At 45.6% G+C, this 61,781-nt stretch overlaps 1 protein-coding gene across 2 annotated transcripts; it reads left to right on the forward strand.

The window, feature by feature from the left end:
* Positions 1-1,755: 1,755 nt before the first annotated feature.
* On the forward strand, positions 1,756-50,939 carry LOC119173717 (sodium-coupled monocarboxylate transporter 2). Of its 2 annotated transcripts, XM_037424507.2 has the most exons (17): positions 1,764-2,218; positions 3,146-3,214; positions 4,001-4,052; positions 24,433-24,500; positions 25,397-25,477; positions 27,745-27,818; positions 29,611-29,751; positions 32,152-32,281; positions 34,719-34,807; positions 35,466-35,575; positions 35,642-35,709; positions 37,405-37,491; positions 38,458-38,624; positions 41,114-41,211; positions 42,478-42,599; positions 45,804-45,917; positions 50,576-50,939. In XM_037424507.2, the coding sequence occupies exons 1-16, from the start codon at positions 1,880-1,882 to the stop codon at positions 45,861-45,863; spliced, it is 1,755 nt and encodes a 584-aa protein (XP_037280404.2). In that variant the 5' UTR covers positions 1,764-1,879; the 3' UTR covers positions 45,864-45,917; positions 50,576-50,939. The 2 variants fall into 2 exon arrangements, with proteins under 2 accessions (XP_075752058.1, XP_037280404.2); XM_075895943.1 differs by lacking the exons at positions 42,478-42,599; positions 45,804-45,917; positions 50,576-50,939 and having other exon boundaries at positions 1,756-2,218; positions 37,405-37,504.
* The last annotated feature ends 10,842 nt before the right edge of the window (positions 50,940-61,781 follow it).

A 61,781-nucleotide genomic window follows, 5' to 3' on the forward strand; every position in this document is an offset into this window, starting at 1 on the left:
GTCTTTAGCACTTACTTCTCCTTCTGTATAACAAAGAAATGTCAGCTTCTAGTTTCAAAGGAGAGAGAAAGAACGAGACGAAAAAGAAAAACAGGAAGGTTAACCTGGTACGGGTAAGTTGCTCGGTAGCTGGCACAGGGGAGAGGCGAAGTGCACTAAGGTGGGGTATGCTGACTCGCCCCCCTGCACTGTTCCCAAAATTCTTCCCTGTAATATATGTGCAAACATCCACATATAAAAGCACATGCATGAACATACATACTGGTTGGCTGAGCACCCCATCCCACACATAAAAAAGTTTCTTGTTTAGCCCCTGCCCAAGATTGCCGCATGTATGTCTACGCATTGATTGATATGTGAGGTTTAACGTCCCAAAACCACCATATGATTATGAGAGACGCCGTAGTGGAGGGCTCCGGAAATTTCGACCACCTGGGGTTCTTTAACGTGTACCGAAATCTGAGCACACGAACCTACAACATTTCTGCCTCCATAGGAATTGCCTACACATTATTCGTCAGTTTTACTAACTGTGACACATTCAGCAATGTATTGAATACGTCACTATGACTTCACTACATTCTTACGTAATTCTGCAACCTATATTTTTCTGTTTCTGGTTTTCTATGTATACACTGCACTTTTCTGTCTAATATGCCTAGTTGTATTTTTTTTCCTGATTTTCTCTTACGATTGTATCTCAGTTGTGTTAGAATGTTATCTTCTATATTGTAGTTGTTTTTCCCCTTCCCCTCTGTAATTCTGTAAAGCCTTGATAGTATAGTAAAGAAATAAATAAATATTGATAGTTCCAACTGAGTAAAAAGATTGGAAAATTGACAGGTGCGTTGTGAGTGGTTTGAATAATTTTTTGCTTATTTCTCGCTTTTTCAGCTGACCAATCAGTTCAAGCCCGTTCAAGTTCGAAAACCGGATAATGCTTTTCTGGGGGACGACGACTTTCAGACATTGTAAAACCGTACGGTATACGAGCATCTATGACGAATGACATTATTATACTACGAAAACATATTACACGCTTGAGGACCTTCGAAGGTAGAACACGTGCTTCTTTCTCCCCCTTTATTTATCTACACTTTCTTGCCCAAAACTTCGCAATGGAATTGGACCGCTTCAATAATTCGAAAGATTGAAAGCCTCATTGTGACAATAAATACTACTCAGAATGCAATGCCACATAAGCGGGCATAAACCTAAACACCAAACAAATAAACTCTCTTTTTGAAAAGAACATACCCGTAGAAAACCAGGAAGTACAGACTAAAAGCAGGTACATTAAAAATTGCGCGATCAAGACGTCAAACTCAAGGACGTTGGTTCATCTACCGCCACATATTCACAACACTGGAAGTTTTAAGGCAAGGAAGGCGTAGTTACCGCCAGAAAATATTTTATGATGACACCACAGAAGATGTTTTGACAATATAAAGAGTAACACAGGGGAAGGGGTGTGCAGTTGAAACTGATGTACTGTGTAATCAGTCATAGTAGACACTGAGGTGAAGATTAACGTACATGAAAGCTACTACCGATGCAACATTGTTTATACAACAGCCGGCGTTGAGTCGCAAATGAGTAGCGAGAAAATAATCGCCCGTAACCTATTTTCATATGATATGCATGACATGACGAAGTGATAGAATGACCAGGCAGAAATCAGCCTGTGAAGAGCGGCCCACTAAACGGTCAATCAAATCAATTCTTTGTCGTTGCTTGAGTATAACTCGCATAAAACTTAATACGATTAAAAAGAACCTGATATATTATAAAAACAATAAATGACAGCTGCATAATTGCGAAGGCCTTGGCAACCAGTGAAGCAGTGCGAAGAAAAGCCGGAACGGAAGAAAGCAGCATTATGCCCGCGCACACTTTTGCCGCTTTGGACTACGTGGTGCTCATTTCTCTGCTGGCGCTGTCGGCTGCAATTGGCGTGCTGTTCGCCTGGCGGGACCGTCGAAAGAACAACAATAGACAGTTCCTTACGGCCAACCGTGAGCTCGGCTGGGTTCCAGTGTCCATGTCAATGATGGCGAGTTTCCTTTCGAGCACGTCGGTGCTCGGCTTGCCTTCGGAAGTGTTCGTGCGTGGTTCGACTATGTGGACAGGAGCGATAGGGACAACTCTGGCGATCCTCATGGCTGCGTTCATCTTTATGCCCATGTTCTACAAGATGGACATTACCAGCATCAACGAGGTACGCGAGCCCCTCCTCCTTTGCCATGTTCTGAAAAAAAAAAAGCCTATCAAATTAGTTATTCACCATATAGTGCAGAGTATTGTAAGTTTTCTAGGAAACTACATTTTTTTGTGTGGCTGAAAGTGTATCTCTTTGTATGTCTTCATGGTATCATTTTCTTTGTACATTCTGGGAACTGTTTTGCTGTACACCGTTTTAGGTTGTCATTGTGTAATGCAGTTTGACGTGTTTTGTGTGAAAGGTGCTGATCAAAGAAATATTGATGAAAGCTCTTTTACTCGTTTTTGAGGAAAACATCTGCGAATCGCAGTTTCGTTGTTCAAATACTATATGAATTGTCATCTTTGGGATACTGTACAGCTGCTACAGAAGAAATAAGATGAGTGTGTCGCAAAATGCATTGATTCAAAATGAATTGACTCAAATGCACGGTGCTTACATATCACTACACCTTGATCAAAAAATACTTATCATGCCTTCAATAATTTTGCAGTATTTACGCCACCTCCACACCACCTCCCCACACATCTACTTAGACAGGTGTATACTGTCATGGTGCTCAGGAGGTGCTTCAGCGAAAATAAAAATTTTTCGATTAACTGCAACACATCACGTGACTTTCTGATTTCGCATCAAGCTCTAAGGTGTTAAAGGTTAAATTTCATGGGTGACGATGCTGGGCTACATAGGCAACAGCCATCGGGGCAATCACAATATTTTGAAGGGAAAGTCTTAGAATCTATAATTCTATTTTATGCACTTCCCCTACGATTACTTTCAATATGCTTGCTCCAATAGCAAATGAAGTGTTTCATTCGATACAATTAAACGCAAATAAGCGAAGTACTAGAAACTCTCTGTATAAAATCGCCCTTTAGGCGTAACAAAGCTGAATGATGCATTGACGAATGCCGTTTCTTACAGTATCTAGAGAAGAGGTTCACCTCACGGGCCGTCAGAAAGATCGGATCAATAATTTTTATCGTACACACGGTGAGTAACAATTCTTTATTTGATACCTCCATAAACGATGCTTACTTTTGCAATATAACAAGCAAATATTAAAAATTTGTACAGTTTCTTAGTCATGCGCAGCTTGAACACTGCTTGCAATGCTTCCACTTTATTTCATGCGTCAACGCCAGGCGCTGCTATGTGTTCGAGTAGTGCACTCTAGCATGAGAGGTTTACAGTTTTTCCGCGGATAATATATCGTTCATGCCGGTTGGGTCATGCGTTGGTCTGTTATTTCTCACTCATCTGCATAATGTGCTGCCAGCAGTTCTGCCTTTTGAATTGTTTCCGTTAGCATTGACATTGTCAGTCACTCTTGTCATAAGACAAAAAAAGTTTATAATCACTGTTTTCGTAACGAGCTCCACGCTTAGAGCTCAACATCTTGGAAAAGCCACCTGGTACTTACGATTCAATCATTGTTATCAAGTGAATGTCCCAGCCGTAGTGTCATTCAGCTAGCATTCTCGTGATCTTATAAGCGCTTTCCCCCGCACATGACGAGCACTTGTGAAAAAACAGCGTAAGACCATGCTGTGTAGTCACGAAGTGGCTATTTGTCCGTCTCTTTCATACTCTTCTTCTTTTCTCTCTTTCCTTTCTACTATTCCCTCTTTCCCCCTGCTTAAGTGTAGGGTAGCCAGCCGAGTCAAGCTTGATTAGCCTCCCTTCCTTTCCTCTCTATTTTTCTCTCTCTTTCTCTCTGTCTCTCAATTTATTCTGTGTTCGTAAACATCTTACAAGTTTTTTTGCTTTGCGTTGCAGATGATTTACCTAGGTGTTGCGTTATATGGTCCTTCACTGGCTCTTGGATCTGGTAAGCGAATTCCTGACCTCTTCTAATGCAAACGACACACACGAAAAGACGAAAATAACTAAATAATACAAACCACGAGTACCTGTGGGAACAACAATAATAATAATAATAATAATAATATAATAATAATAATAATCTTCACCATCATCATCAGAAGCCTAACTACACCTACTTCAGAGAAAAGGCCTCTTTCATGATCTGCCAATCAACCTGGTCTTGAGCTCTCTGCTGTCATGTTATCGTTATAGATTTCTATACACACGTATAGAAATCGTATCCGAATACGATTTCTATACGTGTGTTTTTGCGTGTAGTTGGCTGTGTGACGTCAGAGAGGAGATTAAGTCCAAGCTCGGCACCGAGAAATGCCCCAAACCATACATTTTCACATCGAAGTACATTGACGTTCAAGTTTCCTGTGACGGTCATCGGCACATCCTCTTGCACCAAAGTTGTGGAGCAAGAACTTAATGATGTCGTTCCGCGAGGTTCACGGCGAGATGTACATTGCTGCGACGATCAAGCCGTGTGATGTTTTGACGGCACCACCACAAGTCACTTCGAGCAGCCAATTGAGTTGGTGTGAAACTCTGCGCGGCAAAAGCGTTATCCCGTCGAATGGTGACTTCAGCAGCTCGGCGGTTCTGCGAGGCTGATGCACTTACATCCGGGCAGTTAGATGGTACTGTTCATCCAAGTTTCCGTCAAGCACAGTAGAGGTACCTCACCGATGACATTATCGTGTGAGACCTCTACGACGTGCGATGGCAACGAGCGTACGTTCATACCACAAATTGCAAATTTGTGTGGTGACTGGAGCATGGCGACGAAGCACTTGACAGTGATTGTATAAAGTCGATGGTTTTACAAACATTGAAATTCATCCGACAACGTGTAATCCGGATTTTCTCTACCACGGTGAAAGGTGAAGCCCTGTTCTGCGTTTGCTAGAAACAGTTCTTCCGGTGTGGTGGCTCGACTAAAAGAAATGTAGACGAGCTTGTGTAGACTCATGCCCGTCTACCCCAATGTATACCCCACACATGCTCGTCTACGAAATGTAGACGAGCATGTATGGGGTATACATTGAAGAGGCGCAGCTGAATACATGCGACAGGAGCGGCTATGCAAGCACTCGTACTATAAGTGGGCATGAGTATACATACACCGTGGTTTGCTGTAGCCTGAAAGTTTGAAATGGGCGCAAAGGCGTTTGCTGACGTATGCGGGTGAAGTAAAATGCGCATTGTCGGTAAGGCATGCAGACACGAGCATAAAGGTAATTGCGGTATTGGTTTGTCTCTGTCCGTGAATACATGAGATGATGAAAACACAGTAAGAAGAAGTACGTGGCACGCATGTGGTTTGACGTGGTACTACACGTTTCAGATCGTTCCCCTGTGCATCAAGCTTAAGGAACTTAATATGACAAACGGCATAGAACCTGCAAAACGTGCATAGCTGCTGGATACCTATAGCTCCGTCTTAAGAAGCTTTCTCGGTGGCTATGTATAACTATGCCAATGTTGTCAAGTGCAGATCATGACTCTGGCAGAGATAATTGCACAAAATCAGTTTACCAAAAATATGAAGCAACGATTGTAATAGGGACAAATTACAATATTGTCACGTTACAACGTAACTGTAACCTGTAGATAATGGCACACAAGGACGTCAAACTGATTCGAACCACGGCAATATGACTTTATCGTTTTTCTCTGCACGCGCATCTTCGTCATCTTCTGAACAGCGGCACATACAAGCCTGCCAGCATCTATGGAAATAATACCTTTAGAACTTGTATTACTGGCATTACCCCCCTTTCCAAAGAACAGCGTCCAGATGTCACAACATAATTACCAGATGAAAAGAAAAGACATACAATAAGCAGTACACAAGGGGGTGTTCACAATCACTGTAAGTCTACTCAAGGAAGTTTGACGAATAATCAGCGTTGGTAAAATGGTTTCATTCTCTAAACATGGATGACGTGTGGCTTTTGTGAACGGCGGGATTTACAAGCCATGTCCTCGTCAAGAACCTCATAGTTTACTTGGCTGAGACGGCGGAGAACTTGACAGGGACCAAAATAGCGGCGTAACAACTTTTGCGACCGGTCCCGTTGTCGAATGGGAGTCCACAACAATACTCGTTCTCTGGGTTGGTGAGAGACATCGCGACGACCAGCCTTGTACCGCAACGAGTCGATGCATTGTTGCTTGTGGATTCCATTGACTGCAAGCTACGAGCTGCGTCTGCCAGTCTGATAAATTCGTTCGTCTTGACACTAATCTGGCGTCTCTCTGGTAGAAGCATGGCATCCAGCATTGTAGTGACCTCCCTGCCGTGAAGCAACTGGAATGGTGTGAATCCAGTTGTTTCTTGCACAGCGGTGTTGTAAGCGAACGTGACGTAAGGGAGGATGTCATCCCAGTTTTTGTGGTCTTGGTCAACGTACATGGATAGCATGTCGGCGATCGTCTTGTTTAGTCGCTCTGTAAGGCCGTTGCTTTGTGGGTGGTATGGAGTAGTTTTTCGATGTACTGTGCCGCTATGCTGCATGACGTCTTGTATCATCCGGGCGGTAAAAACTGTGCCACGATCAGTTATGACAACTGCTGGTGCTCCATGTCGGAGGACGATGTTCTTCATAAAAAAGTTGGCAGTCTCAATGGCGGTGCCACGTTGTAATACCTTCGTTTCGCAGTAGCACGTCATGTAATCAGTAGCGACTACAATCCAGCGGCTGCCGTCACGAGACTTGGGAAAAAGTCCGAGTAGATCCATGCCAATTTGTTGGAATGGTTGTGTTGGAGGAGTGACGGGCTTCAAAAAGGCGGCTGGGCACTGATGTGGTGCTTTACGGCACTGGCACTCGTGATACGTCCTCACGTAATGCTTCACGTCTCGATTGAGCTTAGGCCAGTAATAGTGTTGGCGAATCCGGGCCAAGGTACGCGTGAATCCCAAACGACCTAAGGAAGGCTCATCGTGACAGGCGGACAAGGCATCGGCTCGTAACGCTGGCGGGACAACGAGCAGGTACTGAATTGCGTAAGGGTCGAAGTTTCTTTTACAGAGGATATTTATGCGTACGCAGAATGATGATGGCGAGCGGGCGAATGCGGGTGGTGGATGTGGCGTACGGCCTTCGAGAAATTCGATGAATTGTCGAAGCTCTGAATCGTTCTTCTGCTGTTCAGCCAAGTCGGATACACTAACGGCGCAGAGAAAACGACTGTCGAGATCGTGATCACCTGACGCTATCTTAAGAGGAGCTCGGGAAAGGCAGTCCGCGTCAGTATGCTTCCGGCCAGACTTGTACACGACTGTCAAATCGAATTCCTGAAGGCGTAAGCTCCACCTGGCCAGACGTCCGGAAGGGTCTTGAAGGTTCGCCAACCAGCAGAGCGCATGATTATCGGTAACAACTCTGAACGGGCGACCATACAGGTACGGTCTGAATTTAGCTATTCCCCAGACAACAGCCAGGCACTCCTTTTCAGTGGTTGTGTGATTCGCTTCCGCAGATGATAAAATCCGGCTCGCATAAGCAATAGGGCGTTCGACGCCGCCTTGCCACTGGACGAGGACTGCACCAAGGCCGATGTTACTGGCGTGTGTGTGTAGTTCAGTGTCGGCATATTCTTCATAGTGTCCGAGTAAGGGCTCAGACTGAAGACGCTGCTGGAGCTTGGAGAAAGCGCGTGTTTGCTCAGGGCCCCGCACGAAGGGAACATCTTCTTTTGTCAGACGAGAGAGGGGTTTGGCAATGTTTGTGAAATTTCGCACAAAGCGTCTGTAGTATGCGCAGAGGCCTAAAAATCGACGCACATCACGTTTGTTGGCAGGTGGTGGAAAAACTGCAACAGCCCATGTTTTGTCTGGGTCCGGCCGAATACCATCGGGGCTAACAAGGTGGCCAAGGAACTTTAATTCATTGTAACCAAAATGTCATTTTTATGGTTTCAGTGATAGGCCTGCCGTGCGAATTGCAGTAAACACCGATCTAAGTCGCTGCAAGTGATGCTCAAACGTTTGTGAGAAGACAACGACGTCGTCTAAATAAACAAGGCATGCTTCCCACTTGAGACCGGAGAGCACTGTATCCATCATTCTTTGAAATGTCGCAGGGGCAGAACACAGACCGAAGGGCAGCACCTTGAATTCGTACAGACCATCAGGCGTTATGAATGCTGTTTTCTCTCGGTCGCGTTCATCAACTCCGATATGCCAGTAGCAACTGCGTAAATCCATAGAGGAGAAGTATCGGGCGCGTCGAAGGTGGTATAGTGAGTCGGCGATGCGCGGAAGCGGATAAAGTTCCTTCTTTGTGACTTTGTTGAGTTTGCGGTAATCGACGCAAAATCGGAGAGTGCCGTCCTTCTTCTTTACTAGTACGACGGGGGACGACCATGGACTGCTCGAGGGTTAGATTACGCCATCTTCGAGCATCTGCCTCACTTGAGAACGTATTGCCTCTTGTTCCTTTTGTGATACTCGGTAGGCGTGCTGACGTATGGGTCACTCAGCATGGTCAGTGACAATGTGGTGCTTTACAGTTGGCGTTTGTTTTATCTTAGACGTAGATGCGAAACAGTCGCTAAACATGCGGAGGATACAGCGGATTTGTTCTTTCTGCGCACATGACAGCTTCGGATTGACATTGGCTATATCGGCTACTGCAGTGTCACTTTCAACTGCTGCCAAAATTGGGGCTATCGTCGGACACGCTTCATCGTCAATGTCTTCGAAATGAGCGATAGTTGTTCGCTTGGCCAAATGTTGGTATGCTCCACTAAAATTGGTGACCGACAACTCAGTCGTCCCACGTTTAAATTGAATTATGCCGCGGGCAACGCAGATTTGCTGAGACAAGAGCACCGAAAGGTTGGCTTCAGCAATACAACTACCGTAATGGTCTATGTCAGCCTTGGTATGTGGGGTTTAACGTCCCAAAACCACCATATGATTATGAGAGACGCCGTAGTGGAGGGCTCCGGAAATTTTGACCACCTGGGGTTCTTTAACGTGCACCCAAATCTGAGCACACGGGCCTACAACATTTCCGCCTCCATCGAAAATGCAGCCGCCGCAGCCGGGATTCAAACCCGCCACCTGCGGGTCAGATGCCGAGTACCTTAGCCACTAGACCACCACGGCGGGGCTGGTCTATGTCACCCTGTACAGTAATGAACATACTGGAGCGTGGCGGAAGTGTGATGGTGTCCGCGACAATGCGAAGCGCAGTCTTCTGCGGATCGGTATCTCTAGGCTTCGGGCCATAGTCGTCAGCAAACGTTACGAGGCAGTCTCGAAAATTTATAACAGCCGAAGGAAATCCATGCCAAGGATAACTTTCCGGGAGCATTCGGGAAGCACAACGAAAGAAGCAACGAACGTCGACTCACAGATTTGCAGCCTTGCGGTGCATCTCCCAATTGGTGTCAAGAGATGACCACCTGCTCTCCGAAGGTTCGGTCCATGCCCCCAAGGAGTCGGGACTTTCCTGAGTTCAGCCACAAGTTCAGCGCTGATAACTGAGTAGTCGGCGCCGGTGTCGACCAGAGCAGTCACTGGATGGTTGTCGACAAGGACGGCAATGTCAGCAGAAACGGGTTCGTCCGCGATGTGGGGTGTCGGCTGAAAAGAATCGTCGAAGGTCGGCAGATGGGTCGGAGAAGGCTGTTTTGACGATAGCTTAACAGCGGTCCTACCCTCGGAGGCCACTGATTCTAGTTTCCCCGGCGTGGACTTGGGGCCTAGCGTATCGTCCCGCAACAACATCGGCGAAAGTAGAGTATTGATTCGCGGACGTAGAGCGTCGATGAGACGGAGAGCGTGATTGGCGTCGCTGAAGATTCGGAGACGGTAGACTTTCTAAGTATTCTGCGATGATGCGGGGTCGTTCCCCGTCTCTGGGCCGACGAGCGTATGGCTGAAATCGAGGTAGGCCCATCTGTCTGTACGAGCACTCCCGGTAAAGTGACCTGGGTCAACACATTGGTAGCATAGTGGCCGATTGTCGGAAGCGCGCCACACGCTAGATTTCCGCAATTTAGGTCGCGGATTCTCATAGTGTGGCGGGCCCGAAAAGTACTGCGGCATCTGTAGACAAGTCGGTCGTTGGTTTCCATAGTGTGGCAGGCCCGGAAAGTGCTGCGGCGTCTGCAGGCTAGTCGGTCGGGGGAAATAGCTGGCTGCCGGTGCAGGAGTGCGTACAGCTTCTGCGTACGTTAGCAGAGGAGCTTCGGTTGGAGGTGGCACTAACGGTCGTACCAGCTGCCGCACCTCTTCACGGACGACGTCTGTCAGAGCAGCCACTTGAGGCTGTGAAGGCATTGCCTGAAGCTTTTGCAGCTCGTCGCGTACAATGCTACGGACTAGCTCAGCAAGGTCTCTCACGCTCGTGACATCAGGTGTTACCAAGGGTGCTGACAGACATGCAAGGTTGTCGGACCGCTCATACTGCGAAGACCGCTGTCTTAGCATTCGCTCCATTGTCGTCGCTTCACGGAGGAATTCTGCCACGGTAGCTGGTGGGTTTCGTACAAGTCCTGCAAACAGCTGCTCCTTGACACACCGCATCAGAATGCGTACCCTTTGTCTTCCGTCATTGCAGAATCCGCCCGACGGAACGGACGAGACATCTCTTCAACGAACATGGCCACGCTTTCCTTGGGTCTTTGATTGCGAGAATTGAGGAGACGTTCGGCTTGTTCTTTCCGGTCAGCGCTACCATACATGTTCCGCAGCTGAGTGCAAAACACAAGCCAGGCTGTCAGGGTGGCCTCGTGGTGCTCGAACCAAATACGCGCCGAATCCTCCAGGTAGAAATAAGCATACCGCAGTTTCCGGTGCTCGTCCCACTTGTTGGCGACGGCGACTCGATCGTATTGGTCCAGCCAGTTTTCAACGTCTTCGTACCAAGGCGTTTCTACCAAGGCGTCGACGTTGGGGCCGAGATCTTCCTCGTGGTAACAGCGCATAGACTATTACCCAGCGCCTCCACCAGATGTCACGTTACAACGTAACTGTCACCTGTAGATAATGGCACACAAGGACGTCAAACTCATTCGAACAATGGCTACACGACTTTATCGTTTTTCTCTGCACGCGCATCTTCGTCTGAACAGCGGCACATACAAGCCTGCCAGCATCTACGGAAATAATACTTTTAGAACTTGTACTAGTGGCCATATCATACGAAGTGAGGCTCACAGTGAATTTATTTAGATTTGATCTCACGTCATTCTACAAAACGCTGGTGTAAGAGAACACGGGTGCTCCAGGTACAATTTCGACACCATTTATTCGTGTTGAGAGCGCAGCTCCTAGACACCCTTCCTCTCCGTCCACCCTTCTCTAAATGAGCGCGCGCAGGCGTTCCCTGCCGGAAAGGCAGTGTTTACATCTGAGAAAGAGAAAGCTATCGCATACTTCTTCCCCATATATATATAAAGGAAAGAGGAAGAGGCAACGCCTTTGCTGCAGGCCAGCTGTTCTTTATGTGACCTTGTCTTCGCAATCGCCTGGCGCGATCGGCACTTCTTTCGTTACACTCGGCCACGCTGCGACAATGTATAGCTACTGAACGGCATAAATGTCTTTGGTGGACAGGAATTGTCCGTTTCTTGATGGTCTTCGCACACATCGGATCAGCTGTGTTTATATGCGCTAGAGGGCGGATGTTTCTGGCGGTCGGTACTGGCTTTTAAAAAGATCGTAGCCACGGCTGTCGCCTCTTTTGTCGCACCTTTGCGTGCATAGTAGGATACTCGCGAATAATGGTGGGTAACTGCCGTGATGTGTCGTGACCACACGGAGAGCTTCTGCTATGTCACCACGCGCATCTTCTCAGATTTGCAGCTGGTGGACTAAATCTCATTGGCGCTCTCTCACAGCTCAAGTCAGGTGGAACGTACTGCGTTTGCGAGTAATGGAGCTTGTCATGAACCAAACATGTCCCAAATTTTTGTTTCTTTGGGGGCTTGAAAAGTATGTCAGGCACGAGAACACCTGCCCTCTTCATGGGCTGAGGCCCTGGCGAGCTTGAATGGGGCCTCGGCAACTGTTGTGGCTCGTGGGCGTCTGGCATGGCGTGGGGAGTAGCCTCGTAGCTGCTCCCGTCTGTGGCCGAGAACATACTTCGCGGCTGCGCGTGTCTGCTGCAGGACTCTCGAAGCCTTCAATGAGATGGCTATTGTGAGCACCTTTAGCGCCGAAACCATGACCCTCATAATCTACAGCACCAAGGACAGAGATGAATGGCTTACGCTCTTTCGGCACCTTCACCCTAAATGGGTGAAGCGCGAGATGAGCTGGTATAGGAATGTGCTCCTGTGAAGGCGAATCTATGTCATGGACTTTAGCTTTTCCGGTTCTCCACGAAAGGAGTACGTGTCATGCACGAAAATATTTGGTTACTGCGTGTTCTCAGAAGTTGCTTGCCTGGGAGGATACGTCACCCCCCCCCCCCCCCTCTCACTTGAAGGTGGTCGCGCTCTGTAGTGATGGTCCGGTTGATGGTCACATCGCGGAACAGGATCTGTGCGATGGGGGGCCCTTGTCGAGGCCGGTGTTAGTGTCTGCCGCGAGGTCTACTGCGTCTGTCCAGGATATTAACGTGTGTGATACCGACGCCGATGCTAAGACTGTAACTGGTGAGGCTGGTCGTTGAAAATTGGTGGTACAAAGGCAGGTTGCGGAACTGGCTTCCGGTAAGCTGCAAAGTAGAGCTGCAGCCTCGAGGTGGTTCTCCTCTTGGGGTCCATCCGAGGCAGTAGTTGTTGCGGCGAGAGGAGGAGAGAGGCGTGAGAGGACGTCATGAAGGTGGCCAACAGGGCCGTGCCAAATCTTGCCACTTTATTACCCTCCAGTAAAACCTCGGCGGCGGCGGCTGCCAAGATCCGACACGCCAGATGCGGATACCCGTCCTGTCCATGCGCAGCTAGAGCTAGAATCAGCTCCGCGAAAGCCGCAGCGTGGTGCTCAAGAGAATGATGATAATGACGACGCAAGAAATCCCCCCCCCCCCCATAGCACTCTGCGCGATTTCAATTCTTTAAACTGTACCAGAGCATAGTGATGCCAGCTCTGTGCCAGCGTGAAAGAAGACGTTGACGTCCGTGTGACTCGTGCTTGCCTGGTTGCCCTGTACCACCTTGTTGCGGCTAACGATTCTTGAATAATAACAAACGCTTGTACGGAAACTCGCTCGTTGCATTTGGTGGAAACGTGTTGGGTAACATCCTCGAGCTCCGCAGCCGCAAGCTACCATCTGATCACGTCAATCCCCCACAAGCCTCTTCCACGTCGCCGCCTGTCATGTGCCCTGGTGTACTTCGTCTGCGTGACCCACCATTCTACAACGGCACTGAAGATCACGATGTCGAGGACTGGCTGGCAGAGTACGAGCGTGCCAGCGCGATTAACAAGTGGGATGACCCTGCGAAGCGGACTCACGTCATCTTCAACTTGAAAGATTTGGACAACCTATGGTTCACCAACCACCAAGCCGACATCCCCACCTGGTCTGTTGTCAAAGAGACCGTGACCTCGTTTTTCGGTCGTTCAGCTATGCGCAAGCTTCGCGCTGAACTTGGCCTGCGGGGACACTTTCAGTGAAACGGTGAGAGCTTCACGAGCTACATTGAGGATATGATCGGCCTCTGTAGGCGAGTGGATGCGAGGATGACGGAGGCTGACAAAATAAAGCATATAAAGAAAGGCATTGATGCCGGCACTTTTCATATGCTTGCGGCCAAAGATCCACAGACCGTCAAGGTCGTGCTTCAGCTCTGTCAAAGTTTTGATGAGCTGCGCAAGCACCGAATTTATACACGTCGCGCTAATGCGAAAACAGCAGATATTTCGGCTTTGGAGTGCAAAAGAAGTGGCACCGAATACACCGTATTTATGCCTCGAATTCAACAGTACATCCGCGAAGAAGTCGCTCGACAGCTCTCTCTTGTGGCCACCGTCAACAAGACCCCCACAGCACCAGACCACTCACTTCTCCGTGCTATTCAGACGCAATTTGTCGAGGCTCTCCCTTCACCAACGTCCCCAATATCAGGTACTGCACCGCTGACTTATGCAGAAGCCGTACGCCGACCTCGTGCCCAACCGCCGCTCCCTTCATACAGTCCAGCCACCAACTACTACAGGTCGCCTGTTTCAGTTTATCCGGTAAATCAACCCTTCTCGCAACCTCGAGCACCTGTTAACACTTGGCGTACTCCGGATCACTGGCCCGTCTGCTACAACTGCGGTATTCCAGGGCAGGTCGCGCGCTACTGTCGTCGCCGTCGATTCTATTTTAATGAGGCTCAGCATTCCGGCAACGTTCCTCGGCAACCAGAATCACGTGTTACACCTGATGCACCTGACCCCCGCTCACGTCGACCAGAATTCCGCCCACGTCGATCTCCTTCACCCCGTCTTTGGTCTCCTTCTCCTATGAATCGCCGTTCCAACCACGCCCACGAGGAAACTTACAGTCTCAGTTCCCGAGGCTAGAACTGCGCCACGGACGAAATTTCCAAGGCCTCATCTTTCGCCCCCTAACGAGTCTGCCTTGTTTGTGGACGTTTTCGCCACAACTGCTCTTGTCGACACAGGTGCCGCTATTCGTGTAATCAGTGAAGCGTTATGCCGCAAACTGAACAAAGTGACGACTCCACTAGTTGATATTTTCTTACGCACGGTGAGTTCGCAGCACGTCCAGCCTTCTGCAACATGCACTGCTCGTGTAGTGATTCAGGGGGTGCTGTACATCGTTGAATTTGTCATCCTTCTACATGCGTCTCATGAAATCATCCAGGGATACAACTTTCTTTCCGCTAATCATTCAGTTGTTGACTGCGCCCTTGCACAACTCATTTTGTTTTCGTTCAGCACGACATTCATAGATCTCCCTTGCTCACCTAAAAAGGCGACCGTTGCCACTGACGTCGTCATGTCTGCTTTTTAGGTCGCCATGGGGTCTATTCTGTGCAACTCCATTCCTGATTCAACTGCTCTCTTTATACCGTCGCAAGAATGTGCTCGTCGCCGGAGCCTTGTCGGCCCGTTTGTCGTCACAACGCTTGCCGATGGTTCCAACGCCGTGTACGTGTGCAGTCTGTTCCCTTGTCCCGCTACCTTATTACATGGCGAATGTATTGGGCATCTTGACGCTTATGACGACATCTTTCTTTTCGATGCCCCTTCCAATACGATGCCGATGTCCATGGATGCTGTAACGGCTGCCACCGCACCCTCGCTATTTCACGAAGACATTCTGTCGTGCAGCGTGGACACCGGGCTTACGCAAGACCAGCGCAATCAGCTCATTCAACTACTTGACCCTTTCCGTGCCTCCTTCGATCAAGGACAACCTCCCCTGGCACGCACGTCAGTTGTCGCTCACCATTTCGACACCGATCATCATAACCCACTTCGTCAGCGCCCCTACCGCGTCTCGCAGACTAAGCGTGACGTCATCACTCAAAACGTCGATGAGATGCTCCAACGTTGTGTCATTCAATACTCACATAGTCTTTGGGCTTCGCCAGTGGTCCTCGTGCGAAGGAAAGTTGGCTCAATTAGGTTTTGCGTGGATTATCGGCGACTAAACAAGATCACATGCGAGGATGTTTATCCCCTGCCGCGCATTGATGACGCCTTGGATTGCCTTCAAGGTGCGGAGTTTCTCTTTTCACTGGATCTGCGCTATGGATATTGGCAAGTGCCAATGGCCGAACCAGACCATTCAAAAACAGCGTTTGTGACCCCTGACGGCCTATATGAATTCAATGTAATGCGCTTCGGTCTTTACAATGAGCCGGCGACTTTTGAAAGTATGATGGACAGTGTCCTCAGGGGACTTAAATGACACGTCTGTCTTAGCTATTTAGATGACATAGTTATCTTCTTAGCAAATTTCGAAACTCATCTTTCCCATCTGGAACAGGTTCTCCATTGCCTTAGAACAGCCGGGGTGCAACTGAATTTCAAAAAATGTCATTTAGGTGCCCGCAAACTCCCAATTCTCGGCCACGACGTCTCAAAAGAAGGAATATTGCCGGACCCTGCCAAACTGCGTGCCAACCACCCTAAAGGAGCTCCGTAGCTTCGTAGGCTTGTGCTCGTATTTTCGGTGTTTCATCCGCAATTTCGCTTCTATGTTCGCCCCCTAACTCAGTTTCTTTCCAGTAGAGCGGACCTCTCGGGCTGGAATTCCCATAGCGATGTCGCATTCCCGACGCTGCGCCGGCTACTCACGTCTCCAGCAGTTCTCTGCCACTTCGGTCCCAATGCACTTACTGAAGTTCACGCGGATGCTAGCGGTGTCGGCCTCGGTACCATTCTCGCTCAACGCAAGGATGGCTGCCAAGAGTGCGTTGTCGCCTATGCCTGCCGTACCCTAACGAAGGCAGAGTCCAACTATTACGTCACGGAAAAGGAGTGCTTGGTTAGCATTTGGGCTATAGGAAAATTTCGCACTAACCTTTACGGACGCCAGTTTGATGTTGTCACAGATCACCATGCCTTATGCTGGCTAGCGTCCATGAAAGACCCTACTGGCCGTCTCGCTCGTTAGGCTTTACGCCTTGAGGAATATGACATCCGTGTTGTTTATCGCTCAGGACGCAGACATTCAGACGCTGATGCCCTATCCCGTTCTCCGCTGCCTCCTGATCTTGCCTGTTTACGAACGGCCATCTGCGACTCGTCATCGCTGAGCATCACCGACATGCCAGCCGAGCAGCGCAAGGATTCCTGGATCAATTCTCTGCTCGACTTCCTCTTTCACTGTTCGGTAGAATCGACTTCACGGTCCCTCTCTCGTCAAGCAAGACACCTTGCTGTCCGCGGAGGCTTGTTGTATCGCCGCAATTAGGAGACGGATGGCCGTAGGTGGTTCCTTGTCATCCCCCGTCGTTTGCGCTCGGATATCTGCGCTGCCTTTCACGATGACCCCCACTGTGGCCTGGCTGGAGTATTCAAGACCTACACTCGCTTTCGTCTAAGATATTACTGGCGCGGCATGTATCTGTACGTTCGCCAGTTCGTTCGGTCATGTGCCACGTGTCAACGCCGCAAGACGCCTTCTCACAGCACTACTGGCCCTTTGCAACCCTTAACCTGTCCAGCGAGACCATTCTACCGCATCAGAATTGACATTTTTGGTCCTCTGCCAAACGCTCCTCGAGGCAACCGATAGATGATCGTCGCCGTTGATGATTTTACATGCTACTTTGAAACATCTGCACTGACTGCTACCACTGAGAAAGACGTTGCGTCCTTTCTTTTTCACCGTCTCATTTTGCGACACGGTGCACCTCGTGAAATACTGAGTGACCGTGGACGCGTGTTTCTCTCGAACGCCGTCGACGAGCTGCTCAAGGAATGTCGCACTGTCCATCGAAAAACCTCGGCATACCATCCTCAAACCAATGGCTTGATAGAACGCTTTATACGTACCCTTGGAGATATGCTTGTCTTGTACGCGTCTGACGACCACACTAATTGGGACCAAGTGCTCCCTTTTGTAATGTATGCGTACAACTCTGCGCCACAAACAACCACCGGTTTCTCTCCTTTCTTTCTCCTGTACGGACGTGAACCATCATGCTCCATGGACACCATTCTCCCGTACAGACCTGACGTTTCCGAAGCGACGCCTGTTTCCGAAGCTGCTGCTTATGCCGAAGAGTTTCGTCAACTCGCCCGCTCGTTTACCGTGCAATGCCAATGGCACCAGAAAACTGACCACAATGAATCTGCATCTAGTGCCCACTATTACCCAGGAATGTTGGTTTGGCTTTGAGTCCCGTCTACCCCTCCCGGTCTTTCCCCAAAGCTTTCTTCGAAATACCCTGGCCCCTACAGTGTGATGCGACAAACATCTCCCGTCAACTATGAAGTTGAGCCCAATCATCCTCCTTCGGACCAACGCTAACGTAGGCGTGAAACAGTTCACGTATCACGCCTCAAACCGCGCTATGACCCCCCTGTCGTGTCATTTCCTTAGATCGCCAGGTTGGCTCTTTTCTGCGCGAGGAGTAATTATACCGGAGCATAGTAGCGCCAGCTCTGTGCCAGCGTGAAAGAAGGCGTTGACGTCCGTGTGGCTCGTGCTTGCCGGGTTCCGGCCTGTACCAGCTTGTTGCGGCTAACGCTTCTTGAACAATAACAAGTGTTTTTACGTGAACTCCCTCGCTGCAAAACAAAAGAATGAGACGGAATGATACTATATAGATGAACAATGCATAAAGTGTGCATTTGGGAAGTTTAGGTTGTCAACGTTGAATGGTCATCGGGAAGTAGTGGGTCTCCGGCGGGTGGCTCTAAGAGTTGCGCAGCGGACAAAGAAACAAACGCCGGGTCGTTGTAGTCGAGGACAAGCGGGTTCCACGATGACTTGGTGGGTGCGTTTGTGAGCGCGCCAGGGAGCACGAGTGGACGTGGCTGTGAAATATGCTCGTAAGAGTGCAGATTTGGCTGCTAACATTGACAGTGGGTCATTGGTACATGTGCTGATGTCGCTGTCTACACAACACTGACCTCAATTTTGTGCCGCGCCCAGCGTGCTGGCGCGGATACGCGTGCTAACGGAGGCGGGAGCGTGTTCAAATAACGGCGCCACGTGTACTGCGGGTAGTCAGGTTCCCGGCAAGTGGTTGGCCATAGCATCGGACAGACCTAGTTGGTGCTTGTGCTGTCTTGAGGGCCTTGACTGCAACGTGTGGCTTCGCAGTAGGGTGACTCAAAAAGGGCCACATTGTTATACGCTTAGCACGTTGACTTCGTCGATGAAGTATGACAGGTGGTGGACATAGAGGATGAATGGGCGTCGTCACTGTTGTGACCAGCAAGCCTGCATTGTGGACACGCGCTTGGTAACTGCCGTCCGGCGTCACAGTCTCCAGGCGATGGTGGTTGTGGAACCCAGTCAGCGTGGGCCCTGCCATGGGATTTGGCTAAACGCCGGTGCTCGTGAAACGACCTGCGGTTGTCCGCACCCGAGGGTTCGCGTGCAGGTCTGAATAATCACTGGCCGCCTTCATGGCAGACGTGTCATGTCTGGTGTACCCTTCCGTCAGCGTACCAGGCACGTCGTTCTCAAGCGCGTCCGTCATGGTTGCAGCGTCTTTGAAGTTCGGACGTAGTTCAATGGGGACTTGAACTTTCACTGCAGAAGACTGAGGGGCGAGGCTGGTGGCTTCTTACAAATCAGACAGATTGTCGAGTTGGATAAAAGGTCGGTTCGGTCGATGACAGGTCGGGTGATAATAACGTCCGTGGCAGGCTCCAGGACATGCAGGGAGGTTGCTGTCATTGAGCCTGACGCGTCAGAGGGGTTGTGAGCTGTGGAGGCTGGCCAAGACGAGCTGGTGGTGAGCATGCCAGCAGCATCTTCAGCCGAGGACGATGAAAAAACAACCTCTGGCTGACTGGTCTTATGCTGCACGAATGTCCTGAACCTCGGCGGATGGGCAGTGAGACGCGGGACTCACGTCGCTAGTAGCCGGATGAGAGGTTGTAGGAGACGCAGTCAGGTAACCGAAGTCTTGGTCGAGGCAGGGATGACGGCCGGTTGATACCGCTTTCTTTGACTCACGGTAAACCGGGAAGTCACGTGTCAACAGAAGCGGGGGGTAGATAAGGCTGCAGGAGGCCACCACCGCAGAGCAGAGGTAATCGTACGGCTGCGGGGTGGAGCTTGAAGTGGCAGCGAGATGACGCAGTTCTACCAGAATGGCGTCTAGAAGAATGGCGTGCATCAGCGGCTGGTCTGTGACATTGCGCTATTCAACGCAAGAACGGCGTCGATCTGTATAAACCATACCTTAGGGTAGGTCAATTGGAACCGCGGCACTGGCGGCCAGAGTCGCGGGAACATGACAGCCGATGGCTCGTCGAAGGGCGCGTTTTCCGAGTCACCACTCTTGCTGGTGAGAGGAGGACAGAGACGTGAGACGACGTTGTGTAGGCGGCTGACGGAGCTGTACCGAATCTCGCCACTTTATTACACCCGGGTCAAAGCTCAGCGGCGGCTGCTGTCAGCGTCCGACACGCCAGGTGCCTGTACCCATTCTGTCCTCGCGCCGCTCAAGCTAGCAATCAGCTGCGCGAAAGTACGGCGTGGTGGTCAAGAGAATGATGATGATGATGATGACGCACTACACAGTCATGTAGGAGTGGGTGGTCAAGCACAGGTGACGGTGACTCCGCCCAAAAGCAACTATGAGCTTGACGCTCCAGACCGCTTAGGACTGCTGCCACAGGCCTTCGTATTGTCGTCACACCATGGCAACATTCCGAAGGTGGTCTATATCCATAGACTGGTGGTGGTGACACGACAGGCGAAACTCCGGAAAATAACGACGCGAGCTAGCGAATTTAGTGGGAAAAATCGGTGAGGGTATACCATACCGTTCGGTGGCTCTCGGGTGAGCTTCCTACATGATCTTGCGAGGCGGCTTCGGCCAACATTTCATCGATCACGTGCAGTCCTGGCAAAGCCGCAGGGAGCAGCACAGTGGTCGATGCTATCAAAGCGTTGACCGCGACGCGGAGTCGCGCGATGGTTCGGGACAGCTCGGCGGGGCTTTCAGGTGAACCGCATGCGGAGCCAGGGGTGTCGTCGTGAGATATAGAGTACTCCTCCATTAGCGCACTCACTGTGGCGGTATCCTTGGCCGGGAGTGTTTATACAGCACCCGTAAGCGGCTGAGGTGCCGATGTAGTACGGAGGGTGACGTCGCGGGGGGAAGCGTGGTGAACCCGTTGATTGGAAGCGTTGACATAATACTGTCGAGCCTTGAAAGAGGTCTGTATGCCTTCACCTGAAGCTTGTAGGACCGGCACGTAAGCGGGTACCGAGGAGGCCTGGAAGCCGTCCCCGATCTGGGCTTCCTGCAGCGGCAAGCTTGCGGATCGCATGGTCTATAAGAAGCGTGGATGGCGTTCGTGGAGTGGCGGGTCCGCAACGCCGAAGATGCTGATGCACAGGTGGCTTCGTTAATGACGACTGCGCCATTGTAGTGGAGAAATGAGAGAAAGAGACAACGTCTTTGCAGCAGGCCAGTTGTTCTTTATCTGACCTCACTCTCCTTGTCTTCGCAGTCGCCTAGCGCGCATCCTGGCGCGAATGACGCTACTCCCCTTACAATACGTATACATATACGTGAATGGTGGTGGCTTCGGTGGCGGCGGTGGCGGCGGTGGCAGCAGCAACTTCAATGGCCACAAATGATTTATGAGAAAAAGACGTGATAATATTTTGCTGGCAATAGAAAACAGGAGTTGTTTTTACGAGCGCCTACCAACTAACACGTGTTGTGATGTCAACTCATAAAAAGAAAAGCATGGTAAATTCAACGTTTTTCTTTGTAAGACACAATATTAACGAGAACGAACGAACAGTAATGCCAATGCAAGTATATGTGATATTTTTGTAATAAGCATAGTGCAAAGGTAAAGAAATTAAAGTGGATGAAAAGATTACTTGCCTTGGGAAGAGGGCAAACCACCGAATGGTCCCACGTTTCGTCCTAGCCTGTGCGAAGTTATCTTCTCATCGCATTTTTTTTGCGTATATGTCCTACTTACTAAAAAACACATACACTGTATTTTCATTGGTATTATGGCTTTGAAGTACTCAATAATATTGTGTGCTGCATAAAACAAGTATTCCGCAATTACTCAACCACTTGACAATAAGGCCACTGCCACACTACTAAGACTTGATGATGTTGATGCTTTTGAAACATAACAGCCTATATTTTCTACATTAGCAGTTGCGATTCAAAGCTATCTTTACTAGGACAGTAAATAGTAGCAAGAACATTCAGGCCTGAATTCAAAGCACTTCCTGCGAAAATTATAAGTGAACCCAGAGATTGAAACTTGACGCCATGGTGACAAATTTCAATCTCCGGATTCACTTTGAATTCCGCATAACATCAAATTGAGTATCTGAGAGCGAATGTTGAACCAGTGAGGGAAGGTACTTACGCCAGCAGGCTTATTGCCATTCGGGGAATAAAGCAGTTGCCACTATCTTGAAGAAGTCATGCAACGTGGTAGATTTTTTGCGAGGTAAGTTTCTTACTGCATTCCGTATCTCTTATTTAACTGTATACTTATTTGACATGTAGATGTTTTAATATATTAATAAATAAATGTATTCTCGTATTGAGGGAGGGTGGGAACCTATTAGAAAGCAGAGAGGTTGGCCTGAGATAGTTCGCTCTAGACTGCTTTTCTACAAAGATGATAAGAGAAGGGGGAAGGAAAGACGATGAAGGACGATGGTGGAAACAACTGTTTCGAACCGTACTCTTGCAGTTATTCACATTGTAGTTACCCCTTCATTGTACTTTATTGCTTGCTGTCATCCGTATAGCCACGTGTTTTTTATCGAATACTGTTTCAATCCTGCCATGGTTTTTCAAAGAACTGTTACACGACATCGGCAATGAAAGAGCAATATAGACGACGAAGACGATGAAAGCGACCATGCTCGTGTCGTTGTTGCTGTTGTACCTCCATCTTGGCTGCAGCTGCTTCTCACTCTCCCTGTATGTTTTGTAAATATATTTATTACATTCATTATCTCACCTCCGTGACATTTGGTGGAGGTGCCGGGTACAACACGATATAACGGAGCTCCGCAGTGGCGACGCTTGGATTTTTCCACCATGGCAAACCAGGAACCCACTCCTGCCGAGGCGACTACGACAACAACTGTTGTCCTTCCGCAGCTAAAAGATCCTGGCACGTTCTGTGGCACGGATGTTGTCGACATCGAAGAATGGTTGCCGTTGTACGAGCGTACAAGTAAGAATTACCGTTGGGATGAAACATTTATGTTAGCCAATATCCTGTTCTACTTGAAAGGAACAGCAAAAGTGTGGTTCGAGAACCATGAAGATGAAATTGGAAGCTAAGATACGTGCAAAGAAAAGATGCGTGCCCTTTTTGGCAAGTCTGTGGGTAAAAAGGCCGCGGCCAAGAAGGAGTTGGCATCTCGTGCGCAAACGCGATCAGAGTCTTACGTGACTTACATACAGGACGTGCTTGCCCTTTGCCGAAAAGCAGACAATGGTATGGAAGAAACCGAAAAAGTAGCTCACATATTGAAAGGCATCGTAGATGATGCATTCCATTTTCTCATATGCAAGGACTGCAACATGGTCGTTGCCATCATCAAGGAGTGCCAGCGTTTTGAGGCCACGAAATGTCGACGTATCGCCCATAATTTCACTCGACTACCAAACATAGCAACAACCTGGTCATGCGAAGACGCCGTTAGCTGCAGAGCACGTGACCAAGATCATCAGACGTGAACTTGAAGCTCTGTCTCCTGCGTCCACGTGCTCCCATGCCTGTGACTCTAGCCTTGAGATGGTGCCACTGGTACATGCCATTGTGCGACAAGAGCTTTCCAATGCTGGACTGGCCTCCGAGTGCACCGCAGCTCCCTCTCAGCCGATCGACCGTCGTTGACCCCAGTTTCGTATGCACAAAGCCAAAAACCTCCCGGCGCGCCTTCGCAATCCAGCCGAGTGGAGGACTGCTGACGATCGCCCTATTTGTTTCAACTGCCACCGCATCGGACACGTGGCCCACCATTGTAACAGTCGGTGGTATTGGCATCAGGCATCTTATGGCTGCACCCATCGGCCAGAGAGAAATCATGGACGCTTTCGAACTTACCGGGAGTCACCTCAGGCCACCAGTGAAGACGTTCCTTTTATGCCGCCATATCGTCGCCGCTCTCCATCTCCGTATGCTCATCAGTCCCGTTCACCGCTCTCCCGTCGCCCGTCGCCTCGCTCGCCCCAATTTCGCCGACCAACGCCGCCGACTGACCACCTGCCGCGGGAAAACTAGATGATGCAGCTCTCGGAGATGATGCTGCATCGACCACTTGCCCGCCAATTCTTCTGACCACGCTGCTGACTGGACGCAACCTTACTGACGTTGAAGTAGATGACACACCTGTTGTTGCGCTTGTTGACACAGGGGCTCACATACCAGTGAAGAATTCAGAACTTCGTTGCCGCCTTAGGAAAGTTTTAACGCCACCCACAGTGCCACCGTATCGCCGTATTTAGACACACCGTATTTAACACCGCCGTATTTAAAAATAAATGAAATACGCACACAATATGCACAGAATAAAATAGCAGTGCACAAGGTATCTTCAAGTAACTGATAAAGCGCCACTGTGTTTCCAATTGTGCGGACACATATCCAAATCTTCTGATATCATTAGGAAGAAATATTCTGAATACTGCCGTACTAAACTTTTCTGTCAGCAAGCTTCCTGCAAAAAAATGTTGCCGTATAGTTCGCTATATACAACTCTCTCTGTATGCAGTGACTGGTTTACCGGTATGGTCATCGATACTCGTGAATGGGGCTGTCTGCACATTCTATACGTCCATAGTAAGTATCTAGGACACATTCATGAAGTACATTATGGTGTTTTTTTGCCTGTGTTATCAGACCTAATTTAATTTGTTCGGCCCAAAATAAAGTATGAAATGTTGAAACTAAAATGTCATAATTTATTCGCATTGGACTTTAAGGACGAGTACGTTTCAATTATGACATTTCATTCGGCGGATATTAGCACCAATGTGACATGCGCGGTGGGTGGAATGTCTGAAGTCAGGGAAATTATTATTTGAAAGCAAATTTTAGTTAGATTGCCACTATACCATTTAAGACCATGGAAACACAAAGCATTACTGTTTCGTGGAGATGCCGGCATTATCACTGGCCTTGCAAGAAACGTACGGTAATATCAGGGGGCCCTCGCTGTTACGCCCTATAACTTAAAAAAAAGATTATTGTCATTGCACGATAAATGGTGCAGTGCTCCGAGCACGCTAAAGTAGCCAGTGCCACTACTTAATTTTTCGTTAGTGATACTTATTTAAGTAGGCGTAACTGTATTCACAACTCGGAAAGTACATTAGTATTTATCAATATGCCTTTGATACATAAGTAGGAATTTTGAAATGGCATCTAGCTGCCCTATTTTTTACAATGCTCTAACCACGTGCCAAATTTTCACGGTTGATTAAGAAAGCTCGTGAAATTTAGGAATGTGATCCCGGGAAGCTTGTAGCATAAGAATAACGCAACCGTTGATGTGACGATGTCAAAAAGACATCGACTGCATAAAGAGAGTAAATACGATGGGAGGTGAGGTTTTGCATATGCTTACTTCATTTATAAAATCAGTGCTTCCATGACTGACCAAATGGCAAATGCCGTTCCCGCGAAGAGTACTCCTAACCGCTAACTATACAACTAACGCCTATTTGTTTATCCAGGGTGGTATCAAAGCGGTCGTATGGACCGACGTCATCCAAGTGATCCTCATATTCATTGCATACATCATGGTCATCGCATGCGTAAGTATTGCATGGTGTTACGAAAGCAGTGAAACACCCTATGTGCACGAGCTTTAACACGGTACGGTAAGTTGCAGTAAGCATTACAACCTGACTGAAAACTTTTTTCAAAATTACAGCAAGAATGTTAATGAATAGTAAGACATGATGACACTTACGCCTGTTTATGCACTACTTTACATGACACAATAATAATGAGAACTAACAGACAACAATACCAAGAGAAGCATAGGAGTTGTTATTAAAGGGTATTCTATTGAAAATGTGAAGAGAGAAAAATGTACAAAAATATAACTTGGCACCGGTAGGATCCGAACCTGTGACCTTCACACATCATGTCCGATGTCCTACCACTGAGCTACGGTGGCGACCAACTCTCCGTTCACTCTACAGGGTATATATGTGCATTAAACGTGGGAGCGTCAGCCAGCGCCACCTGTTGCAAATGCGGCTTGCGTGGTACGCTCTTTTTTGCCTGTTGGCGTCTCGTAGTACGTGATCTTATCGTGAGTGGGCGGATGACCAATATTCCCTCGCATAGTACCTGAAGGCTACAATGAAAACGAGCCCACAAACTTACACTTCCTTCCTTCATCCATAGCGAGGATCTCGTTTTCGCAGACTTCATGCCTTCAGGCAGTATGGGAGGGATTATTGGTCAGCGGTCAGCTCATAACAAGTTCACGTGGTACGTGACGCCAACAGGCAAACAAGAGTGTTCCACATTCTCCGCAGTGGAAACTACCGCCGCTGGCTGACGCCCCCACGTTTCAATGCACATATATACGCATGTAAAGCAGACGAAGTGATGATCACCACCGTAGTACAGTGGTGAGCTATCGGACGTGTTAAGGACGCAGATTCGTACACAGCCGGTGGCAATATTTTTATCCACTTTTTTTCTTCCCATTTTCATTATAGTTACCGGTAATAACATCTTCTATACTTCTCTTCGCAATGTTGTCTGTCGGTTGTCATTATTATTATTGTGTCTAACAAGAAAAATGGGCTCACTAACTTAGTTTTAAACGACACGTATATATTCAGTTATTGTGTTCCAGCTTCACTGTTTTGCGTCGTGTGCACAGACTCATGAGGTTGAGTGCATATTCAATACGCGGAAAGCATGAACATTGTGCATGCAATATGTAATAACTGGTAATATATTGTGTTATCGCATGTGACATGTATTGCACTTCTTTCTCTTATAATAAATGAAGTGAAATATTCGGAAAAAATAATGTGTCAAGTAATTCTAACCAAAGAATGGGTATGATGGGAGAAACGGGATATATAAGGGGCGTAAGCAGAATTTTTGGGGGGTGAGCAGGAGACACATCATTGCATTTGAAGGGGGAATACCCCTTCCATTGTAAATTTTCACTCTGTGTGCTATCACACACACAAAAAAAAATTTGGACGAGGGGCCTCGGGCCTGGTGTGCCATGGGGCCGAGTGTTAATAATTGTAATGCAAACGTGAAGATGAAATGTGCATGGAAAGATAGCTTGCCGCTGGCAGGGACTGATCCTGCCACCTTCGAATAATGCGCCTGGGACTCTACCAGCTAATTTACAGCAGCGGGCATCTCCCTGTAAACTTTAGGGGGAACATATATGCATTTGAACCGGCGAGTGCCAGTTAAGCTTCACATTCGCATTAGAAATACTACAAAATAATACCCCTTATGCTATCCTTGGAATCATAGTCTTGTTATTCCGCTTCTTTCCTACACTCATGACTTGCACTCTTCTCGATAAGAAGCTAGCTTGCGTGGCAGTAAACATATTCATGTCTGACAATGTTAACAGCACACCTCGCGGCCACCATCGCTCGTAATGCATTGCGGGTCATACAAAACAGCAAAAATAATGTTTTACAATAGAAATATTCTAGGTAATACTGGATATACTCTACAACTAATGAGAAAGAACATTTGTCTACTTGTAACTGTGGCGTCTGTTTCAATTCGATTGCTGCTTCACAATCATAGTGAGGCTGTGCGTGTATTTTGTGAAAAAGTTATTGGGAAAGACGTTTTTATGATGCATTGCCAATATATATGCTTCGATGGCCAAGGAATGATTCAAAGCCCTTTCTCAGAATGCAGATGTGGGTGTGGCCTAAGCCTTACATGGTGTGCCGAACTATAAGGTGTTCTGGGCATGGAAGTCTTCGAGTAACCTTGGTGCTGCATAACACACAAATGTTTGGATCATTTATTTAGGGAACTTTTAATTTCATGTGCTTTTTTTACTATGTTTCAGGGTTTGCATCACTTGGGAGGCTTTGGAGTCATGTGGCAGAACGCGAGAAATGGAGGACGCGTGATATTCACTAAGTAGGTTGGCAAAGGCTTGGTGCATTTGCTAGACAGGCTTTCAATTTTTTTTTTTGGTCTGAGACTTGTACACACTTTCGGAAATGACTGTTTGTTCATGGTGAAGGCCTGTTTGTTCTTCTGCAGCATGTAAGGTTGATTCGGCTGCTGCTCAGAGAAGATGCGTTTGAAAGGGATTCATCGCGGCACCGCCTCATTCACAATCACTGCCCGAGGGACAGCGTTTACGGATAAACTGTTGAATGACATCTTCAAGCTAACTTACACGAACCACCGTAAGACAACCGCATACCACCCCCAGAGTAACGGCTTGACAAAAAGGCTGAACAAGAGTGGCGGACATGATCTCTTTCACGTGGATGTGCAGCATAAAACGTGTAATGAAATCCTGCCGTACGTAACGTTTGCGTATACAACACCGCAACGCAGGAAACGACAAGGCTCGCACCCTTGCGCCTCGTTTACGGTCGAGACTTGCAAGCTATGCTAGACGCTATCATTTTTTATGATATCGACCAGCACGAGGAGTTAGCTCCTGACCTCGAGAATCACATTCAGCGTTCAGAGGAAGCGCGTCAACTCGCCGCGTGCACATAGCAATGTGCAGATCCACTAAGACACAATAACCACAATCGGCAAGTTTTCTATAAACCTGGCGACTAAATTTGGGTTTGTACTCCTATTAGACGGCGAGGTCTAAGCTAGAAACTACTGAGAAAGTACTTCGGGCACTGCAAAGTATTACGGCCATCGAACGAGGTCAAGTATAAAGTTATCCCAGACGGAGGCTCTGGAACGTCCCAGCACCACGCACCAGGCACAGAGATTGTGCACGTCGTTCGCCAAAGACCACATATTATGCGGTGATGCTCGCCTTATTGTGTCCGTGCAGCCAACTTTTTGTTTACATTGATGTTGTTGGTAAGCTATCTAAAAGCACTGTGAAGTGCGTTATTTCTTTTCATAATTCCTACCACATACTACTTTTTTACCAGAATATGCACTGTGGGCAATAGGTATCATTTATTTTTTCTGACAATTTTTTTCCGGTAGACCCTTTCAGTGTCCCATTGTGTGTGAGCATCAAGTCGATGCTCTATTTGGAGCAGAAATTATGCCACCTGGCGTTGATAGCTGGCCAGCCGTGGCCAGCCGAAAGGAGTGAAGTAGACAGAGATGAAGTGTGTCAGTTTTTTTTATTTGTGCCAGTATGCTCTATAGCATAGGGTAAAGAAAAATAAAAGCTATGTTTCCTGTATGAAGACTAGGAGTGGTCGATGCAGTGGACCGTGCGTCCAGCAGGTCATGTCAGGGGGGTGGGCCGTTCACGATACGCGTTCGTGTCTTACTGCCTCACTGTTCATGTCTTGTTGTGCCTACAGCCTCTAGTGCGTGGCAATATTATTAGGACATGAATAGTTTGCATGGTATTACAGTACACTGTACTGCCATCGTCACAGCCGAGCGCCTCTATGTGACGGTTAATTCACTGCCATTTTTCAAAAGTTTGAGCCGTACACGAACTGACTGTAAACACGCTTTTCAACCATTTATTAGGATCATCCAGCCAATGTCTGCTTATCCGCACCTTCCCCAATAATTGCGTAAAGGTGCCACGCCACCTCGGTTGTAAAGTCCTCTTCTGACATACATGGGGCATGAGCACCACCCCTAAGCAGCAGTCAATGTCACAATTGATTACTTTTTTATTCCGTGCTTTGAAACTGAAATTTTCGTGCTTTACACCGTATCGGACCAATTTTAAGCATGCATTATCGCTCCTCTTTCGCAGTTTTGACACAAGCCCTTACGAGACGTACACTACGTGGTCAATGATTCTTGGCTTTACGGTCACGTTGATGGGCATGTACTGCGCCAACCAGACACAAGCGCAGCGTTATACTAGCATCGGATCCCTGAAAGGTGCCCGGAAGTGAGTAATTCACTGAATCTCTAAAATATTTCAATTTATGGCTTTATGAAGTTCGGGATTTTTTACTTTCAATCAGCAATATTTTATCCGGTGTTATTGTGAGTCTCATTTCCTAGTCACGTGCTTCATACAGTTGGTATTGTTAGTTAGCTTGTGGAGCAACAGAATGACAAGATATATATTATTATCTTTCGAGTGCAAACTTATGTCCACCAAATCTTGTGTTATAATATTTAGATGTGTACATTTACTTTGTGTGGACGACACATACCCGCACACACATAGACGCAAAAGTATACCTCTTCCTATCCTAAAGCAGTGGCTACTGCGAATTTTTGAAATCTGGTCACGTATAAATCACACGTACGCTACGCGGGCATGTTGAGAAACGCTTCAATTGTGCAAATTGTAAAACAAAACAAAACAAAAATCCCGTGCATCCACAAAGTGATTGGTGATGAAGGAGCTTGCTCCAGAGGTTAAATCCGCTGAACCATGAATCCTCTGTAGATATTCCAAATCGTCATAAAATACTGACATGACACGAAAGTTGTGGTGTGATTGTATACACAATCTTTATTATTTACATATCACTTTACTATACACAGATATTTACGTACTGGTGTAGTATATACATTTTGTTCAAGAACTTATTACGGATCACATATGCTCGGAAGGATGTTTTTCTTTTAGTATAATCGCTTTGCGATCCCTAAAGCACAAAGCCCTCCGCTCTGCCACCTTGGGTTCTGCGGTGTTCATAGTGGATAGCTGTATCAACGCGCACTGAGTGATTGTCCGGTGAAAGAGAAAGGAAGCACGCCGAGAGCGAGCGCTATACATAGGCGTGTCTCGCGTGACGGGATGAACTCCAGTAAATGCGTCGCAGAGTGGGGGGGGGGGGGGTGTTGCGTAAATGTGCGTAGTTGCGTATGGTTTTGGAATGCTCACTTGTTATTTCGTCTTTATTACTGTTATTTATTGAATGAAGGAGAAGCGTTGTTTTGAACGAGTAGTGGGACGAGGATGTCCGAACCAGTGTATATATCAAGGAGGTTTAAAAAAATTGCCGGAGTGGATATTCTTGGCCACGAGTGCAGCCATGCCAACCGCAAGATGGTGGCTATGGCACCCATCTTACTAAGGGCATGATGAGCTGTTGGCGTTCAGCGATGAGAAGGTGCGTTTTTCTCGCACGCCCAACGAGTTAAACGTGGCGAACTTTTAAGGTCAAATAAAGCTCAAAGTGCGTCCTTGTGTTACTAGTTTTCTTTAGTAAGCCTCGAAATAAAGGCAAATTTCATTGGATATTAAGTCACCAATACTAGTCTCTACAAAATATTTCTTCGGAGACAACTATCCTAAGTTATAATTAACGTAGCCTTTAGACTAACCAACCAAAGCCACTTGATGTCTAAGTGGGAACCACCAGAATTTAGCATGTTTCTGAGCTCTTTGGAAGGCAAAAGCTGGCTTCACTATTTCTGGTACAGCATTGCGGGAACTACCACTCCAGCAATGTCTTTTTTTTTTCAACCTCCTTGGCATATATATACAGATTGGCCCCTGAAAAGTTGTGAAGCACGAGCAATCCATTTTTAGTAGCCGATGTTGCCTGCGTTGGTCCGGCGAGGCGAGAGAAGGGGCGAGCGACACTTGGCACGAGAGGAAAGCATGCTGCCCGAGACGCGAGGCGCAAGCATGCACAGTCGGGTTGCTGACGCCGCCGCCGAGGCCGAGTTTGCAAGACGCCTGAGCGGCGGCGCGCTATCAAGTGCGCGCTCTTGAAATGAAGAGCACAGCTGTGCCTCTAGCGGGAGCAACGAGCACCAGCGTACACATCGGCGCAATGGCGAGAGACTACCTCCTAGCAAAAGGAGCAAGCTCCTAAAAGAAACACAGGACACCATTGAAAAACTGCTTAGTGGTACTATGTGGTAGTGCCGTTATAAAATGACTGTTTTGTCAGAGCCTTGTATTGAACTTTGTCTCGAACTTTGTCTAGAGCCATCCATTTTCTAAAACCATAACGCGGGAGCGTCGAACACCGAATCTGTAAGCTCCTTTGCCGGGCGTCCTGGTGTCCGGTTCCCGGAAGAGCCTAGCAGAAGACAGCTGCACAAGACGCAGGCATGCGGATATTCTCGCTCATTTTGCTGCTGTTTTGCATTAAACGCTGCTTATCGACGGGGTGGTCGACGCTCGCGTGTTCAGGTTAAAAAACGGCTGTACATATAAATATGAACAGGTTGGCTTCTAAGGTTGCCTTGTAGGCTGTTTGCTACAGACACACCCTCCCAAGATATTTCGCAGTTGAACTGCATCACACAAGTTTAGCGTGTTTCGCTGTAACGAGTGTTCATATTTTCACTGACGCTGTGAATGTGTACGATTGCGCAGAGCACTGATGCTGAACGTCCCAGGCATGGCGCTTAACATGATATTGGCTGTGCTGTCCGGACTGACTCTGTACGCCGTGTATGGGCGGTGCGATCCCAGGCTTACTGGAGACATCCGCAAAGCAGATCAGGTAAGTCAAACGAAGCTCCATTAAAGGCTTCGTTGAACACTTATTATATGCAGTGATAAGCAATAGTTCCTGATATTAGATCACTTGATCATGACGCGTGTGTGTATCGATTCTTGCACGTCATTTCTATCACCAAAAATTGTGAAGGAAAACGTGCTCAGTAAAATTTTGGAACATAATCTCCGCCACCCGAATACATCATGCTGCAACAAACTTCGACCCACCGAAGTGGTCTAGTGGCTGTAGTGTGCTCAACTACTGACCCGAAGGTGACGGGATCTCATTCCGGCCACGGCAGCCACATTTCTGATTGAGGCGAAAATATTTGAGGCCCATGTACTCGGATATGGGTGCACGTTAAAAAACTCCAGGTGGTCGAAATTTCTGTACCCTCTTTACCTAGGGCGTTTTTCTTAATAATATCACGGTTTTATTACGTTTGAGCAAAACAGCTATTATATTTTACAATTAACATGAAAGTGCGTTGCAGCAGTAAGGACGTGTATTTTGCAATAACGAGCTGCGGTATTTGTAAGTTTCGCTTTGTGCACCAAAGGTTATTATTAATAAGCGCGATGACGCACAGTCAGACATAAAAGTTCAGAAAACATAAGGTATGAGAAAAGGTGATATTTCTCATGAGTTTTGCGGCTGCATTACACAGAACTGCGCAATATATGTTATCAGCATGTTTTAGAATAGGCCAGAAACTTAAATTTAGGTTTCTCTGCTGAAGCAAAAGGAATAATCAACATTTCGTTCGTGTCTTTTGGCCCATAAACTTTGGACCCTGACTGTAAATCCGAGCTGCTTTGGTGCGAATTTATCTCCTTGCTGTTCCCTGTTGCTGGGGTGCTCGTTTATGTGAATATGTATGAGCTTCATTCACCGCGGCTGAATCAATAGACCGCAAACTCATCACAATAGTTTGAAGAGAGCGGAAATGAAGAATAAAATGAAGTAAAAATGAAGGAAATGAAGTAAAAGTGTGATGTTCCAGCGTTTCAAATAAATGAGTTGGGACACGTTTTCCTAAACAATGATTGGAAGTCGCAACGCTATTGCCTACGACGGGACAACCAGTGTATAAAGAGTCCGCGAAACGGTTTTTTTTCTTCAGATTGCGTTTTCGATTAAACCACTGCGGGAGCAAATCATTGCACCGGAGTTAAATCGAAACACCTATTAATAATGGAGCTACGAGTACTAAAAAAGTACCCTCCTACTCCGTTTCGCCTTTCCTTCTCAACTGCCCTAAGCTCTTCTTTCAAGCTCACGGGGCTAAGCTTCGCCTTCACGGCGCCTGCGTCACGATGTGTCGTGATTCCGCATATGCGTAAATATCGCCGCCGATCCAATACCAGCAGTCTGCGCTGCGCGTTCCACAGCCAATCAGATCAGCTGGAAACGATGGCGTCAGTGCGGCAGAGCGTCTCGCTTGGTGTATGGGTAGTTGAAAACACGTTTGGCCGAGTCGCAGTGATCTGCAGCCATCTGCAGCCATCTGGAGTGATTCACAGCTTTAAAGCGTCGTAATAAATTACACAGTTTACGCAGAGAGCTCAAATCAGTCTCTAAATTACCCTTGGGACTCAGTCTACCGGCCAGATTGGTTTGTGAAAAATCGCCAAAACTGTCTCAGGGTCCCTTTAATTTCTGAGTTTCATAAAGGAACTGCTCGAGCAACTGCACAAGCCAGGCGCGCCAAACACCGTAGTTGTATTAGGTTAACACTAACACATATAAAGAATAAACGTGAGATGTATGTGTACGTTGCTAGATTTCCGTACCTGGATGCCCTATTGGACGTTGAGTTGTGCGGAAGCTTGCCTGTATGCTGCCGTTACTGAGAGAAAGGCTTCATCTCAGTTATTTGTTTCAAATTTCGAACAACAGCACATCTCTAGGAGAAGCCACATCCCTCGCATGGTGTAGCTGTAAATGATAACGAACAATAGGAGAACGACGACAACAACAACAACAAAAACAACAACAACTAAAGCAGCGAAAATTAGCTACTTCTTTTCACTAAAGCAGCGAAAATGAGCTACTTCCTCTCACTGTGAAATATTGAAAGACTGTTCCAGAGAAAAAGTTTCATGGAACACTAAACAGTTGGAGAACCGGGAATAAAATGTTTTTCATTTTATAGCATTTTATACACGGTCGTACACACTGTCTTCTTGGGCACCCACGGTAGGTCACAAAAACAGCGTATCGCACCCAATGAACGCTGGCGTTCTGAACACTATTCTGAAACAGTCTACTCTCAGGGATTCCCATATGAGCGTTCGCATTCCTGTAACCACAATCTCAGTCATCTGGTCACATTCAACATGACAGCATCTGCAGTCATGTAGTAATCATACCATTGCTTATCCAGTTGCATACAATAACACAAAAATATATACAACACATTTCTTTCGGCATTTTACAGCTCATGCCTTATATCATTCAAGACCTGCTTTACGAGTATCCTGGTCTCTGCGGTTTAATGGCAGCTGCTGTCTACAGTAGCTCGCTCAGGTAAGGTTTCAAGTTGTAACGTGTCGTCTGAACGTATATATATATATATATATATATATATATATATATATATATATATATATATATATATATATATATATATTTACATAAAGAAGTAAATTTGATCGCGTAGATTTAATTTTTTTCCAACAATAAATTCTCGCTCAGTATTGTAAATATTGCGGCAAAAATGCCGTCATGAGACAAAATAAAGAACCACAAGACTAACGAAATAACGAGCACTCTGTCTCGTTTTCTCAGAAAGTTTTTCAAAAGCTCGACCTCAGTCGAACGATTTTCCAAAGCAAACCGTAACACAACGTCGCGGTTTGTGATTATTGTCACTGACCACAGCGTCATGTTGAAGATTGCCATGTGTTCTATAGATGATTACCAGTTTCTGATTGAAAAAAAAAACGTTTCCTGATTTGGGGGCAACAGTGACGTTAGGGATAGCCTAGAACAATGCGGCCTATAGGGCCTTTTTTGGGTACCTCACAATGCCAAGGCCACTGACAATAAAGAACCAATACAACGTGTTGACTCCTATCACTGAGTCAGCTTAAAAGAAGTGAAAATCATTCGATGGCTTAAAATACTGTTCGATGACTTAAAAATATTTTATCAGCTGAGGGTAGCTTAAATGCTCTCTTTTCAGCACGCTCTCATCCGGGTACAACTCTCTAGCCGCTGTGACGTGGGAAGATTTTCTGCGCCCTTGCGTGAAAACTTCTGAATCATCTGCTCTGCGGATAACTAAGGTGACTGGTACGTCATTGTCGAACAGATTTGTTCTCATAACATGAATTAACCCGTATCAACGCCTATTTACAGCTGCTACGTACGGGCTTCTTTCAATGTCGATAGCCTTCCTCGTTGGGACCATGGAATCTATCATGCAGGTATGCACAGTTTTGGAGCGTTCTACATCATGAATAGGAATAACTTTTCAGCAGCTCACGAGCACTGAGTGCCCCTTTGTTTTCCTTCTCGGCATATCTGGTGGAGAGCTCTGTTCCGGTTTTAGAACTATTATTTCCTATGGAAAAGGTCCTATGAAAATAGAAAATGGCAACTATGGCTCAAGTTGAAATTATATTAGATACAAACGATAACGACGCGTAATTTAGCTTAAGCCAAGGACTTATTAGTCATTAAATCATCAAGATAATTAATAAAAATGAATCGGTACGTTCATGGATGAAGTACGAGCCGATGCGATTGCGCAGCGACACCTGACGGAGCAGGTCTCAACCACATGAATTTTGTCTACGTGACCCGTGAGATCCGCTTCTGAAGTGCGAGAAACACAAAGCTTACCTTAGGAAAACAGAAGTTATATGGATGCTGGAAGCGTGTAAATGTGACAACAATTCATGAAGACAAGGTGTCGATGATTCCAGTGCTTAGACAGATGATCAAGGTTGCAGCTGGCTACACTAGCTCGGGTATGTACGCCCTTGAAGTTTTCTAAGAATATCGTGTGAGCGCCATGTGCGGGATATGGTCGCCTTTAATATTTTCCTAAAGAAACAAGATCTGTCGATGATTCGCAAGCGCGCAAACCACCCTGAACTGCGAGCTCCGTCTCATCAGCTGTTTCCTTCAACAGATATTTCAGTAATCTTTAAGTAAGCAGTGCCATACAGCACAGCACATCGTAGAAATGATCCATATTACGGGAATGCGTGCTATGCGCCACCAAGTGCAAGTGTGCTCGACTGTGCTACTTTCTGTTGCATTATCCCCTAAATTTTGTTTATTAGGTGGTTTGCAGTGCAGGGTGTATTGCGCGCTTGAGCATCGTCAGCAAGTGCAGTTAAACTTTGTGAGAATAATAAATTTATTATATCGTGGGCTCCGCGCTCCTCTGACAGTGTGAAAAAAAATTGCAAGTGTGTATACGTATACGTTCCAAAGTACACATTTGCAGCTTGGCTCCAGCGACATTGGCTCCAGCGTCACCTGGTGTTCACAAATTTTTCACCTCTTAAATTTAAGCAAAGAAGGCACTATGGAGTGCACACGAACGCCGACGTGCGGCTACCAGACTCGTTACTCAAGGATTTGGGTCACCTTCAGGATTTCTTAGAACTTTGCTTCCTCTAGCCGTCGCAGTTGTGATGGTACAGTATCTTGATATGCAATGATTTTCATTACACCCAACTGGCGTGGAACATTATAGTCCACAGAGCCTCGTGATGTGACATCAATGATTGGGTGAAACCGCCAGCTAATAAGAGGGGCACGTTTTCGCAAAGCTTGTGGTCGGCTCCTGAACATAACTGATGCTCTTATTCGTTTACGCTTGAACAGATGAGCCACATGTTGCGAGAAGTAAGTTATTCTCAGGTTAGAAAACTTGCAAACTAAAATGCGGTTGTCAGAAAAGCACGTCAATATCTGATCATTGCACGCCTTAGAAGTATAAGGACCACTTTTTTCTGGCTGTGAAACCGAACTGTAAATTGTGGCTACTCGAATTGAGAGACGTGGTACTACCACACGGAAATGTTAGCTTCTAACTGTGAACGTGGACACGTTGTGTCATAAATTGACAATAACAACACAAAAATTGACTCTTTTGCCGAACGCAGGCTGCCTCATCACTCGGAGGTGCCTTGTGTGGTCCACGAGTCGCCATCTTTACGTTGGGCTTGCTTTTTCCGTGCTGCAAGAAAAAGGTAAAGGACACAGGTAAAACATCCTCGGCAGAATGCGCTTAACTGTTCAGCCAATTTGCAGGAGAGTTCACATGAGTAGTCCTAACTACTTAGCCACGACTAAGTTTCCAAATACAGTTTTTGCCTAGTGCCAAAATTTTATGACGATATGACTCCCAATATTCCTCTGTTTGTTGTGAAAAATAACTGACAATAGAGCACAGCAGCATTCGCGCACTTGCTTTTCCTCGGGTCCTTGTGTAGTCTTGAAGAATCTGTCGAGATGCATTAGTTCGAGTGCTACAAGTATCACACGAAGCTCTAGAGGACCATTCTGTCTACGATGGCCCATTAATTCTTTTAAGCAAGCGATTTAGTTTTGCTCCTGAAGTGTGACCTTGACTACGCAACGTAAACTACAAACATTTAAAATTTCGAATTATGGGCGTTACTCGACGAACTCTAGATCAAGGCAGTAATGCCTGTTTGATAAGCATTATCTCAATATGAACATTTTATATATTTAGCACCAATAATAAACACTGCACAAGTAACAACATTATCTTATCCCATCTCATCCAAATGAAGATACATATCAAGCGTTTACTTACTCCAGTAAAATATAAAAACAAAGATTATTCCTATTTTTTCACAATTTTAAAGGGAAGCTAAGGGGAGTTACTGGGTCAACATGCCCATGTGTAATCCTGGCGTTTTATTCTTTGACATGATATGAATCATATAGGTGACATCCTGTAAACTGGTATTCTACTTTTTCGCTATCGTATTTGTAACACGAATGACAGAAAGAGATTCTTTTACAGCGCCCAGAAATAAACATACTCACCAGACTATACCATAATCAAAGAAAGTTCAGCGTCTTCATTGGTTATGAAATTTGTCTTTGCCGCCCTTGTGCAACAACAATCATACGCTTTAACTTGACACCATCATCGCCACAAGTACATATCAGTACGAAACATGCAGGGTGTCATCGCTGGAACTGTGGTGGCACTAATTGTCACCACTTGGATGGCACTTGGATCCATACTGTACCCGCGAAGACGCCACGCCCTGCCCACGACCACTGAGAGGTGCTCGCATTTCAACGAGACCATTACATCTGGATCGTTTGACCCACCGCCCCATCCGAGGTTGGCTGGCCTTTACATTCAGCTTACACAAATATTGGGGATGTAATTCCGAACTATACCTTGAAGAAAGAAGGAAATGAGTGGATGTATCAAGGGCTCGTTTTACTTGACACTTCCACACCCTATAAAGTGGACGGAGGTATGGCCGCCGCAGTAGCTGAATTAGGAAAGCATCAGCCGTGTTATTCCAAGGTCAAAGAATAGGTCCCAGTAGCAAGTTATCGTTTCGACCACTTTTTTTTTCTTCACAATTTTATTACAGTGACTTCTGACAACATCCCATATACTTTTTTTTGTCATCATTGTCCATTAGTTCTCATCAACCTTGACGAAAGAGAGGGCTGAAGCAAGTAAACAAACAAACTGAAAAGGAGGTAACAGTTCAGCAATGAACAAATGACAAAATGAATCAGTCGAGCAAATAATTAGTCTGTGAATCATTAACACCGGGGAACAAGTAGTTATCGAAACAAACAAAGAAATAAAATCACTCAGCAAACAAGGAAATACACTCCACCAATTGATAACGACAGCAAATGTCACGCAATTCTACAAAATCATTCATTTAAAACCATGAGAGTTCCGCATGTGTATTGATCAAAAGCCTATGGTCTTGCGTGGTTTCCGTGCACTCGACCTTCGGTTTTTCTGTGCATAGTCGTCTGCTTCCCTTCCCCTGACCTTTTACTGGATAATTTAAGAGGTAGCCAAATGTGCCCCATACTTTTAGCTTGTCGTACCTTTCACGTCATAATTAATGACAGGCTGACAAGGTAGGATTCGAATGAAACAAGACTGAACTTGATGAGTTAATATAATGTTTTGGTTTTGTACGTGGCTCACATCTAGAAGGAGGCTTCTGTGAACCAATTGTGCATTGCAATGCCACTATGATTGAAGTTTCTAGTTTGAAGTTTATTTTCAGGTTTGACAAGACATGAGACATGCATTGCCATGGCGCCGGAGCGAAATGCATGTTAACACACGCCTCACTATAGGCTCCTGGCCCAACGATTGCAACAGGCAACAGCGGACAAATGCAAGAAAGAAAACACATACACACGCCAACCTAATATACATGTTTGGGCGTATGCATAAATGACAATAATAATTGTACAAGTTCAGAACAGCGTAATATTATCAACTTACCGAGTAAGTAAAACGTAAAACTAATTATCTATAATACATAGAGATCGGTACGCTCTTCCTCAATAATTGGAGACAGTCATTCTTGACAATGCAACAGATGAATAAATACAAAAATAATATTAACATGATGGAACACTCGCACAAAGCAAGTCATTTTCCTAAAAAGTGTTGATAGCATTTCTGTTGATATATATATATATATATATATATATATATATATATATATATATATATATATATATATATATATATATATATATATATTACTGTCTGTTAGATCTCATTAATATTGTGTTAAAACACGGAAAAACGAGCCCTTAGGTATACACTTCTTTCCCTTATTTCATTGAACGAGGGTCTCGTACTGGCAGACTTGGTGTGTTTAGGTTGTATAAGAGGGACAATTAATCAGCTGCCCGCTCATAATAAGTTCACGTGCTACGTGACGCCAAACATGCGCATAAGAGTGTTTTCACACTTGTCGCTCGGCTTATAGATGGCGCTGACTGTCACTCCTACTTCTAAATTCACATATAAACACAAAAAAAAGTGAATGGAGGGAAGGCCGCTGTGATAGCTCAGTGGTTAGAGCATCGAACGCGTTATTCGAAGGTCGTAGGTTCGATTCCTGCTCACGGCTGGTTATTTTTTCATCCACTTTTCTTTCTTCTTTCTTCTTATTTACATTCCATTGGTTCTAATAACTTCCCCTGTACTTCCCTTGGCATTACTGTCTGTTAGATCTCATTAATATTGTGTTAAAACACGGAAAAACGAGCCCTTAGGTATACACTTCTTTCCCTTATTTCATTGAACGAGGGTCTCGTACTGGCAGACTTGGTGTGTTTAGGTTGAATAAGAGGGACAATTAATCAGCTGCCCGCTCATAATAAGTTCACGTGCTACGTGACGCCAAACATGCGAATAAGAGTGTTTTCACACTCGTCGCTCGGCTTATAGATGGCGCTGACTGTCACTCCTACTTCTAAATTCACATATAAACCCAAAAAAAGTGGATGGAGGGAAGGCCGCTGTGGTAGCTCAGTGGTTAGAGCATCGAACGCGTTATTCGAAGGTCGTAGATCGATTCCTGCCCACGGTTGGGTATTTTTTCATCCACTTCTCTTTCTTCTTATTTACATTCCATTGGTTCTAATAACTTCCCCTGTACTTTCCTTGGCATTACTGTCTGTTAGATCTCATTAATATTGTGTTACAACACGGAAAAACGAGCCCTTAGGTATACACTTATTTCCCTTAGTTTATATATATATTAGTGCGTGTGCCCTCTTGCGCTGGATGGCAGCGCCAGCATTTTTTTCCCCTTGTGCATCTTTCAGTGGGATCAACCAGCTTTACCACATCTCTTTCATGTGGTTCGCCTTCGTAGGATTTATCGTACACATGATCGTCGCACTGGCCGTGAGTGTAGTCTTCGGTAAGTCTTACTAGAAAGCTATCGAAGAGCAAAAGCTATCATAGTGCAGATTTTTTGTTTTTATTCTTTATATAGTGTGGACCTAAACAGGTTAATACAAGAGTTGACGATGAATACCCTGGTCAATTTTGCATTGGATAACAAAAGAACTGTTATTACCCTTCAACACAGCGTTTTATGCGGCAATGTTGCCAGCCCAATCAATAAAGAAAACAACAGAATTTCATTTTTACATTACTTAGTGTTGTGTATTCACTATACTCATAGTGTTAGGGTGAACTTAAAAATGCAGAAGTACAGAAATTTTATGGAGCTACACAAACGAAAAGTTGCTTGATTTTAGCAGTTAACGCCTGTAGAGATGCCTACTTCAAGCAAGGATGTGGCAGAGCGTTCTATTTTCTATGATAGACGGGAAGAAATAAACACTTTCAAGCGTCGCAGCTTCTCATATATGGCACTTTGTATGATTTAGTCATGAAGAGAACGGATAGTGTGGTTTGAGCTAGTCGTTCTTATCAACAGCAAGCTTTTCGTCATGTAAGGTTATCGTGATATACACCCGTGCTTTAGAGTGATATTCTATTTAGCTCATGCGGCACGGACCTTAAAGAACTTTCGCACCCATTTACCGACCTTGCAGTGTATGGGAAGTAGTTCAATGTTTCATTGCATTCAAATACTTCTCTCTACAAAGTGGCCCACAAAAAAACTAATTAATAAATAAGCTTGATTAGGGAAAACATAAGCGATGCCATGTAAAATATAACTTTATGCTGGATAGTTGCCTCCTGGCACCTTCTGTCACGTTTACACATCTAGAGCCCCATAACAGGCAACTCTGCGACGATATTTGTTGACAATGCCTTCTTAAGGAACTTCCAACTGCAATAATTATTGCGCAACACGCGTTTTATGTTTCTGAGTGAAACACACAGGAATGAAAGCAAAAGAGTTAAGCAAACAAGAATATAAGCAAATGAATTATTCCAAATGAAAGAACAGTAATGAAAGAACAGTAAAGAATGAACAGTAAGAATATTTTAAATAGAATCATTGGGCTGCCAGAAATATTTAATGAGGAATATTAATATGGCAATGTCTGAACTAAAAATTAATATAAGCGATCGAATTGTCAACTAAATCATTGTTTTGTTTGCCGAAATGCGTGTGTGCTTCTTGAGTGGTGAAAGCGAGAGTTGGTGGAAAACGGATGATAATGACTACATCTGAAGTGAATGAAATGAAATGCATTTTTGTTGTCAGAACGGAGCAAGTCGGACTATGTGGATCCCGCCTACTTGTATCCACCAGTGCGCAAATACATGGGGAGCAGCCTGATCCGAAGGAACGGCAGCCAAAGCCAGCTCAAGGAGGCCTTGTCAGTGGTCAGTTTACTAGCAAATCCACTTGCTCAATACAAATGCATGAGCGGCCAACACAGGTGAACCGAACACGCATGACGGATGACTATATACATATTTCCCTTCCTTAGTTGACTCATATGTGCTTCTGCGAATTGCGCGACGCACTATACGTTCATTATTTATTTGAATGTTGTTTAAAATAAATACTAAGTGGTCGAGGATTACGACACACGCCGTAACTTACAGGTGCAGGGATAACGGTAAAAATATGAAGCAAGTTGAAGCGTGCGCATGTAGAAGAGGAGATGGCGGCGTGAGATTTACGTACACGCGACTGCATGTATATTTTTATTATAAGCGTAAGAAGCAAAGGCACGAAATAAGACGGGAACACTGAAAGACGCCGAACACAAGCGCCATCAGTGTTTGTGCGTGTTCGGTGTCTCACTGTAAATATTTAATACCTTTTTATTGTTTATGAGCTTCCATCGACTGACCTTTTCATTGCAGCTCTGCGCAATCCTTACCTTTAGTAGGTGAGTACAGGTTGGCAAGTGGCATAGTCTACACAAATATGAGCCGAAGCAGTGAAGTTACATTTAAAAGGTAACAACGGCTAAATGCCGTCAGCAAACCGAAATGTATTCGTGACACTAAATACTCAAGTAGAAATGTATCTGCCCCACTTCAATTCGTCTCGTTCTCGTCAGTCAGTATATTACAAGTAATCATTGCACAAACAGGAATTTGGTGTTCCAGCTACTAGGTTCTAACTACTAGGTGCAATAGTACGTATCGCAAGGCATTATGATCATATATGAAAATATGCATATGTGAAAAAATACAAAAAAGAATGGTGGGTGACCACGATCACCCTAAAGCGAAAAAACCGCATGGCTATTTTTTGGAGAGAAGGTACTATAACCGCTGCCTGTCCTCTGCTAGTCACGACACCAGGCTGTGCTGCAATATGAGTTGAGAAATTACTGCCGTTTCCTTATCTGAAACCGCTCTGAACAAGTACAAAATAATATGTAGGGAAGAAAAATGTAACGCCAATGCTCTGAATTCTAAAATGCCTAAAAGCTTAAAATGATAGAAAAAAATCTCATTAGGTTGGACACGAACTGCAGAATACGGGATTATTATAATATCGCGTTCCTTACTAACCATTGAGCTCATTCAGGAGATCATGTATATATAACTCTGACTGTTACATTGCATGTTTAAAGTAGCATGTAACAAAAAAGTAAGAGCCAGGGTGTGTGAGTAGTTGCACTAAGGGGCGCACTACCGTTTCGTCGGTGCCCTTTATAAGCAAGCTACTGCTCGGACGTTATCACAGTGCGCGGTCGACACTTACCAAGTGCCATCACGCACCACTGTGTTCTAGTGATTATGGTGCTATACTGCTGACCCGCAGGTCACGGGATGAAATGCCGGCCGAGGCATTTTTGATAGAGGCGGAAATGCTCCAGACTCGCGTACTTTGATTTAGGCACATGTTAAAGAACCCCAGGTGGTCGACTTTCCGGAGCTTTCCACTACGTTGTTTCTCATAGTAATATCATAATTTAGGGACGTTGAACCCCACCAAATATTACAATACTACAAATATCATTGGTAATAATGATATTATTATTATTGTGATCACTATCGCCCCGCCACTGTAGTGTAGTGGTTATGGGGCTCGGCTGCTGACCAGCAGGTCGCGTAATCGAATCTTGCTGTGGCGGCTGCATTTTAAATGAAGGCGAAAATGCTGTAAACCCGTGTGCTTAGATTTGGGTGCACGTTGAAGAAACCAAAGTGGTAGAAATTTCCGCATCCCTCCACTACGGTGTCTCTCACAATCATATGGTAGTTTTGGATGTTGAATACTACATATAAATCAATCAATCAATTATATTATTATTATTATTATTATTATTATTATTATTATTATTATTATTATTATTATTATTATTATTATTATTATTATTATTATTATTATTATTATTATTATTCCTCTGGAATCGGCCAGCTTTTGGGTGATCAACGAAGGCATTTAGACTGACTACGGCATTCGGTGGTGCCACTATGAGGTGTCGCGTACTGCCGTCACTTGGCACCTTCACTATCACGTCCACAGTGCGTCGCAAGTTTCGCTGGCCTGTGACCTCATCATTTGCTTGGAGCAGGTACCTTGGGTAGTTCTTGTGTGGGGACATATGGCAGACACCACAAAGTCCAGGCGTACCGTTTACAGCACCGCTATAAAAAAGTCTGAATAATCAGTACAGCAATAGAATGGGGCTGCTTCACAAAAGGAGTGAAAATACCTAAACTGGAACCTTGGAGTATTTTACGCCTGCTTTGCCAGTACCAGACTGAAAAGAATAATTTTTGGTGGGACAGGCAACTCGCATAAAATTTAACGTTGATCTACAATATTTTGATGTAGTAAGACACTTTGACGATGTCCGGCTGCGTCACTAAAACAAAGACCAGTAGGTTTTACTAGGAAAATTATCCATCACCTATTTCAGTAGTGGTTTTTCCTGAGGTTGCAGAGAAATGTAGGCAAATTTCACGCTGAAACTACCTCTAGATATAGGGTGCATTCCATAGAGGCTAAATTAAGGCTACGTCATCAAATGCAAACAGCGATCATTGCTGGCGTGATCAGATACGACGTCACGGTGTCGTCATCATGACGTTGTAGGTTGCCAAATCTTGTCATGCTCTAAAAACTCATTTTGTGCGCACATTTGGCATTTCATCGGTTTTCTCGTATAGGACAACGTATTGCTCACCTTATGCTTGCGCACTTTTAAAATTCATCTACAAGCGAAAACGAAACTGAGGAAGTGAGTAGGTTGATTGATTTATTAGTGGGGTTTAACGTCCCAAAACCACCATATGATTATGATAGACACCGTAGTGGAGGGTTCCGGAAATTTCGACCACTGGGGTTCTTTACCGCGCACCCAAATCTGAGTACACGGGCCTGCGACAATTTCCGCCTCCATCGGAAATGCAGCCGCCACAGCTGGGATATGATCCCGTGACCTGCGGGTCAGCAGCCGAGTACCTTAGCCACTATACCACCGTGGTGGGGCGATGTGAGTAGGTTTCCACAGTTGTGACCAAAGGCAATTCTGCTGGAACGAACTCTGAAAACTGCGTTGTATACAATGCTCATGCACAATGTTTGACAGCAATTCATATATTTTCTTCCTACAGAACACATCATCACCGAAGGAGCTCAAGGCACTGATCTCGGAGCTTGACCAGAGCACTTGAGCGCTGCACAATGCGAAATGTTACATTATCTAACAGTTTTAAACTTCCTCAAAGGTGAGAAGCGGCTTCACATTGGAAATGGGTTGTAGTCACTTCGACAGTAACGCGCAATGTTGTCATTTACGCAAAAAGGAACATGCGATATACTGGACAGCCAAAGTGAGGGCGAATGGGAAGGGGAAGTGGTGCAAAAAAGATGCTGCAGGGGTGTTAAAATAAAAAAAAAGCGGCGCTATTTTTTGCAGCTTGAAAGCTATTGGAAGCCGGCGCTTAAGCGAATAGAAGCCGATCTGATGCAACTGCAAAAGTAGAGCACACCTTTTTGCGCATCTGCTCTCAGCCTCGTGCTTATTTCACTGCAATCGCTGTTGTGGCACCCCGGTCAGTGAAATTATCTAGAGTTCGATATTAACGCCAGCTACGCGTTGTAGCCTCCGAAGCAAGAGCATATTGTACGCCTTTCACGTAAGGTGACTGCCGTGTAATCTGCGAGATTTTTCCACTCTGCGCATTCGCTCTGCACGGCCTAAACCGTGCACTCAGTTTATATTGACATATACTGATGAAAAAGTGGCCACGAGAGGATTGCCACAGCTCTCTTCTTCTCGTTTGACATTTCGCGGCAGCGCCGCGCTACATGATGACATCGAGGTGAACATCTTTTTTGTGTTCTTGCTCTACCTTTTTGTTTAAATTGCTTAACTTTTTTATATTATTTTACGTCTGATTAAGCCTGCATTGCGACAAGCTTCAACAGCGTCCGCTAAGAACCCTAAAATGAGCCAAAATCTCCATGCTTAATAGCATGCTTCTAAACTTAACACTGGCTAACCAACAACGCTTTTGGAAAACTATCCGGCGTAATGCACAAAAAATAAAAAATGGGATATTACTGCTTCTGGGGACCCTGTACTGGAGCACATGTTGGTTGGTTGGTTGTTACTAAGAGTCCGAGCGCAACTCACCTCGGGTGATCGGCTATGAAACAGACGTTGCCTCATTTGTGAGATCGAATGGTTTTACCAGCCGGGTTATTTAGATAGGAATGTGTTCAACACTCTGCTCAACGAAACCTTAACTTCGTCATTCTCATTTCAGCCTTCCTGGTCCAATGCTTGAGATACGTCCTACTGAATACCCCTTAATGCAACTCATAGTATTCGGCTTCACTGGTATCAAAAGAATCATTTACAAACTAAAATTTAAAATATCGAGCAGGGTAGACGAAATGAATGCAATCTAAAAAAAACACTGCCGAGTATTGTCTGTCAATCTTTTTTTGCACATGCCATTACAGAATGGAATGCCCTATTGCCTGATGTTGTAAACATTTTGGATAACGATGTATTTTACCACGGTTTGTGAGTGTGTTTGCTTGGTATGTTTTGGTATGTAACCCACCTGCTGTAATGCCCAATGGGGCGATGCAGGTATGCAATAAATAATAATAATAATAATAATAATAATAATAATAATAATAATAATAATAATAATAATAATAATAGCTTCACTTGCAGTCTTACAACTAACGCACATTACCGTACATCTGGAAAACTGCTAGCGTAATCCCTATTCAGAAATAAGGACCATCCGATTACCCACAAAGTTATGCACCGATTTCTCTTACATCAGCGCCTGGCAGAGTTATGAAACATATAATTAACACACATCTGGCTAATTTTCTCGAAAACAGCTTCTTCGCATCTACACAGCATGGATTTCGCAAAAACTTTTTCTTTGACACTCAACTCTTCGCCTTCACAAATTTTCTAGTCTGTAGTTTATAGATCGCGCTTTTTCAACAGATTGTATATTTCTTCACTTTTCTAAAGCATTCCACTAAGCGAACCGTATTCCTCTTCTTCACAAACTAAGCGCTCTAAACACCGACTCAGCTGTAATTATTTGAATCCACACCTTTCTGACACCCCGTTTTCACTTTGTAACCACTAACAACAGTAACTCCTCCCTAATCCCTGATGATTTTCGTAAAGGTCTGTGCTTTCTCTTACTATTCCAAATCTACAATAATGAATTGCCTACCAATGTCTCCTCGAAAATATGCCATTGTGCATATGACCGCGCCTTGTACAGAAAGGTAACTGAAGCTGCAGACATTTCACTAATTCATGAAAATCTTATTAACATAACTAACTGGTGTCGATTATGGCGTATGGAATCCATCATCATTATAATTTATTTTTCCTTAAGGGCCCGTGACGGGTAATTACATAAGGGGGGGGGATGTCGAACAAGGATACACAAAATCAATTACAGACTATGAACATAAACGCTAAAATGCAAAATCGCGAGGATTTTCTGTGCTGAAGTGACTTCCTCTATTTACACACCGAATAATATCCCACTAGAAAGCGTAACATCATACAAATACTTGGGTGTGCATACTACCAATAACCTTTCATGGAACACATATATCGATCACATAGCCATCAAGGCCACTAGCCCATCAGTTCACTTTCACCAGAAGTTTTTTCAAGCAGCATCATCATTAAAACTACTACTGTAGACAACTTTCACTAGTCTGAAGCTTGAGTAAACGTCGTCAGTAGAGGACACCAGAAAGCAGAACCACACAAAATTACTTGAAAAAATAGAAAATTGCTCACTACATTTCGTTCTAAACAATTACCAAAGAACTGCGAGTGTTACAAACATGAAAACATCCTACAACTTCCATCGCTATCACATCGCTGAAAACTATCTAGACTCAATAATTTTCATAAAATTATCAACCAAAACTCACATTTGCATTCTATGCTTATTCAGCCACCACCGTACGCTTTATCTCATCGACTATCGCTAAAAGGTAATAAAGATTTGACACAACAACGCCGTCGGCTTTTCGCTTCATTTCTCCTTGCGACGACCAGAGTCTTAAACAATCTGCCTGCAACACTCACAAGCATAGCGAATACCAGTAATTTAAAAGTCGCACTCGAGAGTTCATTTCAAGTTAACATCGCTCAGTGTTTGTTTCACACCTTTGATTGTTTTCTGTATGCTTTATTTGCTATGCTTCTCGTAATTTTGTTTTACAACTGGTTGCTTTTTTAACATTATGTTTTTTCTGTTATATCTCTTTTGGCAGTGTATCTAATGATAAATTTTTCTAATTATTCCGTGATATTTAGGTGTTTTTGATTGCTATATTATTCCCTTGGCGTACATTAGCCTTTGTTCTTGTAACTAACATTTGTTTGAAGCGTGTTCGGGATATCTTATTTGTGTATTTTATATATTTTATATCTGCAACCAAGTGATTATTACGTGTTAACTTTTTCGTTCCTCCACCATTCAATGGAGGCGGAAATGTTGTAGGCCCGTGTACTCAGATTTGGGTGCACGTTAAAGAACCCCAGGTGGTCAAAATTTCCGGAGCCCTCCACTACGGCGTCTCTCATAATCATATAGTGGTTTTGGGACGTTAAACCCCACAAATCAATCAATCAATCAATCAATCAATCCTCCACCATTCAATGTACGTTTGTATCTTTGGAGTACTTGAATTATAAAAATAAAAAAAACTGCGTATGACAGCTTTCGTTTCTCAAGCGCTTCGTACTGAAAACAGAATAATCAAGCAAATTATTTGGTTGGGCGGCTCGCGAATTGATTAATACTGAATGCATATCTCGATGAACAGGCCGATAGCCTCAGCATGGCCATCCAGCGAAGAAATTACTTCTTGGGTTGCACATTTTTGAAAAAAGAACATAAAGCGCTCGTCAAAAAGTGACGTTATGTAAGGAACTTGAAATGCTTAATAATTGTGCTATTGAACGTGGATATAAACGATCGAATGACAGGCTGCGCACAGACTCACAACCGGATGTAAAAGATTAATACCACATGAAAAGAATTTAAACGAAAATGAATAAACTATCATAGTCATGAAAGAGTACTGCCTCGAGAATAGTGAAAAAAAAGTGCCGCCATATCCACGAAGTGAATGATGGCGAGTGGTCGAAGCTCCGGAGGTAAACATGGTAAACCATGAATCCTCCGACCGTACATTTTGCCCACTCGATTTTATTACAACGCTCCCCTAGCGTACGTCGCCACACTGAATCGAACGATTGCCTTCCACCGATGACAGGCGCCATATGTGACATCATTCCTATTTTATAACATCTCGCATCTTTCATTATCTACTGCTAGTACCGCTGTCTAGTTTAAAACTCTTGCATCTTTTCATCATCAGCTACAAGTACCGCCATCTAGCGAACACTGCAAGAACTAAACGAGAGGTGGCTACATACAGGGGACGCACGGCTCATGCCTTAAGGAGCTTTGCCCCTAAAAAATGTGTTTCGTGTTATTTACTCAAACGAGCGATAATATATAAACTATTCAGCGTAATACAGTTTCACTTGGGTGCTCAAAGTTTGAAGTCCACTCTAGGCAAGACAAAACTTTTTTGCGCAATCTAACACACCAATAGCTACTTCTCACATTCACATATACCCGCAAAATTTTTTGCAGCATGATCAGAGATGGTGGAATATTGACCGCGTACCCAGAGGGCCTCCTGGATCAGCAACATCCCCTTTGTTTCACAGCTCATTTTTTAGTTCGAAGTCTCGTAGCATGCAGGACGCATAACCTGTAATACATTGTAGATACCGTATTGACTCCACCGGATGCTTCCTAAAACTGTAGTGACTAATGCCTGCAATTTTACTGTGCTTCAGGTCAGCCTATCCAGGAGGGTGCTTCAGAGTTGAAGAACTAATGAACTCAAAAAGAGGCCGAACATTGCTTCACGTCTAGCCATCCTGCCAGCGCCCTTGGACCACCCCCGTGCCGAAGTTTTGCTATCACTCTTGTGGTGACAACCGAGTTTCTGATAGCACAGTGAGAAGTGTATGCTAGCTGGTGACTTCCCAGAATATTCAGTGAATAGGTGCCAACTTCGACCAAGTCCTCCCTCGATGCCCGGCAGTGGACCATCGGTGCCGACGGTGTGGCAGAGGTGTTGTTCACTACACGTGTTGACTGAGTCTTAGAATGCTTAAAGAGAGAGAAATAAATAAAAGGAAGAGACAGAGAGGTTAACCTAGACGAACTGGTTTGCTACCCTGTACGGGGTTGGGGAAAAGGGTCAGAAAGAGGATAGATATAGAGAGATATAAAATAGATCAGAAAAAAAACCACATGCGCACACATTCAGGGAGTTCCGATCACAGTCGTTTGGACAGGCCGGTTGAACGCGAGAAGCGCAGGAGCGCCTTCACAGCCTTCTTCTGCGACATAAAGTCCTGTCGGCAGCGCAGGATTCTTTCTTCCGAAAGAGGCTGGTTGTCCAGTTCATCTAGTGCCTTGCAGAGTGACTGTCTTTGCGAGCAGTATTGTGGGCATTCACACAGAATGTGCCAAGTCGTTTCATCACTGCCACAATGGTCGCATGCAGCAGTGTCAGCCATTCCTACGCGGAACGCGTACGCAATGGTAAATGCGACGCCCAACCATAATCTGCACAGCATAGTAGCGTCTCATCGGCGTAATTCCGGAGAAATTTGAAGACTCAGAGTTGGGTCTAAAGTACCTAACCGTGCATAGATGAAATGTGACTCGTTCCATTGTGACGTGGTGCGCTTGCGAGCTAGCATGCGGAGTTTCCGTGCAGCGTCAGTTCTGGAAAGCGGATCGCTTTCAGTGTGGGAAGAACGGGCAGCTCGATCGGCCCGTTCATTGCCAATTATTCCACAATGACTTGGAAGCCATTGAAAGACTATTTCGTGTCCTTTCTCAATGAATTGGTGAGTCTTTTCTGCAATCTCAAATACCAGCTGTTCGTACGGGCCGTGGCGTAAAGGTGATAGAAGGGATTGCAGTGCCGCCTTTGAGTCACTGAAAATTGTCCATTTTTGTGGTTGTTGATCGCTGATGAATTCCAATGCGGCAGGAAGAGCTGTGAGCTGTGCTCCCGTTGATGTCGTAAGGTGGGAGATCTTGAATTTTCTTGTCGTGTCTTATATCGGTATAACAAATGATGCCGTTGAACTCTTCTGTAAAACAGAGCCGTCGGTGCATACGTGTATACAGCCTTGATACGTCCCGTATAACAAGAGCAGAGCAAGCTGCCTAAAAGCAGGTGACGAGATATCTGCTTTTTTCTGGATGCCAGGTATAGTTAGCCTGATGTTAGCCTGAGTCAGGCACCAGGGAGGAGTCGAAGGCCTGGCGGCGGGTGTGAAGCATGTTGGCAAAGAATCACGATATGTGGTGACCATTTGGCAAAATGACGAACGTGGGCTGTCTGCTGGTAAAGAGGCTAGGTGGTGGCAGGGTGCCCGAGCAATATGCCTTATATGTGTTCCGAGTGCCTCAACGTCGATATGTGTCGTGATGAGGTGGTCACCGGCGATAGCTATAGTAGCCATTGTCGACGCACTACGAGGCAAGCCGAGGCAAATGCGGAGTGCCTGGGACTGAACAGGAATGCTTAAGTACACTGTTGAGGTATTGGAGTGCCATAAGTGGGAACACACTATGCGCTTAAAATTTACGCAAGTTGATTGCTGAGTTGAAGACCACACTAACGTGTGACGTAATTGGTGATACATCCCGTGTCCCGTGTTTTCGTGCCTGGAGGACAAAATCACACAGTTGAAGACGCCGTCATCGCTCAAGGTTCCCCCTCAACCTGAAGAAGGATGGCTCGCACAGATTTATATAGCCTGATGTAAACTGAGACAAGGCCTTCCCTAGACCCTAGAAAAGATGCAGAATAAAGTTCATTCTCTCTCTGTTTCTCCTTGCGTTTGAGTAGAAATTGCCATTGCACCTATAGATAAACCTCAGTGTATAACTTCCAGCAGCCAAAGCAGTTAGTGGTTAGAGCATGTTCAAGAATCATTGCCTACTTCTTTCGAAGTCGTAAACTGCCAATTTTTAGTACGATAGCACCTACATGGACACTCTCGGCTGGATTTTGCTGCTGGCGTTGGCATCGCGCGGAAGCGAACTTGGGTCCCTTAAATCGTGAGTACGAGGTGTTAACCACTGTGCCACCGAGCAGCACGTATTTCACAGGTAAAATGGCAAGCTATCTATATGTACCACTTACCACTACTGACTGTCATCTTGGGGAAATTATATCGTGTTTTCAGCATTACCAGAAATATGGCGCAACGAGCACGCGTTGCCACATCGCACAGGGATGCGCTTTAATCTTCTACGCGTACTTCACCCCCTCTTAGAAGAGGGGAGCGACGCTCCCTCACGCGCCATTATCTCGCGGTAGGGAGGAGGGGAGGATCATACGTCTTGGCTAGCCTCGGGCTTTACCTGGAACGATTCTGTTGTTATTACCGAGCACATAAAGGTCGCTGCAATCATTACAGTCTCCGTTTGCGAAAAGCACGCGCTTTTAAGACATACCGAAGTAACAAGTGAGACGCTTATTCGCGTGCATCTGTACCGTAAGTACGTTTAATGCGTCATTTGTACTTGAGAAATGCGGGGTACGTTTCGACATGCTTTCCATTCTGCGCGTGACCTTCCAGTTTGTTGCTATCGCGTTTATTGCTTCGCCTTTGCTGCAAAGCTGTGACATCTTTATTTCCTCTGGGAACTTTCATAACACAAATATTTTTCTAAAGCTGTCGGTAGCCACCAACTTACTGTGTCATCTTTTGAAGGACTTAGCAATGCGATATATGATGACTGTCCTCCATTGACACAATAAAGGTCATCACGAGGCTAAGATGTCTTGCATTCTATTTCACTCCGCTAACGTCGCGCTACTCACAACTATAAAACAAGTGCCTCTGGTGGCGTTTGCGGCAAGATATGTTATAGTATTTGTTTATTTGCTGGAGCATTATTTCTACTGATTGTTTACTGCAGAAAAAAATGACAGCATATACACGAGGTGAATGATGACGAGTGGGGTGAAGTGGACGGATGGCCGGACAAACGAAAGCACGGACGGACGCATAGACGGAAGGATAGATAGACGAATGTACGGAAGGACACAAGGATGAGCAGACGGAAGCACGGACGGACGCATGGACCGAAGGATAGATAGACGAACGCACGGAAGGACGCATGGATGGACAGACGGAAGCATGGACGGACGAATGGACGGAAGGATAGATATAACGAACGCATGGAATGACGCATGGATGGACAGACGGAAGCACGGACGGACGCATGGACGAAAGGATAAATAGAAGAACGCACGGAAGGACACATGGATGGACAGACGGAAGCACGGACGGACGCAAGCACGGAAGGTTATTTCGACGAACGCACGGAAGGACGCATGGATGGACAGACGGAAGCACAGACGCACGCGTGAAGGGACCCATGGGTGGATGCGCGGACGGACTCACTGACGGATGGACGCGTAGAAAGATGGATGCACAGATGGACGGACGGACGAATGAATGCAGAGAGGGATGGATGGAAGGACGCATGGATGAACGCAGGAGAAGACAAACGAATGTATGGACGTATGCACGAACGGACGGACGCACGGATGAACAGACGGACGCACTGATGAAAGGATAGACGCACGAACAGGCGGACGGATGCATGAAGGAACGCAGGGACGAACGCATGGACGGATGGATGGACGCACAGATGTACGCAAGGATGGAAGCACGAGAGGACGGGCGGATGGACTGATGCATGGACGGACGCATGGACTGACGCACAGATGGACGAACGGGACGCACATGTGAACAAATGAACACACGGACGGACGGATGGACGGATGCATGGACGGGCGGAAGCGCGGACAGACTGATGGATGCTTCGCCCCACTCATCATCATTCACTCCATGAATATGCTGTGATTTTTATTAATCGTCATATGACAAGTAACGTCCTCTAGCATCGTACCATTTGAATTTTTCAGCGTATATGCATCTTGTTATATGTACAAGTACCACCCTGTACGGCCGGTTCAAGGACTAATGAGATGTGGCTACATACAAGCTCAGCCCACGCCTTAAGGAGCTTCACCCATAAAACGTTCAGGCATCTGTTCATTCATTTACCTGTAATATTCATTGATGGGCAACGAGTTGCGCGAGAGCGGTGCATGTGCGCTGCCATTGCCTTCGCAAGTGAAAATTTCTATGCTGCAGATAGAGCACAAGAACTTTCCCGAAAGAGAACAAGTTCCCATGATCACGCTTTTGGGAGGCGCGGTGTTGAGTGGACAAAAAGATAGTGCGACGCTGACCACGCTGACGTCGCTGCACTGTTGAAATGTTGACTGAGAGGCGACTATGAAGCATTGGCACATGGTATTTCATTGAAAACCACGGTAAATGCTGCACATCCGCTTGTGACGCACTGTTCGGTTTTGTAAGTTTTTTTCATTCAACGCTGCTATCACGTGTTTCACACTGCTATTGCTTCATGACCGCCGTATAGCGCAAGCTTGGAGCGAACTCGTGTGCCCGAGAAGCTTGGGCAATCCTGCATTGCTCCCCAGATGTCACCCCATTGCGAAGGGTGAAACGAGCGGGTAAAATGAAGGCTCACGCATTAGGCGTTTAGCCCCACCGCAGTGGTCTAGTGGCTAAGGTACTCGGCTGCTCACCCGCAGGTCGCGGCATCGAATCCCGGCTGCGGCGGTTGCATTTCCGATGGAGGCGGAAATGGTTTCGGCCCGTGTGCTCAGGTTTGGGTGCATATTAAACAACCCCAGGTGGTCGAAATTTCTGGAGCCCTCCACTACGGCGTCTTTTATAATCATATGTTAGTTTTAGGACGTTAAAACCCCAAAATAAATCAATCGAATCATTAGGCGTTGAGGGTTTATGCAAATGAACCAGAATTGTTTACTGTAATCATCACACACAGCGCTAACAAAGTGTGCAGCTGTGCAGGTGCACGTAGTGTCTTACAAACTTGTATTGGGTGCCTTCTTGCTTTTCAGAATGACTATAATTAGGAACCAATGGTCACTCCACTCCTTCGTTACAACAGAATTACAGCAAATTTGGAAACGGTATATGCTACTCACGTACATGCATTTACTCTTGGCACAGTCGACGTTGAGCAACATAGAACGACATGCGACGAGCTGGACATATGACGAGAAGACGATGCGAACAAGGCCTCATTACGCTACAATGCCTTACTCCTGTAGTGTCCTCTAAGCGTCCTTCAAGCTTGCCATTCATCATGATTTCGCGTTCGCCACTAGCGCCACCAGCACTTCGTCAGCAAGAAAATTTAGATGACATAAGCTCTCTAACGGTGTGGTATTAAAATGAACACACATGCACGAACATGTTATTTGAATGATTACCAAAGTTATCTGCAAAAGCCAATACATTCACATGAAGTTCACGACCGTCGTTCGACATGGCTGTTACAATTGTCGCCTTGCGCAGCAACACCCCAGCAGGAGTGGTGAGAGCAGACGCACGATAGAATGTGCCGATTACCACAAGCATTTTATGGTATCAGCCAATAAGACTGTCAACAATGTTATTGAAGGACATTTCATGCAGCTGTCCTGAGAAAGTAACTTGTGCCTCTACTGCCTCAGTAGATGTGTTCTCACATGCCAAGTTTCCTAACCGCTTCTATGATGCCATTTTGTAAAGGGCTAAGTTTGCCTGTTAAGCGTTTCTATATTGCCTTTCGCGCTTTTTAAACCGCTATTGTCTTTATTATTTCGCCACGTTTTCTGCGGCAAACGGGAAAAGAGCCTGAGCATTTTCTGGCTAAGCTTTATAGCTCTTTTAAATAATGAACAGCTCTCGATTGCCTACTGTCACTCGCTTACAATACGCCACTGAGCAATGCTGCTGCGTTCTGTATAAAACACTTTATTTTGTTGCACAAAGTCAACAAATGGCCCTTCCTAGAGTGAAAGCTTCGCCAAATATGACTTATGACAGGGTGAAAGTTCTACTGCTGTACAACGTTTTAAAAAAGAAAGCTCACGAATGAATGAAGAATTGTTCGTTTCTGCTTCTATTTTTTGTTAGATACAATACTAATAAAGACTAACCAACAGTCATGCCAAGGAAAGTATAGGGGATTCTATTTGAAGTCACTGTAATATAAATACAGAGAAAACATGTGTGAAGAAATAAAATAAAGACGTTGACACCTGCAGAAACCAAACCTGCGCCTGTTCAGTCCTCGCCTGCGGCAATTTATCTTTTCTTCAATTTAACATTATAGTTACCTCTAATAAATTCCCCTATACTCTCCCTGACATCATCGTCTGTTAGCTTGCAATGATGAATGAGTTATTTGAAAATTTACCACAGTGACAAAAATTATTTAATCAATCTGTGGCACTGCATTGTGTGTCGTGGGTAGCTGAGCGACAATTTCTAATTGTTGGTGATTCATGACTGTTGGTGCCATGCAACGAAGATGATATGAATTAATGTCGATCCTCAGGCACGAAATTAAAGCACAAAAAATGAAGGACAGTAGAGTGCGTCTGTACTCTTGTGCGTCTTGTCTATTTTGAAATGTGTGGTATTCCTATACATTTAGCACGGATCATTTTTAGCGCATATATGATAGAATTAGCAGTGTGAGTCATTTGTAAGCGCCAGAATGAAGACGGAGGAAAAAAACACCGAGAACGCTTATGCAAGGTAACTGTCTGAGTCAAGTTGAGAGGATGCTTAGTGAGATACAATAAATAAAATGCATTCAAGGACAGGACGCGAAAGCACGCCGTTGCTAAAGAACAGCTGCACGAACAAGAAACTATCGCTTGTGTTTAGAAACAATCTACTTTCTTTCTTTTTGATATCAAGGTACATGCAATTACATTGACGTGGTGTATTCGAGCAAAGAGCAGAATGACTATCTGACCTACGCGCTTGGCACTCGAGCTGATCATTAAATCAGCTTTTCGTAGAAGAGTCAGTATGCAGGATGTCGCTAGCTTCTCGGGAACACGAGTTTGCTCCGAGCTCGTATTATGGCGGTCATGACATGAAGATAGTGCCGAGCACGGGATATCAGCTTTATAAAAATGGCTACAAAACGCGCACGACGTCTGCAACGCACGTGGGGCATTCGCGCTGATTATTGCATAAATACCAAGGTAAACTGGTAGCGTAACTCCCATAGAAGCCCATGGATCCAGTAGTCGACAGCTCGTTGCCACCATCGCCATCTATGAGAGAAAGGGATAACCAACAGCAAAATGAATAAATAAATAAATTATGTCGTCACAGCCGTCACGCATTTGCTCTATGTGGCGCGAAATTGAAAATTTTCATAATTGCTGACCTGCTACGTGTCTTTATCATTACGCAATTTTATTTCATCTTAATTGTGTATCGTTAACTGCATGCGAGAGAGAAAATAAACCAAAATAACAAAGACTGAGGAAGCAAAGTTGTTTTACTAGCCAAATGACATACTTGCAATATGCACAAGAGACTTCGCAGAGGCAATTGTGAGACAACTGTTCACGGGCAGAATAGCCTAATAGTTCGAAAACTCGCGTTGCCCAATCGTTGAAAACCACGACAGTGACACAGTAGTTTTGAAAATATCGCTCTGGTCGCCATAGAGTACAGCGCCTTGTCACTTAGCCTGTACGTTGGATTCACAGTCACCAAAGGCGAGGGCACACCGGGCCGCGCGCCAGCTAAAGGAGTCGGCAGTCACAGGAGCGGCTATCTACACATTATGTGAGCAAGTTGAGCTATGAAATGCACACAAAAATAGGCAAACTTCTCAAGGTAGGGCACGAAACCACCAAGGAACAGCGAGCGATGCTTCGTTGACCTGGTAATGCCTTGAAATAAAGAACACGCCGAACTGAACACAAGCTCTGATATCATATTGCCTGGATACGCCCCCGAAACCATCGGCTCATGTTACCAGACTGCCTGCATGTGCCCGCTGTTTCTGAAACCAAGCGAAAAAAAAAGGGCACTCAACTACATACCAACGAGCAAAGCTTTGTGAAACTAGTATACTAATTTTCGCAACGAATATAAATAAAACCATTGAAGAATAAACGTTTAATTAATTTTTTGGTTCTCTATTTATCCGCCCCTCACCTAATCTCACTTCAATCGTCACGCAGTTGTTGATGTCTGTCGCAATTGGCTTCAGACGACATATCGTTACGGCTTTTGCGACCTATTTAGATTGAACTTGGGAACAACATGTTCAAAAACGTTAGTGCCACCAACCAGTTACCATTTGAATACTGCAGCTACGTCAGCGTGATTGTAGCGCCATCCTTTTTGTCAACTCAAAAACGCGCCTCCCACAAGCGTGTTGGTGGGCGTTTGTCCTCCTTTGGGCAAGTTCCTTTGTTTCACCTGCAGCATAAAAGTTTTCACTCCCGAAGGCAACAATGACGCATGCGCAGCACTCTCGTGCTGCTCATTTCGCTTCTATTGAATATTGCTGGTTAATATAAGAACAGGTTGTCACCAGGGGCGCTCGTATCATGGCGGCTAGACGGCTGCGAGTGAATACATCGTGATTATTGGTGGACTTGAATGAGAGATATCGTAGCCATGTGATTATATAGCATTTGCTGCTTCGTGCGTCTTTGCGTAGTCTGCGTGATAAAGCTGATAGATGAATCGTGCCACTCGCTGTCGTTGCGGTGAGAACAGTGCTCCTCGGCAAAAGCAAAAGTGGTGGGCAGACCTGATCTTCGCCGCGAGCGTCTGTAAATCAGACTGATTGACGCGTGAACTCGGGTACAGACGCGTTGATTCTGAGAAGGCCTAAATTCAGCTCGTGGCGGTCATAGGACTGGTGTGACTGTAAAGCATTTATGCGGCGATGCCAAGCAGTAGCTTCTTTGCATATAAAATGTTTTGGTAAGCTTGCACTACTTATGCAAGGCTGGCGCCGCACAGTAGCTTGTGATCACCTGGCTTCTTCCAAATTTGTCGGTCGTCTACTCGGTCTGCTCTGTGTGCTTACAAGTGACGAACGCATCAACTGTGTCCTTATTTTGTGTTTACTAAGTTGCTAGGGTTTAATGAACATAGAAATGAACAGTTTTGCCTAAATTATTAAGGTTTCAATTAGAACAGCTATAATTATTTCGGGTACAATTTGTAAGGCTTTGATTAGAATGAAGCTGTTTTCATAATCGTAACTGGCACGATTGTAGTAACCATTGTGTTAGGCCTAATTGGCATTGTTTTACTTAGTGTGTTCATGAATTCACTAAATACGTTCTCGCTAATTAGCATGATTTTTCTAGCCCGGTCCTAGCTTTACATGGCTTCATTAGCATGGCCTTACTAAGACGTGACGTAATTTTCTTGGTCTTAACATGACCTAGCTTACTTAGCTTGGTGATAACATGTCCTGATCTAACTAGCCAAGTATACGGCCCAGGCAGATAGCTGATTTGCCGGCCACACTTGCTCAGGGAGCTAGCAGACGACGAACATGACGAAGAGGGTGCGCACTGGACGGGTCATGCGCTTGATTGTACAGGCCGAGCATGCGGATTATACACGTGTTCTCGGTTGTATCTGCGGTCACAATAGTTTAAGTCACTCGGCCACAAGTAATCTCAGAGGCAATCATGCCGATTATTCTAAAGGATACTTAATGCAGACATTAAAAGCTTCAAAATGAATTTAGACAGCCCGTCTCTTTTATATATGTATCACCAGGCAAAAAGTTTCACAGGCCTTTATTTCATGAGTGCACTTCTGCACTGAATGGAATGACTAAAAATGATAGAAAATGTCTCTGATTGAAAGCACTGCCCAACTTTGGTGACCGCCCTGGACGCGATGGCGGGTTCTATCGTAACCGAAGAAATGCAGTGATCTGTGGGGTGGATTAGACTTTTTTGTATTGTTGGCTCGTTCAAAAGGGGGTTTCGCCAGAGCCCATAAATATCCCGAGTTTCACCAAGCTCGGGAAATCTTACATAGCGTCCAGGATGAGCGGCTACGGATGTTGCACGACAACTTACTGCTGGCCTGTTTGTGAGCGTCGTTATGCACGCGAGCTCCTTCAGGCAGTGATTCATGAGGTATACATGACGTATGATGCAGATGAATTCAACATTATTGTAGTGCACTGCTAGAGTCAGGCGCCAAGAACACACGAATAGAGGGAGATCAAAACACTTAAGCAAACAATTTTGTTTGAAAATGCGAAGCAGTGAGGCCACACTTACGACAGATGCCCACAGTCGATGGGCGCGGGTTCGACACCGGCAGCGTCGGTCGCATTTCATTGACGGTGAAATGCTAGAAAACCTTGTGCCGTGTGATATTAGGCACAGGATGGAACACCAGGTGGTGAAAATAACTGGATCCCACCACACCTATGTCTCTCAATCATATCGTGGCTTTCGCCCGGTGACTTCGGGGTGATGCTCCCCTTAATTACTATTAGCAAACACTAAACCTTTCTTTTGGTAGAGAGTGGAAAGAAATGATAGTGCACTTTGGCAACAAGATGTCAAGCTTTGAAGATTCAACTATCATTTTTTCAATACCTTTATTTTTCGTTGTAGCAGCTGTTCTTTGAAGGAGACACTCGCACCCTCACGTGTCCTAGATATATGGTGGCCCGTGATAAAAGTGTTTTGTAGCAGATCGCCTTGAACTACGGAGATCTACGTGTGTAGAGCAGGCATGTCACTGCTTCTTTGAAGATGCTCACATCAGAACAACAAAGTCCACTGTGGTCATAAAGATTGACTTCTGCAGCAGCGTGGCACGTGCCGTTGCATACTGCTGTTCCTCAAAGGCACCGTGCTGCAAATAAGGATGTCATAGGAGATCGAGAGTTGAATCCACCAGCAATCCATGGTCTGGGCCTCAGCCTACCTCGTTTTGTCCTATAATAATACCTGGAGTTATTTTTCGCATAAACCACGATATGATTAATTTCCCCGCTGTAGCGGATGACTCCGAAAGTTATCACCCTTTGGTGTTCTTTAAA

Source organism: Rhipicephalus microplus, chromosome 5 (assembly GCF_043290135.1).
Source record: "Rhipicephalus microplus isolate Deutch F79 chromosome 5, USDA_Rmic, whole genome shotgun sequence".
NCBI classification, from domain to species: domain Eukaryota; kingdom Metazoa; phylum Arthropoda; class Arachnida; order Ixodida; family Ixodidae; genus Rhipicephalus; species Rhipicephalus microplus.

Excerpts from the sequence above, each read along its gene's own strand:
- LOC119173717 (XM_037424507.2), top strand. The coding sequence starts at position 1,880 with ATGCCCGCGCACACTTTTGCCGCTTTGGACTACGTGGTGCTCATTTCT. Across the intron at positions 24,501-25,396 it reads GCACATTCTATACGTCCATA|GGTGGTATCAAAGCGGTCGT; the intron begins GTAAGTATCTAG and ends TTGTTTATCCAG. Across the intron at positions 25,478-27,744 it reads ACATCATGGTCATCGCATGC|GGTTTGCATCACTTGGGAGG; the intron begins GTAAGTATTGCA and ends ACTATGTTTCAG.